The 72,089-nt window shown below is 31.5% G+C and overlaps 6 protein-coding genes across 20 annotated transcripts in view; 3 read left to right on the top strand and 3 right to left on the bottom strand.

The window, feature by feature from the left end:
• Positions 1-16,329, bottom strand: part of LOC123258694 (golgin-84) — an 18,201-nt gene extending 1,872 nt beyond the window's left edge. Inside the window, exons 1-6 of one of the 2 annotated variants that reach the window (XM_044718870.1) lie at positions 16,259-16,328; positions 16,001-16,187; positions 14,510-15,503; positions 14,192-14,425; positions 13,153-13,371; positions 12,966-13,076 (exon numbers count right to left, since the gene is read on the bottom strand). In XM_044718870.1, coding sequence (XP_044574805.1) covers positions 13,017-13,076; positions 13,153-13,371; positions 14,192-14,425; positions 14,510-15,503; positions 16,001-16,140 — 1,647 coding nt within the window. In that variant the 5' untranslated portion in view covers positions 16,141-16,187; positions 16,259-16,328 and the 3' untranslated portion in view covers positions 12,966-13,016. Of the gene's footprint in view, positions 1-12,965; positions 13,077-13,152; positions 13,372-14,135; positions 14,426-14,509; positions 15,504-16,000; positions 16,188-16,258 lie in introns of those variants that run through there. The other variant, XM_044718871.1, reaches the window with a different exon arrangement.
• On the top strand, positions 1,094-10,481 carry LOC123258696 (beta-1,3-galactosyltransferase 5-like). 5 transcript variants are annotated; one of them, XM_044718877.1, is made up of 3 exons: positions 1,094-1,394; positions 8,295-8,662; positions 8,736-10,481. In XM_044718877.1, exons 2-3 carry the CDS (start codon positions 8,536-8,538, stop codon positions 9,833-9,835), a joined length of 1,227 nt encoding a protein of 408 aa, XP_044574812.1. In that variant the 5' UTR covers positions 1,094-1,394; positions 8,295-8,535; the 3' UTR covers positions 9,836-10,481. The 5 variants fall into 5 exon arrangements, with proteins under 5 accessions (XP_044574812.1, XP_044574809.1, XP_044574811.1 ...); XM_044718874.1 differs by having other exon boundaries at positions 1,094-1,403; XM_044718876.1 differs by having other exon boundaries at positions 1,094-1,403; positions 8,239-8,662.
• A 12,101-nt stretch (positions 16,330-28,430) lies between the features above and the next one.
• Positions 28,431-29,360, bottom strand: LOC123258700 (pupal cuticle protein Edg-78E-like). The gene is made up of 2 exons (XM_044718881.1): positions 29,208-29,360; positions 28,431-29,019 (listed from the first exon to the last, which is right to left on the bottom strand). The coding sequence occupies exons 1-2, from the start codon at positions 29,220-29,222 to the stop codon at positions 28,555-28,557; spliced, it is 480 nt and encodes a 159-aa protein (XP_044574816.1). The 5' UTR covers positions 29,223-29,360; the 3' UTR covers positions 28,431-28,554.
• A 609-nt stretch (positions 29,361-29,969) lies between these two features.
• On the bottom strand, positions 29,970-30,842 carry LOC123258699 (protein lethal(2)essential for life-like). Its single transcript, XM_044718880.1, has one exon. The coding sequence runs from the start codon at positions 30,715-30,717 to the stop codon at positions 30,205-30,207; it is 513 nt and encodes a 170-aa protein (XP_044574815.1). The 5' UTR covers positions 30,718-30,842; the 3' UTR covers positions 29,970-30,204.
• Positions 30,843-41,261: 10,419 nt separating this feature from the next.
• Positions 41,262-43,805, top strand: LOC123258698. The gene is made up of 3 exons (XM_044718878.1): positions 41,262-42,375; positions 42,458-42,678; positions 42,977-43,805. The coding sequence occupies exons 1-2, from the start codon at positions 41,940-41,942 to the stop codon at positions 42,583-42,585; spliced, it is 564 nt and encodes a 187-aa protein (XP_044574813.1). The 5' UTR covers positions 41,262-41,939; the 3' UTR covers positions 42,586-42,678; positions 42,977-43,805.
• A 13,199-nt stretch (positions 43,806-57,004) lies between these two features.
• On the top strand, positions 57,005-70,092 carry LOC123258689 (transient receptor potential cation channel trpm). 10 transcript variants are annotated; one of them, XM_044718853.1, is made up of 20 exons: positions 57,005-57,135; positions 57,389-57,526; positions 57,961-58,135; positions 58,356-58,479; positions 58,616-58,698; positions 59,272-59,328; positions 59,773-59,959; positions 60,050-60,263; positions 60,361-60,520; positions 60,591-60,727; positions 60,824-60,980; positions 61,414-61,573; positions 61,672-62,524; positions 62,603-62,814; positions 62,896-63,063; positions 63,250-63,309; positions 63,994-64,206; positions 64,308-64,656; positions 64,738-64,883; positions 64,960-66,915. In XM_044718853.1, exons 4-20 carry the CDS (start codon positions 58,417-58,419, stop codon positions 66,691-66,693), a joined length of 4,953 nt encoding a protein of 1,650 aa, XP_044574788.1. In that variant the 5' UTR covers positions 57,005-57,135; positions 57,389-57,526; positions 57,961-58,135; positions 58,356-58,416; the 3' UTR covers positions 66,694-66,915. The 10 variants fall into 10 exon arrangements, 9 of the variants coding, with proteins under 9 accessions (XP_044574788.1, XP_044574790.1, XP_044574787.1 ...); XM_044718855.1 differs by having other exon boundaries at positions 57,006-57,127; XM_044718852.1 differs by having other exon boundaries at positions 57,009-57,310.
• Positions 70,093-72,089: the final 1,997 nt, after the last annotated feature.

Here is a 72,089-nt window from a genome sequence, read left to right as displayed (position 1 = left end):
TTTGCTGACAACTTGGTGACAACTTGGTGAACAAGTTGACACCAACCGAGTTACTTTCCAAGAGTTGCCGCCAAGTTGGTGACAAGTTGCGGCAGTAGATTGACAGAAAGTTGCGGCCAACTTGGCTATCAGGGAATGTGAGCTGTGATATCATATCACGGTTTAGCTGAATCGCGACTGGCGCCGCCTCGCGAGCACTGACGATACCCCTTTTGATAGCGCTAAATTTAACATTAGATCTATTTATATTTATAAGAAAATTTTGGGAAAACCCCACAACCTAAGTCTAGAGTTTTAGCCATTAGTAAAAAAGGTTATTGTTAAAATGTATTTTTACTCTCTGAAAATTTATCACAATAGACTAGGAATAATAAGATAGTAAAGAGGATTAAGCCATAAATATATAAATTTACTACCTAACTGCTCTCGACCTAAGTAATTATAGAAATTAGAAAATATATTTTAATTTCTTAAGAAATATAAAATGTTGTATAAAAAAATGCGAGAAAATAGTCTGAGCCGACTAGTGACCCTCATTTATGACGAGTCTAGCTCAACCACTCAGTCCGGTAAATTCCCAGAGATGATGAAACTTCGGACAACTCTGCTAGCGAGCCCAGGTAGTTCAACAACGGTCGGAAAGGACGAGTACCTGAGTAGGAGTACAGCTAGGACCCAGTAGGAAGGAGAGGGACCAATCAACGTTGCCAAAAGGCCAGTACAGCGGAATACTCGGATGGTAGGGAGAGTCGCCCCCGCCACTTCTAGTGCTAGGAGTCGGACTTAGACATATTTGAGAAATATCAGAATATTATTCGAGCTCAGACCTATCACCTCGTTTCTAATTTTGTGTAAAGTCTTTTGAATACATATTTCAATTTAGTTAACTTAATTCCGTTCAAAAATTTATTTAATTTATATTCACATATTATCATCTTCCTCATCCTATAAATTCCCGTTGATAAAGTTGAGTATTTCAATATTCCCGGGCGAATCAAAGACCACGTCGGTAACTTTTAATTTAAATCAAGATTTCCATCGTTGTCCACCAGGAGAAGGACATAACAGAGCTAAATCCTGACGGCAACACTGAGCTTATAGACAGTCAGAGTATAATGTTGAATGAGTCGTCCCGTGCCCTATCGGACGAATTCTCACACTTAGAAGGTTATATTTAACCTCTAAAAATTAAAAATTGTGACTAGATGTGGCTTATATGATAAATTCGCCTTTAAAACAAATTAAAATCGAATTAAATATGTTTTGTGTAGTTATTAATTTTATCACCTTACGAATCAGCAAAAATTGTGTGATTTTTAAAACTTAATTTTCGTGTATTGTTTTGTACTATTCCAAAGGCTGAGGATAATCGGACACTAGCGTGTATTTAGCGGGTACTTAGCGTGAGTTATAATCTAAGATAATTTGGAGTAGACATTTAGCGTGAATATATTATCTGAACTGTGAGCTTTTATCTGATGGACTTTAGCGTGAATGGAAGCTTTTATTTGGATTTCAGCTGGAAATTTTCTTTTAATAATCAATATGATTTGTTTTTTACAATTATTTGCATAAATTTTATTGAGGACGTAATTGTATATGTAATTGTATATAATAATTATAAAATCCACCGTAACATATATTTTTAATTTTCACTACAAATAACCTTATAATAACATTGCATGATTTTTTGTTATGTTACACCAGACAAAAAATATATAACGTCGTTTGCTCGGTGTAAATAATGAGAAGTGACACAACAGTATGTCACATCAAGCGATCACTCTCGAACGCAACCGCCATCTTTTTCTTTTACCCGGGAAAATTCAAATTCAAAATTAATATTAAAAGTAAGGAGGATTGAAATTAAGATAGATCAAATTTTTAAACAATACAGTGGAAAGCTAAATTTTTAATGTGTCATTAATATCAAATGACATTAATTATACCCAAGCGTAACAAAAAAAATGTTAACTTTCTAATAGATTTTACTCAACAAAAAATTATAAATAAATAATCCTCAACTTAAATTATCAAAACATGCAAAAAAAAAATTTGTGCCGCTTGGGCATGTGAAAAAAAAATCGAAAAAAAAAATTTGAGCAATTAATTATTGAAAACCGGACTTTGAATCTTTTTTTTTTTTTATCTTAAAATAATCTGTGAGAAATGATTTATACAGATGAAAGTTTTTCGTTTCCTTATATTTCGTGTGTTAGATGAGATTATAAAAAATAAATATATTCGGCTAATATTAACTATTTATTACACGTTGAGAGTCCTATTTTTTAAAAGTAATTTTTCAAAACCTTTGTCAAAAAAAAATTTTATGTTTGTTATTTCATACAGAATTAATTTCGATTAATAACACACTAAAAATTCAGCTCGTTGTGTCTAAATTGTTTCTATATTCTATATTTCTTAATGTGAAATCTCCTTATTTTTATTAACAGGAATATTTTTATTTGAATTTTTCAGGATAATAAGTTATTATTGGTTTATATTTTCAAGTGTTAAGAAATTTTGTTAAATGGTTTATTTTACGGTATGTATATTTAAAAATTTAGTTTTTAACTTGAAGCAAAGTTAATTAGTAAAAACTAAAAACTATATATGAATCTGAATAAAAGTTGTTTCATATTTTTTGAATGAAAAATTAAATATTGGCTCTAAAAACTATTTCAAGTTACTTATATTCTTTTAGTTTTTATTCTGTTAAATAATGGTCAATGATTTTTTATTTAAACGAATCATAATTTTTTTCTGATGACATGTGGATGATTATGTGCAAGATTTAAAGTGCTAATCCGAAGTACCTGCGCATTCAGAGGTTTATTAATTTGAATAAAAAATGGACAGTTACGCTTGAAATAGCTAAAAAAACCAACAGTTATTAATTTGGTCTTATAAATCATCGTGAAAAACAGATAACTGTTCATAAATATTGATTGAAAAGGATTAAAAATCATAAAATTTGAATTGTTTTCAAAAATTTCAATTCTTTTGTTTGTATCTATAGATATACAATATGCATAGAGCGACAGCTTTTCAATTCTTTTCAATCGATAATTTTAAAATATTAACTTAACTGAACATACTTAGTTTGACGAACTTCAGCTTCACTTCCGTGATAATTTTTACCGAATTTGCATTCATATCTTATTGTTTTATAAATTAACCTGTTTCTATTTTCTTCACTGTTTTCGTCGTCTTCACGTAATGGTATACGATTTCGATTGAAAAGTTTTTGTTTTTCATATTTTTCATAACGCATCACAAGTGTGTTCAACTCGTCATAACTATTAAATATTTGTTTTTTAAAAAAATACTCACTCATGGAACTTACCATTGTTGATAAATGGTATTCAATTTAATTATTTATTCGCTTGCTGCTGTAAATACTTTATTCACGCTGGAGTTGTGCGGCTCACGCTAGAGCTAAATAGATTCACGCGGTTCACGCCAGAGCCCCGCCGATTCACGCGGCTAACGCTAGAGCTACGCAGATTCACGCGGCTAACGCTAGAGCCACGCAGATTCACGCGGCTAACGCTAGAGCTACGGAGATTTACGCGGTTCACGCCAGAGCCCCGGATGTTCAACCAGACTTAGATAATAATAATGATGATAATAATAATAACAAATAAAATTGTTAAATGAAAATTATATTTATCACTTTGGACGTTAATAATTAAGATAAAAATATCATGAATATCCATCAGTCCTGCGCGTAGTAGGCAAATCATTAGTTATTATAGTTACTTTGAAGCTAATATCAATGATGCTGAAGTTAGTTAACAATTTTTGCAATTTTTATAACAAATAAATCACACTAAAAAAATGCTTCTAAAAATTTTCACTAATAATTTTTTGTTATTTTTTCCATGTCAACTTTTTTTTTAAATTTTTTTCATAATAATTTTATTGGTATAAATTTATTAAAAAATTTCTAATAATTGTTAATTTTAGTTTCATTAATATTAAGATTCGATTAATCTACAGGTGAATCGCAACTTGAATAAATTTAATTTAATGTTGAATAATATATCGACATTAAATTATCAATTTATCTATTGGTGCAGTGCTACATGAGTGAAACTATAAGAATGTTGTCTTTTATATCACTACCATAACATCAGTTATTACTTCCATAATAAATTTTTTCTAAAACAAATTTTTCTCACATAAATAGATAACTGTTAAAAATGTACACCACAGTAAAATTTTATCGCGTTAAAAATTTCATAAGGGAGTATAAAAATTATATATCCTTATGGCACCCGGGAACCATAAGGGCATACAGGGTGATTCAGAATTACCTTTACAGCGAAAATATTCCGATAGAGGAGACAATTTTGAGCAGAAAAATCCTGAGTCGTGATTGAAAATTTTGAGTGGTTTCGGAGTTATTAAAAATTTTAGTTAACCAATCAGATGCGAGATTTAGCATTTAAAAAAAAAGCAAAAGAATAAATAATAAATTTGGCTGCGTTGTGACTTCCAACTTCAAGCTTTACTTTTGTTTTTTTTACTTTTTTAAATAATTCTAATTTCAAAGAATTTAAACGAATGTAACCTTCAATTTGATGTTTACGATTGAGCGGACAAATTCCAGACTGCTCATTAGGATAATAATAAGGACTTTTATCGGAAAAATAAAAAGAATGAACTCTAGGCTGCTGTTCAAGATAATAATAAGGACTTTTATCAGGTGAAGCACCAGGACAAACTCCAGGCTGCTTATCAGGATAATAATGAGGATTTTTATTAAAAAATTAAAAAAGACAAACTTCAGGTTACTCATCAGGATAATCATAAGGGCTTTTATCAAGTGGAGCACCGGGACAAACTCAGTACTTTCATCTGATGGAATACGAGGACGACTTTCCGACTGATCTTTAGAATCATACGAAGGACTTACTGACAAGACAAACTATAAGACTTCATTTAGAGACATTCTTATTATTATCCTAGATAGCAGCCTAAAGTTCATCGTTTTTATTTTTTTTATAAAAGTCCTCATTATTATGCTGATAAGCAGCCTGGAGTTTGTCCTGGTGCTCCATTTGATAAAAGTCCCTATTATTATCCTGATGAGCAGCGTGGAGTACGTCCTTTTTATTTTTTTAATAAAAGTCCTTATTATTATCCTGATAAGTATCCTGGAATTTGCACTGGTGCTTCACCTGATAAAAGTCATTATCCTGACAAGCAGCCTGGAGTTTACCCTGGTGCTTTATCTGATAAAAGTCCTAATTATTATCCTGATAAGCAGCCTGGAATTGGTCCTGGTGCTCCACCTGATAGAAGTCATTATTATTATCCTGATAAGCAGCTTGGAGTTTGTCCTGGTGCTCCACCTGATAAAAGTCCTTATTATTATCCTGATGAGCAACCTGAATTTTATCCTTTTTAATTTTTTAATAAAAATCCTTATTATTATCCTGATAAGCAGCCTGGAGTTTGTCCTGGTGCTTCACCTGATAAAAGTTCCTATTGTTAACCTGATGAGCAGTCTGAAATTTGTCCGCTCAATAGTAAACATCAAATCAATTTATTTTCTCCATTGTCAATTTATTTAATTACTTTCTGGAATTTTAAAATTATCTTTGTAACTAAAAAATTAATTTTATTTTGAAGGTTACATTCGTTTAAATTTTTTAAAATTAGAATTATTTAAAAAAGTAAAAAAACAAAAGTAAAGCTTGAAGTTGGAAGTCACAACGCAGCCAAATTTATTATTTATTCTTTTGCTTTTTTTTTTAAATGCTAAATCTCGCATCTGATTGGTCAACTAAAATTTTTAATAACTCCGAAACCACTCAAAATTTTCAATCACGACTCAGGTGTTTTCTGCTCAAAATTGTCTCTTCTATCGGAATATTTTCGCTGTAAAGGTAATTCTGAATCACCCTGTATAATAAAAAAAAATCTGTTTTTTTCTCTAGCTCCAAAAAAAATTTGTTGTTCGGAGAAAAATTTTTTTTTGCAATTCTGCACGTTATATTAAAAAATATGTTGATTTCTGAAAAAAAAAAATTTTTTTTTATACGCCCTTATGGTTCCCAGGACCCACTTCGAATGCCATAAGGGCGTATGAAAAAATTTTTTTTTGGTAACCAACGTATTTTTTTATGCAATGTGCAAAAATACAAAAAAAATTTTTTTTCTAAACTAAAAATTTTTTTTGGACTTAAAGAAAAAAACAGAATTTTTATTATACGCCCATATGGCTTTTCACTGGTACCTTTTGCCGGTATATACCTTTATGGCATCTGAAACGCGTTATATTACTATTATAATATTATTATTATTATTGAAGTAGTTATTAATGTGACAATGTTTATATTAAAAAAAATTTATCAAATTATAAATAACTCATGTTATTGATGATATAGACAATTCAACATTAATATAGCTTCATATGTGGTGAATTTTTTATTATACACCTTTTAATATCAACATTTTTATTTTAAATAATTACTAATTATTGTATTTTGTAAGTTTTAGGTCCTATACAATGCTATAAAAAAAATAATCTGGATATATTTTCACTACATAAATCGATGGTCGAATTATAAATAAAAATTATCACTATATGACTTATGACACCCAACATCAGAGAGCATTTCATATTAAAAAACCTAGCTTACGGAATACGCACTGATAGAAGGATTTGTTTATAGTTAAAAATATTTGTTAATATTTAACAAATCATTTATTAGAGACCACTTTTTTACTCCTTAACAAATATTTGTTAGTATTTAAAAAGATTTATTAATGCTTAATAAATGAATATTATGGATTTATTAAACACAAAATAATCAGTTTAAATAGTAAGAAATATTTGTTTAATACTAAAAAGTGCTCTATAATAAATGATTTGTTAACCATTAACAAATATTTTTTAATACAAATAAATCCTTCTATCAGTGCGGGTGGCTAAGAAAATTCATAATAAAAGTAAACAAAAAGTTATTTTACAAAATTTAAGGTATTATTATTATTTTGAGAAAGCAAAAAAATTATTCTATGTTTTTGTTGATTTCGTAATTTTCGTAATTTGAATTTTTACTGTAAAAAAGTGGACAAACGGGGTCAGTCATTTACAATTAATAACGCATTAAAAATTCAGATTTGAATCTTCAAATCGGCAGTAATACAGCTGTCATCCAGATTACTCAACTCTGTGACATCCTGTACTCCACCAAAATAATTTAATAACTTAAAAAAAAAAAACTTTACAAACTTTTTTCACTACTCGATACTAACTTTATTCAACGTTAAGTTCACTTAGTATCAAGTGTACTCGATGATATCTCGACTCAATAATATATTAGAAGTGATAGCGGGCTTTTAAGAATCTCTATTCAATATTTTTTTAATTAATAATATGTTTATTTTGAACTCAGGTACTTAAATTAGAAAAAAAACTTTAAATCAATAATTTCATTTTTAAACAATAAAACTATATTGTTTTACAAACATTATTCGATGTCACTTTACTCAATTAAACATAATTTGTAAATGATAAATAATAAATAAAAATTTTTTTTTAATTTATTAAATTATTTTATTGGAGTACAGATGGCACACAGCCGAGAAATTTCAAGTACAGGTTTTGTTTTTGCCGAATAAAATATTAAATAAAAAAATATTGAATAGAGATTTTTAAAAGCGCACCATCACTTCTAATTAAATATATCATTGAGTCGAGATATCATCGAGTACACTTGGTACTGAGTGAACAACGTTGATTAAAGTGATTAAAGTTTTTTTTTAAGTTAAATTATTTTAGTAGAGTACAGGAAGTCGCAGAGTAATCTGGAGGACAGCTGTGTTACTACCTTCAAATCAATTTTATTTATGCTCTAATGTTTGACCCATCTTAATATGAATTCTAATATTTATTAAAATGAACTTTCTATTTGAATTTTCCCGGATGAAAAAAATGGCGGTACATTCTGGGGGAAAAAGTGATTTGAAATTTAAACACACTATAGGTGGATATTAAATGTCATGTAGGTCATGCAACAACAATCAACATAACCTAGGATGAATTGACTGTTTCTTTTTTTAATTAAAAAGTTTGATATTTATCTATGGTTAAAGACATATTCTATGCTTAAAATAATGTAAAAGCTTCTGTTCACGCTAAATGCTCAGATAATTTAATACTAACGCTAATTCTTCAGATAATTTATCTCAAGTGCCAGTCACGCTAAATTACCGCTGTAGTCACGATAGTGTCCGAATAGCCTTACCGTATTCCAAAACATGTTCACGATAAACAGGTTTTATTGGATGGGTTATTTTTTGCAATCTTTCAAGGACAAAAGAAACTTTGACAATATTTCTTGAAATTATGGAAGTAACATATCCGCTGTACTTAAAAAATAATTGTCAATCTGTTATTTATAAATATTTAATACTTTCAAGTGCCTATTTAAAAGTATTAAATATAGTATATGAACGAAAAATATAATTTCCTTTCAATTTTCATTTATAATTATGCCATAATTATAGATTAAAAAAATGTTTTTTTATCTCCGTAATCGTAGTGTGAGAATCATCATACTTGGTTTCGTAATTCTCAGTATTTACATGTACTATCGTACTACTGTGGATTCGTACAATAATTTCATCGAATTTGTAAATACAAGTAAGTATTACATACTTTTATTATGTTTTTTTGAATTCAAAACCTAAGTATAAAATATTTAAAAATATTTTAGGTAATTTCTCATCTAATCACGAATTACAATTTGATAATGTCACTGTGGAATTATCATTTATGTTATTACAAAAAAATACAAGTTTTGAACATCCAGTTACTAAGTCAAGTATATCACACAGTGCAAATAATTTATCAATTTCTACGTCAGCATCGCCACAATCAATACTATTGATAAATAATTCTATTAGCCTGCAAGTAAACAATAGTAACATTACTTCAGATTTACCCTTAAAATTATTAGTTACAAATTCAAGTTTTGCAACATTGATCCATGATGACACCGCACGTGCTATTTATCAAGGTGGTCATGACGTAACAGTGCCTGAAAAATGTCCAATGAATGGTAAAAATATGAATCTAGTCATAGTTGTTACTTCTGCACCATCTCATATTGAAGCCAGAACAGCTATTAGACAGACGTGGGGACATTTCGGTCAGAGAACCGATGTTAGTATAGTTTTTATTCTTGGAACGACTAATGATCATAAATTGGAGAAACTTCTTCAATACGAACAAAAACTTTATGCAGATATAATACGAGGCAGATTTATTGATTCTTATAATAACTTAACATTAAAAACAATATCATCTCTGGAGTGGAAAGATACATTTTGTTTAGATGCTAAATTTCTACTTAAAACAGATGATGATATGTTTATTAATGTACCAAGACTGTTATCATTTATAAAAGCACATGATACAGAAACAAATGTGATATATGGAAGATTAGCAAAAAATTGGAAACCAATTAGGAATAAAAAAAGTAAATATTACGTTTCATTAGAACAATTTAAGCAAAAAGTATTTCCGGATTTTACAACAGGGCCAGCATATCTATTATCAAAAGACGTTGTTCATAAACTTTATGAAGCTGCGTTAAATCAAACTTATTTAAAGCTTGAAGACGTATTTACAACTGGTATTGTTGCTCATAAAATTGGTATTAAGCGTATTCATGTTAGTGAATTTTTAAATAAAAAAATCTCATACAATCCGTGTAATGTCCAACGTGGGATAAGTATACATATGGTTAAATATGGTGAACAATTTGATCTTTGGAAAAAATTATTAGATGGTAAGAGTAAATGTAAATTATAAAACAAAACATCCAATTATTAACTTGAATTTTTTACTGAAAAAAGTATTCAATCTCGAATTAAACATTTTATAGGAAAGATACAATTAATTACCAATTCCTCAACGATTTTCGTATTTTGAGATTATTATTGTTAAATAACAACGAGATATTTTTTATGTTTCACTTAATTTGAAAAATAAAGATAATTAAAAATCTGTTCAACATGGCATTTAAGTAATTTTAGTTTTAAAGCTTGATCTTAGGGCTTCATTGTCACAAAATAAATCATAATTTTTGTTATAATTATATCTTACGAATAAGTTAATTACTGTTATAATCATAAATTGTGGAGAATCTCTTAACATTCATGTCAGTATATTATTTACACTCACAAAGTGTTTTTACAATCATACTTTCACATTAATTTCAGAATAAAATTACGTCATTTTTTATTTATCATTATTATCATTCCGTTGAATTATTTCAAGTACATCTCTGACGATATTCTTATTAGTTTGCCGACATCAATAAGCTATTTTCTTTTTAAGAAATTGTAAATACTCAATTTTGATCTTTAACTTAATTTAACAAGCGTAAATTTTATACTGTTCTGTAAAGTACTGCTTGACAGATTATGCATGATAACGTAATGTACTATTATTATTATTATTATTATTATTATTATTATTATTATTATTATTATTATTATTATTATTATTATTATTATTATTATTATTATTATTATTATTATTTATTACTAAGTTTTATTCTTAGCTAATTGATCAAGTATTGCAAAGTGAACAAAAAAAAAATATTTTTTAAAAATAAAACACATTTAAAGCATAACATACTATTAACAATTTTGTATTAAATAAATTAAGTATTATCAGTTTAAAATATTTTTTTCAAGATCTGTTAATACTGTGATAAATTATTTACTTAAAATAGCTTTAAAATCGCCGTTTTGTATTATTTTTAATTAAATTGTACTGACTTTAATTTTTTTTTATTCATCTGAAAATTTTTTAAACGTGCAATGAGATTTAACTTTTCCAAAAAAAAATACGTATTTTACTTGATTATGATATGTTCACATTTAAATAAATCGTGAAAAGAACATTACATTTTTACTATGGTTTCTGCACTATAATGCTTGATAGTGATTAGCCTGATGATATCAATTTTCCAATATGATATGTTAATAGCCATTAATAAGAAATTACTGATGAGGCATGACTAATACGTGTTTTTAAATAAATTGAAAAATGTTAAAGTAATTACAATACATGCCATAATTTCCATACATATTTTATCATTTGTTTAAAAATACATTCTAAAGTTTTATTTGTTATAATTTAAAAATAATTGTCATTTTCATCGAAAAATTTAAATCTCATTCTGAAATAACTGTATATATTATAATGATTAATATTTACACCTATATTATAAAAATATAAAATAATAGGTAACGAATACTATGCTATGGAGAAACTTGTTATTATGCTCTCATTTTATTTTTGAATTCAAGGAATGATTTTATTTATATACTCTTTTACTTAATTCTGGTAATTCTGTTTCGCGAGCATTTTCATTTTACGGTCATTGTAATTAAGAAAGAAAATTAAACGTTATGCAAATGATTACGTAACTAGAACTAATTTTTCCATTTGTTGACATTATGGATAAATGGATAGTATTCTCATATACCTGTATTTTTTTTTGTAAATAATAGATACAATTATAAAAATGATTAAAGTTTATTGATGTAATGTAAAATATAGTGTACAAATATTGCTTGCAATATACTTCAGTTAAATTGAAATAAATATAAAGTGAAAGTTTTCTTTATTAAAACAAATGGGCTTTTTACTTTATTAATATTAATATCATGTTATAATTATGTATATGAATTTTATTGAATGCTTAATATTAATTTAACTGAAAAAAAAATTATTTTGATCCTTCATTAAAATTATACATATTTTCATTAACTAAACATAACGATAATTCCAATATGATGGATGAACATTTCTTTTTATTCAAGATAATTGTGTGACAGTTTCTTCATGCTTACTAATAAGTATTATTATAATGTTCATTCAAGAGACTTTTTAATTTAATTCGGTTGAAAGTGGTTTACTGCTACTTAAAAAAATTACTTTGATAATTGGAATTCGTGTTATTTTAAAGAAGAAAAATCTTTTTGTTTCTTACATTTTAAAGTATAAATCTAACTCCGTCTTTGATACTCGTGTAATTATTTTATCACGTAGATACGTTAAAAAGTGTGAGTAATACGAAGTTCTATAGTAATAGTATATACACTATTTATCACTTCCTCCCTTGATAACATTTGACTAATACACATTATAATTTCTTATTTTAATTTTTTTTTTATTTAACTTATTTTCTCTTGTTTTTTTTTTTTTTTTTTGTAGATTATTTTGGAAAAAAAAATTTACTTAAAATGCTTAGAATGGTTTTTTTCATCTGAATTTGATCTCGTAGAGTTTTAGAATCATTTTACGATAATATATTTTAAATAATAATAATGAAATAGGTAAATTCCATAAATATCATAAATTAAAAACAACGTGTATAATTTAAATATCAGTTCATTTTTTTTAATCTTTCTCGGTCTCGCATAGTAAATAATTTTTAAAATATGTTTTCGTTATTTAAAATTTTTATAATTTTATTTTTCTTATAGATGATTTATTTACAACTATTCTATAAAACATAAAACTGTTCTCCATGATTGAAATTATATTCCATAAGTTCAGCTGTGAAAAAAATATGTATCTCATGCGTCTAAGATAAATAATTTTCTTTAAAAGTATAAAAAGAAAATTTATTTTTGTAATTTAAAATGAAAAAATATTAATTATTAAAATTAATTAATTCAAAATTGTAGAATCATGAAGAAAAAATAGTTAAGAACTATTTCATAGCAACGGTCTGTTATGTATTCACAACTTCTTTATTCTCAGAGCTCAAATTTTATAAAATTAAACTGTTACGATTAAAGTATATACTAGATAATTAATTAACAATGATTGACTATTAATCTTGTTATTTATCATTTACTATTAATATAACTCGAAATATAAATTAAAATAATTTGGATAATAATTTTTCATTAACAAAATATTACCTAATTAAACATGTCTTTTTTTATTTACAAGAAATTTTTGTACATTTTTATATTAATGAATGTGATTGAACGAATAGCACCACCAATACCCAAAATTGAAGAAAAGTCTGAAATAAAATGAAATATTTATTAAGAACAAGTTTTTTTTTTTATATTAAGTTTAAATTATAGTAATTGACTTACAATATAAATAATCACAAATATTCGGGCCAAAGGATATCGTCTCAAAAAAACTCCAATTCTGATACTTATTGTATCTAATGCAGAATAAGCTCTTTTAACTCTGCGGGTGACGCCAGTATCGAATGGTGTTTCTATTAAAAATGATGGAACTTGAGATTTTGTGTCGTCAGTATCATTGTAAGATTTTCTTGTAGTTCCGACCAGCTTCCGATATTCATGCTATCAATACAAAGACCAGTCAATAATTATCAATTAAATTTAAAATTGTTTTCATAATTTTCATGTTATAAATTTAAAATTTCTATAAAGAAAATAAGTTCAATACTTTTATCAAATATAAAATGGAAGAAACTAGACATTACTTCAATAAATAATGCGTAAAACTATCAAGATAAGGAGATGAATAATTTTGAAATTATATTGTTATAATAATCATTGATTACTTTTGCATTAGGTCTCGAATTAAAACTTTTGGAATTTTATCTCCGCGAGATTTTAATTTTTTTTTTAATCATTTCGCTGATTCATGAGAAGAATCACTATAACAAAAATTTTGCAAAATCTAATTTCTTGGAGAAATTACGTAAATTTACAAAATTTATAAATAGCCAAGACTGTTAGTTATTTTTTTCAGAAAAACTTATTTGTTTGTTTTATTTTAAAACTTTTTGTTGAGAAAGGATAAGAAAGACTGATCATTTTCATTTTTTAAAACATCGATATCTGTTAAGAGTCAATTTATTTTGGCAGAATTTGAAGTGTATGGAAATTTTTTGGGTAGCCAAAATTCTTTAAATTTCAACAATAATTTACAAAAAAATCCAAGAGTTAGTTCAAAAGAATTTTTTTTTTAATTTTTTGACGTCTTTTAACTAATATAATAACTCGAAATTTTTAAAAATTTATTACTTTCTCAACGAAAACTAAAAAATTTCTTGATTTTGACGTGTCGAGATTAGAGCACCTCATCCGCTTCGTGGTACGAAGCGTGCAATATTGATTAAAAAAAATTCTTAAAGTACAAGTATAAAATTATTACTTTCTCTAATTGCAATCGTAATGCATTTCTATCTGAAGTCAAAGCTTCAAGTTCATTCTGTTTTGAAACTAATGTTTGAGTCAGTGCTGACAATCGTGACTCAACAGCACTTGATGGCGTTGATATTGCTGATAATTGTGATTTTAAACGCGAAATTTCATTTTCTTGTTTTCGTGATTTAACAGAAAAGTTTTCATTCTGTAAAGTCAATTCTTCTTTGAGCACTCGAAGTTTCTAAAAAATAAAAAATATAATATTAAAAAAAAAAAAAATAGATAACTCATTTATTTTCAATGACAATACATGAAAATTACTAACTTCCAAGAGTACTCGGGCATCTTCTTCAGCTTCAACGCGTTTCTTTTTTTCACTTGAAATAATTCCATACGCCTCTTTGTTGGATAAAATGATTTTTTTGTTAATTTCTTCAATTTTTAAATCAGCATTTATCAATTCTTCTTGAGCAGTTCTCAACTGTTGAGACAATTCTTGATTTTCTTGTCGAAGTAAACTACACTCTTGTTTTAATTGATCAAGTTCCATATTCGTACTATCAGCAACAACAGGTAAATTACTATTTTTTAGTTCAGCGATTAATTTGTCTTTTTCTTGCAATGTCTTCAATGCCCTCGCTCTATGTCGCTCTAATTCTTCCCTTGTCGACTGTAAGTCTATTCGATTTCTTTCTAATACTATTTGTAAACCAGAAATTTCTCTTGTGTACTGTGTTATTTCAATTTCTTGTGATTGTAATTTTTCTTTCAATAATTCAATTTTATTTTGATTATCATTATACTTTGGTAATAACATTTCTTGTTCTCTACCATTATTTGGAATAACTTTATAAGTTTTACAATTATCATAATTTGAAACAGTCTTTAAATCATGTATTTGTTTTATAGTTTCCAATTTATTTTGTATCACAATATTCTCAGCTATTATTTCATTTTTAAACTCTTCCATTGTTATTTGACCCTGCTGACAGTTAGTATACGGCAAACTATTTTCTGGTTCAGGAAAATAGTCATCATCGGGTACGTTAACAATTAATGTATGTCGAAAATCTGGTGAGGATCTACTGCTGGCAGCGGAATATTCCGAAATAACGTCTTTATTATCAATTGAATGTTCAACTGATAAAGAGGATCGCGTTGATGATGAATTGAGTATTGAATTACTGATTAATTGTTTTGAAGGGGAGTTCATTGCTGAGTGAGAGCAAGAATTTAATTCATCCTCTCTATTAATGAAAGTTTGTAAATTGTTTATACTTAAAGAACGTCCATTGCTTTGAGTTAAATGATTAGGTGAACTGAAAAATAACAAATTATTATTATTAAAAAAAAAATAGATCAATTTTTTTTTATTTTAACCCCGCTTTTCAGACTTCTGTCTCGATGGGGGTCCGGCCGAGACCGGAAGGGGACTCCAGGCTGATCGGTACATTAAGTTTGGCAGAATAAGTTTGGCGGTATTACATACTTTTTCAGCCTGGAGAGTAATGCGGCGATGGGCCGACTTTGGGGAAACTGCACGCATTTGCCTGTGCCCCACCGGTAGCACAGGGCTTGGGGAAACCATCGAAAAACCCAAACCTGTACAGCCCGGCGTGAGTTACGAGCACCGATGTTCACTAAAAATTAAATTTCAGCTCACACCGGGATTCGAACCCACGCCTCACCAGTCCCAAGCAAGCATGACAAGCATTATACCGCTTAGCCATGGGACTGGCTTTTTTTTTTTTTTTTTTTTTTTTTTTTTTTTTTTTTTAATATTATACATATATTAGAAATTAACTTAGTTACTCACCTATGTTCCCATGTCACATCTGTGAGGTGATCATGTAAAACTATATCATTTTTATCTTTACTCAATACAGCAGCAGTGTTTTGGTCAATTTTATTTAATAAATTTTCAGCCTTACCAGCCAGATCTGATAACCACGCCATAGCGCATTGTAAAATAGACAAAATGTTATTTTTTTAGCTTTATAAAACTGAAAAAAATCATAAGCATTACGTTATGAATCATACAGTAGTTTATTATTTGTTAAATTTTAGAATTTACCAAAAAATAATTCAAAGCTAATCAATTGAATTGGAATATTTATTTTTATTTGTTTTAATATCATCCCTTAAATATATTATAATTTATAATAATCTTATCACTTTCTATTATTACAGCACATTCTTAATAATACGTACATATGTTTAGTGATAACACTGCATGACGTATATAAAATTTGTATATTTATGTTGTGATGCCTCTAGATGCATCCAGCAGGTGACACTACCTGCCAGAAAAGCGCGAATTTAAATGTAATTTGGATTATTTGAAATATTTTATTAATTTCTAATTTAAATAGTGAAGTCAGTCCAAATTAGAAAGTTTAAATTTTGTGTTGAAAAATGTTTTTTTTTTTTGTTATTTATTTATTTAACGTTGCTTTAACCATTTGGTCCTAGGCTACGGATCACAATATACAATTACAGAATACAGTTTCAAACAAATGGATAGATTATCAGGACTGCAAGTCCATAAATACTTTATATACAAACTATATTTTTAATTTCGTTTTGTTAATCATGTCAACAAATCGTTTCATTTTACTTCTGCCGTTGAGGATTTGGTTCATCTCGTTGAAAAGCTGCTGTGCATTTCTCTGTTGGTTCAAGCTATGGAGGGTAGAAGTACTTCCATAGTTCAAGCTTGAGCAGGTGATGAGGTGTTTTACTGAAATGACTTCATTGTATCCTGGGCAATTGGCAGGGTTGGAACCGTTAATTAGGTGTCCGTGAGAAAATTGTGTGACCTATTCTAAGACGTGTACATGTACATTGTTCTGATTTTGAGTTAAATTTTTTTTCGAAAGATATGCAAATTCAAAATTTCGCGATTTTTCCAGTTTTTCAATTTTGTTTTTGCAATATCTCGAATGCTATTATAGATACAGAAATGGTCTTTCGTTTGTTTAAAAGGGGACACTTAAGGCTATTGAAAAAAAAAATATTTAGGAGAAAATTTTGAAAAATGCCAAATTTGTCAAATTTTGAATTTTTGAAAATCGACAAAAACGAAGACCGCCATTAAAATTTTGGCTCAATTTTTTTTGTATGATACCTTATACTGATCTTAAAAGATCCTGAAATTTTTGAAAAAGGGATTTTTTTTTCAAAGATATAAATTTTTGAATTTAAAAAAAAATTTTTGAATTTCAAAAAAAAGTTTTTTCCAACTTCCATAAAAGGTAATGTTATGCAGATACATAATATTGTAATTTTGAGTATTTAAAAATCAAATGCACGACGTGAAAATATTAAATAATAAATTAATTTCAACTTTTTTTTATTTTTTAGACATAATCTTAGTCAGGCTTAACGCATGATATAATTTTGTATTTTTTTAACGCGTGGTCTTTTTGTCCGTTTCTTCACTTCAATTACAGTTTTTAACCTCAAATAACTCAAACAGATAGTAATTTTCTATAAAAATTAGAAATAATTTCATGAGAATATCGATTTTTTTTCGTTCTTTCGAATACTTATTTACTTACGAATTTCTGCACATTGATAGTTCTCACTCTCAAATTACAAATTATTTCCATGTTAATAAGACGACAAGTGGCGTCAACAACTTCAAATGAAGTAAAAAAAGACAATTAACAAATTCTATCATGCGTTAAGGATGCAAGATTATGTCCAAAAAATAAAAAAAAAGTTGAAATAAATTTATTATTTAATATTTCCACGTCGTGAATTTGATTTTTAAATGCTCAAAATTACAATATTATGTATCTGCATAACTTTACCTTTTATAGAAGTTGCAAAAAACAAAAAAAATTTTTTTTTTGAAATTCAAAAAATTTTTTTTTAAATTCAAAAATTCATATTTTTGAAAAAAAAAAACCCTATCCGAAAATTTAAGGATCTTTTAAGATCAGTACAAGGTATCATACAAAAAAAAATTGAGCCAAAATTTTAATGGCGTCATTTTTGACGATTTTCAAAAATTCAATGTTACGTCCAGAATTTGGACTAATTAATTAATTTATTTTTGGTCCAAGCTTTTCAGCCTATAGACCGGGATTGTGTTGAGTATTAGGTTTTTTTTAAATTGAAAGAATGCAGATATGTGTAGTTTTAATTATTAAGTATATTTAAATTACAAGTTCTAGATACAACAATAATTTCATTAGATAAGAAACCAAATTAAACGTATAATATTTGAATTACGGTACCTGGTTGATAAGATTCGATTTCACTGTCTCTAACTTTCAAAACTAAATTTAAACTTTTCTTCTGAGATATTAATTTTAAGTGTGAGGACACTATAATAAAGGTTAGTCGGGACTAACGTCGGTAGGTAACTGAAGTGTGAGAACACTTGTGACTTCTGGAGACGAACTAGAATTTTTTGAGAGAACAAGGCCCTTTTATGTCCATGATTGTTCCGAAAGAGACATAAATTTTGGGGGAAAACTGCATCCAATCAGGAAGCAGTTTTCCGGGGTCCGTTCCCTTTCTTACTCCATTTTCTTAGGAAAAGCGGCTAGTCCCGCCCAAAATGTTAGTTTATGTGCGTGCGCACCCACGTGACTACATATTATATGTAACTAAAAATAAGATTGTTAAATAAAATATTTAAGTTAAACTTGCTTTTATATAATATTGCAATAAAATATATTAAAATTGAATTATTAATTCATATCTTGTTCCAACTTATAAATAATTATCCCTGATTAAAAAAATCAATTGAAAAGAATTGAAACTATTTTAATTCTTTTTAATTATGTTTAATTCCTATGGTCGCATTAAAAAGAATAGAAAAGAATTCAAATACCGGTAATTTGAATTCTTTTTAATTTTTCGTGCAGCATTAAAATGAATTAAAAAAAATTCAAACTTTTCTCATTTTAATTCATTCCAATTCTCATTATCATATTAAAAATAATTCAAAATAATTCAAACCTCAGTCATTTTAATTCTTTTTTATTCTTCATGTTGTATTGAATTGAATTCAAATTTTTCTCATTTTAATTCATTCCAATTCTGAAAGTATGATAAAAAAATTTTAATTTCATTTAATTGAATTATTTCCAATACTTATGATATTATGATAATAGTTTGAATAAAATAAATTTTAATTCAAATTTGTTTATAAATTATGTATTATATATTATATTATATGTACATGATTTATTATATATATATATATATATATATATATATATATATATATATATATATATATATATATATTTATTTATTTATTTATTTATTTATTTATTTTTATTTTTATTTTTTGAGCTTGTGGTGTTTTTTGAACAAGCTTTACGATCTGAGTCAGGAAATAGTAAAATTTTTCAGCAGTTCCATCCTGAGGACAAATGCAATAGTTAATTTACAAATAACAGAACAAAATTTAATTTAATTTAATTTATTTTTTTATTTTATATAACAAACGTGATGCATTTTTTAAAAATTAAGTAATAATATAAATATTTAAGTAAGGCGACTATTCAGTGGCACTTTCATCATCAATTTCACGTTCTACGTCGCTGTCGTTCCCCGCTGAATTATCCACTTCATCAATTATCAAAGCACCTTCCTCGATCCCATCCTCATCATCCTCGTCATCAGTCGCGCCATCCCTGACTGCAGCCCTCCGATTCTCGATATCAGCCTCCTTATTTTCGAACTCAGCCTTCTCATTTTCAAACTCAGCCTCCTCATTTTCGAACTCAGCCTTTTTATACAGTTTATTAGGGTCGTCAGTCTCAGGCTCACTTTCCTCTTCACTATTTTTCGCATCCTTTGAATTATCATTTCTGAGCAGCACTTCACTTCCGCTTTCTTTTTTTTATCATTTTTATTAATATTTTGGCTTTTTTTTGCATTTCCTTTTATCTTCGCAATAGATTTGCTTAAATATTTTCTTAAGTTCCCCAAGTGCTTATCTTTTTCAACTTGAGAATAACAACGCATGTGAATAGATATTTTTAAATAGTGTTCAAATACATCTGCAATATAAAAAAAAAATAAATATAAGTGTGTTTGAGTAGAAGTAAGGGTCTAGGAAATTTTTTATGAATAGGTGAATAATAATCCCTCTTTAACAATATTCATTGAAAATAATTTTAAAAAATTCGTTCTACGCAAATTTTGCAGTTATCGATATATACTGAGAAATTGAAATCAATAGTAGTTATTGAAAAAATATGGAAAACGGTTGATTTTAAAGGTCATCGCTGTAACTTCCCGCTTAATACTATTTATGTCTTATTTTGAGTTCTCCAAGCTCAGCGAGATAGCTTTTCTATATTTTTCGAGCTCAAAAGTCTGCTGGATGTTTCGTAGAATACTTTTTTTTTGAATTTTCAAACCACAATAACCTTTGAATGAATCAACTGATTTGTACGTAGTTGGCGGCATTCGACGCAGTTTTTTCAGCCTCATAAAAAATCTTTGTTTGAATTGATCAAATCAGAAATTTCGTAGTAATTCCGAAAATACATGTTTTTCGGATTTTTTTTTTCGACAACGATAACTCAGGAACGAATGAACCGATTTTATTCAGACTGGCAGCGATCGGCGTGATTTTTTGATGTCAAGAGCTGATTAGTTTTTGGAATCGATCGGTAAAGCCGTTTAAAAGTTATTCCAAATTGTATTCAAAGTCTAAGTTTGGACAATCCCTTTCGACTGGCGCCAACCGTGATAAAATCGGTCAAGCCGTTCAAAAGTTATAAGAGGGTCACATGCACACACACACACACACACACACACACACACACACACACACACACACACACACACACACACACACACACACACACACACACACGCCTGACAGAAGCAAGTGCTGCTTTAAATGCGGGGGAGGAAACCACAAAGCTGCAGACTGCGTTGAACAGCCAAAGTGCTTCCTCTGTACACAGGAACAAGAAGCTCCAGATAGCTTATGTCATATTCCAGGCTCCGGGGCTTGTAAGGTATTCCGCACCGCACTTGCCGAAGCTACGAAAGGGCAGAAATGACACGCATACTTCAAGGAAACCTGAATAGATGTGCGTTGGCGCAAAATTTACTTCGCCAGCGAGTCTTTGAAGAGAGGATCGACGTTTGCTTCATCTGTGAGCAATATCTAAACCTCCAAGATAGTTCGCAGACAAAACTGGTACGGCGGCAATCTGGATTGCAAATACAAAGAACGTTACCACCATCAACAGCGGAAGTGGAGCAGGTTTTGTCTGGATTCAAACCCCCATAACCTACTTCATGAGCGTCTATCTCTCACCTAACGAAGGGATAAGTGTGTTCCGACAGAAACTGGCAAATATAGAGGATGTGATCACCAAGTTCGACGGCGAAGTTATCGTAGCTGGTGACTTCAATGCTAAATCGGCTGAATGGGGCGCTGATTTCTCCGACACCAGAGGCAACGAGGTCGCTGACGTCGTGGCTAGACTCGACCTCATAGTGCTAAATACTGGGAGCACCACGACTTTCAGAAGACCGGGGTACCAAGAGTCCATCCTCGACATTTCGTTGGCGACTCCAAAAATTGCCAACATGATTGAAAACTGGACAGTATCCGAAAAATATAGTGGCAGTGATCACCAGTTCGTGACATTTAACGTTGGATTGGCATCTGCTCCGGTACCACAACACGACCTTTCTAAGCGAAAGTGGAATGTCAGGAAGCTTGATCCAGAGGCACTGCGAGCTTCACTTGCACGGAGCTGGTCTACCCTTCAGAACAACCCGACTCCGGATACTTGCAGCGAGACAGAAAGGACAGTACTAAATACGATGAAGGATATTTCCGCCGCATGTGACGCCTCTATGCCGCGGTTGAAAAACCGGAGTTTTCGCAGGCCGGCGTACTGGTGGTCAACAGACATAGCGGAACTTCGCAAAATGTGCCATCAACTACGTCGCCGCGCAACGAGAGCCGCCAAACGCTCCCCAAGCCAGGACTTGTATTCAAAAGAGTACAAGCAGGCCAAAAAGACGCTAAATCGAGCCATCAAAGCAAGTAAAGCAAAGTTTCGGAAAGAGATCTGCAACGATCTCGACAATGACATCTGGGGTAAAGCCTACCAAATTGTCGCCAAACGACTTGGAAAGGCTTCAGCAGAGGCGCCGAAGTCTCCAGCCTTAATGGATAGCATCGTAGCGGAGCTTTTCCCCAAACACCCGCCGCGGGAGAAGAAACACTACACTAAAAACAACGAAGTAACGCCCTTCACAACTAAGGAACTACAAGACGCGGCCAAGTCACTCAAAACAGGAAAGGCACCTGGACCTGATGGCATCCCGGCATCGGTGATCAAGATTATATCCCTGGAATACCCAGACTTACTCCTGAACACCTACAACGCATGCTTGGCAACTGGCACCTTTTCCGCGGTCTGGAAACGGCAGAGATTGGTTCTCTTAGACAAAGGTAAGGGAACCCCCATAACACCTTCGTCGTTTAGACCACTCTGTATGCTAGACATTGCTGGAAAACTGCTCGAGAAAGTCATAACGATCAAGAAAGTCATAAAGACAGCAACACAAGCATGGTCTGGTAGCCTCAAAGCTCGTAAAGTATGTCTTCTCCTCACGCTAGATGTCAAAAACGCATTTAACAGCGCAAATTGGGGAGACATTTTAGACGCTCTGGAGCACAAGTTTGACGCGGAGCCAGAAAATCTGGCACTAGTCGACAACTACCTTGACGATAGAAAGCTAATAGTGGAAACTACTGAAGGCCCACAAGAATACGCCATAACGGCTGGCGTGCCGCAAGGCTCAATAATGGGGCCTGATCTATGGAACGCAGACTACGACGAGCTTCTTGAAATCCCGTTGCCAGAGCAAGTAGAGCTAACAGGCTTTGCAGACGACGTTGCAGCCACTATAGTGGCGGACAGCGTGGAAGAGGCCGAACTGCTAGTTCGGGAAACCATCGACACCGTCGAGACTTGGCTCGATAAGCATCACCTGAAACTCGCCAAACAGAAAACCGAGATGGTCGTTTTGACCCGTCAAAAATGGTTTCCAAAACCATTCGCTATGGACATGGGAGGAACAACGCTGACGTCAACAAGGGCCCTGCGGTATCTAGGGGTAATGATAGACGAGAAACTATCTTTCCGTGAACACCTCGACAGTGCATGCAAGAAAGCCAGCAAGACTGTGTCTAGCCTAGCACGAATTATGACCAACACCATGGGACCAAGAACAAAAAAGAGAAGAGTTCTTCTAGAAGCAGTCCACTCGGTACTGCTTTATGGAGCGGAGATATGGGCAGACATATTAAAGCAGAAGACCTACCGGCGAAAGATCGCAGCAGTACAGCGGCGAGGCGCTCTCAGGGTTGCCTGCGCCTACCGCACAGTTTCCGAAGCGGCTGTATTGGTCATTGCAGGAGCCGCGCCCATCGACCTATTAGCGTTCGAAAGAGCAAAACTCTATGACGCTAAAGACAGTGATGATAACATGAAGGACGCAAGAACGAGGATAAAAGCGGAAACGCAGCAAGAGTGGCAGGACCGATGGACATCGGGAGAGACGGGCAGATGGACGGTGCGCCTGATCCCAAACATCAACGTCTGGCTCTCTCGGAAGCACGGGGATACGGACTTCTTCCTGACCCAGCTATTGACGGGACATGGGCAGTTCAATGCCTATCTTTTCAAGATGGGTTTGCACAGCACACCAACGTGCAAATACTGCCCGGATAAAATCGATGACGCCGAACACACATTCTTCGAGTGTGCTCGATGGAAGGACTACAGAAGAAGCACCGAAGAGATCGTAGGCACCAGGCTCTCCCCCTCAAGCCTGGTGACCTATATGATCAAACAAGAGGAAAACTGGTCAGCTGTTGCAGTTTATACACAGCACCTCCTGAAAGACAAAATCGCAGAAAGGGACCAGTAGCCAGGAGTAGGCGTCGTGAGACGCAGCACGACTGGATTGAAGTAATGCTAACGCGGTTCCAATCCAGTCCTCCCCGTACCATCTAGGGGAGAGGGGAAGAGGAATGTTTTTTTAGTGGGTAAAAATCTCCACACTACCGACTATCGATATCTGCCGGAAGATGGGCGGCAGAGTTAACGATACCGGTGTCTTTTGAAGATCTTTTTTTCGTACCTCTTTACAAAAACACGCACACACACACATATGCTAGACATTGTCGGAAAACTGCTCGAGAAGCTCATACAAGGGAGACTTCGCAACGACATAGACCGTGCTGGAGGTTTTACCACCAACCAGCATGGCTTCCGGAAAGGTCGTTCGACAGTCGGAGCGATTGAGAAAGTCATAAAGACAGCAACACAAGCATGGTCTGGTAGTCTCAAAGCTCGTAAAGTATGCCTTCTCCTCACGCTAGATGTCAAAAAAGCATTTAACAGCGCAAACTGGGGAAACATTTTAGACGCTCTGGAGCACAAGTTTGACGCGGAGCCAGAGAATCTGGCATAAATCAACAACTACCTTGACGATAGAAAGCTAATAGTGGAAACTATCGAAGGCCCACAAGAATACGCCATAACGGCTAGCGTGCCGCAAGGCTCAATAATGGGGCCCGATCTATGGAACGCAGACTACGACGAGCTTCTTGGAATCCCGTTGCCAGAGCAAGTAGAGCTAACAGGCTTTGCAGACGACGTTGCGGTCACTATAATGGTGGATAGCGTAGAAGAGGCCGAACTGCTAGTTCGGGAAACTATTGACGCTGTCGAGACTTGGCTTGATAAGCATCACCTGAAATTCGCCAAACAGAAAACCGAGATGGTCGTTTTGATACGTCAAAAATGGTTCCCAAAACCATTCGCTGTGGGCATGGGAGGAACAACACTGACGTCAACAAGGGCCCTGCGCTATCTAGGGGTAATGATAGACGAGAAACTATCTTTCCGTGAATACCTCGACAGTGCATGCAAGAAAGCCAGCAAGACGGTGTCTAGCCTAGCACGAAATATGACCAACACTATGGGACCAAGAACAAGCAAGAAAAACTAACAACTCATTTATTAGAATGAATAATGGCGAAATGGGACAAATCATTCGATTTTTATTGATAAATAATGAAGCAGTGATGGAAATTCGGAAACTGGATGTGCATTCTGTTGACGACTTTGAGCATCTTTGGGCGGTTGATAATTGTGCGAATCAAACAGTGCGATTACCAATAACAGACATTAAATCGAAACTGGTTTATATTTCGATTAAATCTCTGCTATATCATGAACCTAATAGAAATTATTTATGTATTCAACCCAATGAATTTGAGGTTCAATAATAAAAAACTGTAATTAACAAACTGATTGACATTATTCTATTTTAATCTTATCTTAGGTTAGTATATTACATACCCATAAGTATCGTTAATTATTTACCGATGAAAATAAATAGAAGAGAATTCAAATTTTTGAATTTATTTCAATTTTTTTTAATCATTCAGACAAAAAACAATTGTCGAGTATTTATCAATTGATGACAAATTTAGCTATAAATTATGGCTCTTTACCGTAAGATGGACGGTGGTGTTTATTACTCGGTAGGTCTTATTAGGTCTTATTAGGTGACGGAATGGTAGTTACGGACAATGTCTCGGATAGCTTAACTGGTAGAGCCTTTGGCGCGTAACCAAATGATCCGGGTTCGAGTCCCGGTCTGGGCTGTCTGAATTATTTTTTCGGTTACCGAAAAATTCCTACTGAGTAAGGTCCCTCCTCCCCCCTTTATCCTTTATTTCCCCAGTTCTCAAATTTGTCTTTAATGACAAATTTAGCTATAAATTATGGCCATATTAAAGCAAATTTTAAGGGAGTTGGGAAAGAACGGATAGGGCAAAGGGGGGGACCTACTCAGTGGGAATTTTTCCGTAATTGAAAAAATAATCAGACAGCCCAGACTGGGAATCGAACCCAGATCTCTCGGTTACGCGCCAAGGGCTCTACCAGTTAAGCTATCCGAGACAAGTACTGACTACTTTATTCAGTCACGTATATAAGACCCACCGAGCAAACAACGCCACCGTCCATCTTACGGTAAAGAGCCATATTAATATGGTCAATCAAGGAAATAAATTGATAAGAATTAAAAAATATGAATTCCGTTTAATTTTTCACTATTACAGGTATACGGAAAGAAATACGGATCATTTACCGATTGGAATAAATTAAAAAAAATCAAAAATTTTGAATTCACTTTTATTTATTTTAATCAATAAAAAAAATAGAAATTATGGAGTGTTTACTGATAGAAATGAATTAGAAATAATTCAAAATTATTAATTCACTTTTATTGCTTTCAATTAATAAAAAAGATAGGAATTATGAAGTATTTACCGATAGAAATAAATTGATAAGAATTAAAAAATGTGAATTCCTTTTAATTTTCCTGTATTTCAGTTGCGGAAAGAAATAGGGATTATTTACCGATTGAAATGAATTAAAAAAAATTGAAAGTTTTTAATTCATTTTAATTTTTTTCAATCGTTCGAACAGAACAAAATTGAGGATTATTTACCGATAGAAATGAATTGAAAAGAATTTGAATTTGTTAATTCATTTCAATTCTCAGCAATGCCGAAAATTCAAAAGTATTTACCGATTGAAATGAATTCAGCAGAATTAAAAGCCGTGAATTCATTTCTATTCTTTTTAATAATTTGGGAAGCCAGAAATTTAAAAATTATTTATTAATTGAATAGAATTAATTTGAATTCATTTTCTAGATACGATGAAAAAATCGAGGAATTAAAAGTATAGAAATGAATTCATTTTTCGTCAATTTCAATTCTTTTTAATTGATTTTTTTAATCAGGGTATTAATTAATGTTAAAAAAATAATATTTTATAAAATAATATTACTAAATGATACCGATCTTTTATATAAATAATTAAACTATTTCATAGCTTTAGGAGAAAACTTGATTATAGATTGACAGAAGTAGTAATAAGTTTAATCTAAGCATTTTCGTTGAAATTTTCGCATTTGGCCGGAAGTACCCAAACAAAGCTCCTGTTAAAAATTCTGTGAAAATCAAATAAATCGTCTCAACTCAAAATATCTCAGGGAATGCCCAAACACAGCTCCTGTTAAAATCGGAACTCAAAATTCCAATTTTAAAAGGTTCTTCACGGAAATTGAATTTCGGTACACTCTAATATATATATATATATATATATATATATATATATATATATATATATATATATATATATATATATATATATATATATATATAATCGAGATAAATAATTATAAAAATATTAAAATGTTTAACAAACTATTTAATATACAAATAATATTAATATAGTAACCCTAACACATTTAATAAAGTGCAAAGAAACAAAAAAAGAGGTGAACGAGGAGGAATGAAAATATTTGGAAAAGTGGGACATTTTGGTAGAGGAAGAAGAGATCGAAAGAGAAATATGTACGATACTAAAAGGCGAAATAGACGAGACTTTCTGCTAAATTTTTCGTAAAGTCGAAAAATTAATAAAAAGTAAGGCATAAGCGGAAAAAATTGGAGAAGAAAGTCCAGAGGTGAAGCAGAGAATAGAGTGAGGAATGCTGAGGAGTAAAAAGAAGAAAAGAATGGCAATAAAAGGAGAAAAGGCAATAAAACCAAAGGATGAAATTAAGTGTTACAAACAAATAATATATCTAAATATATACGGATTAAAATATCTTTTAATATTTTAAATATTCCAATAAAACAATATCTTTAATATCTATCTAATATTTATATAGTAAAAAAAAAAACCTTTGTATAAAACTTTGTGAAGTTATGCAAATAAAACACCATATATATATATATATATATATATATATATATATATATATATATATATATATATATATATATATATATATATATATATATATATAATATTAATATATTTATTAATTCAGAATAAAAATTAAGTAATTGAAATTATTTAATGATCAATTGTAGCTCATTAGTTAAATAAAAATATATCAAATAACACGCAATGGTGTCTAAAAAAAAGTAGATTACACCGTGTTAAAATTACACAGATAGAAAAGTTACACCGAAATTTTTTATTGTGTGTGAAAAAAAAATAAAGTAAGTTTTTCTTAATTTACAAATTTTTTTAATTTTGATGCTCACTAGATTATAATTACACCAATTAACGATTACAATAGATGAATTTCAATTAATTTTACCTAAAATTATAATAAAATTAATTATAAAATACAAACAATTTCATTAATTTTATCTTTTATTCAGATCCATAGAAAGTACAATTATCAAAATTATAAGATATTATTGTTATTATTATGTTATAATCGCTTATATTCAGGTAATCCGCAAAATTATCAATAAATTTAATTATCTTCTACAGTTGCAGAATCGGAATGGAATGAAGAATCCTTAGGAGGAGGATGGGCCGCGATGTATTCGAGTGCTCTTGCAATCGCTTGAGGAATTGGCGGAGGTGTCGGTAAATGTTCTCCTTCAGGATGGAATCCGGTTTCATCAGCGACATAAGTCAACGTAAAAAGATTACCATCATAATCGGTGTATGCAATTTTTCCATTTACGGTATGAGCGATTGTATTTTTAGCGAGGACTTTGACAGTAGCTTCTTCTTGAACTTTAATGCCATTTTCTGATTCCCAAACATTGTGGAAAGATCCATCAGGAAAAACTTCTGAATCTTGATGTACAATTCCTACTGGTTTACTATTAACTGTGTGGTCAAGATGATGAACAGGCACGTGATTATCATGCACGGGATTTTGAATTGGCAATTTAGCACTGTGTGCTATTGTCATACTTAATGCGAGCAACTGAAACATAAACAAAGTAAATAATAACAATTATGTAACTTAATGTTTGCGACAATGCGTAGGCGAATATCAATGTCATTAGTTGCATAAAAACATCCAAACGTTGATTGACAGTCCTTGATCGATCGTTTCCGCTGAGTTAGATTAGCTTAATTGCTTATTATAGTTACTCGAAGTTATATACTTACCATGATTTTGGACATCTTGTAATTTTTTCTTTTAAATCTTCTGTTATTTATTATTTTTTACAATAGCAACTGATACTTCTCATGATTTTTAGCGTCTTTTTATATCAAAATATTGCCAAATTTCGAAAATCTGATAAAGTGGCTTAGCCAGTTTTTTTTTCGTGTGTGATAAATATTGCTTTTTTTATCGCACTTCATGCAAATAAATTTACGATAAATAATAAATTAAAATGACATCTGAATTGCTGCATCTATATATAATTAATAAAATAGTATTTTTAGATAAATATAAAAAGTCTTTTTATATGTATCTTTGTAAAATTAAAGTTATTATTATTTGATTCACAACATATATATATATATATAGATATATGTTGTGAATCAAATACGCGGTGCTTATATACGAACTTATCATCGTAGGATTTTGAATTACAACATTTATACGTAAATGTACAAGAAGTTGGCAGTGAATGAAAATTTTAATAAAAATAAAATGTTGTAAAACAACATTTTCTTAATTTATAATGACCTTGTTAATTTATGCAAAATGATACTCTTCTGATGTCTCGTAATTTGCTCAATTCTGATGCAATACACCTAGAATTCATAATCATTTATATTTAAACAATATTAATATTATTGTCAATATTAATATCACTTATACAATATTAATATCACTTATACAATATTAATATCACTTATACAAAGTGAATTTGGTAAAAAAAAAAAAAAAAAAAAAAAAAAAAAGTATAAACAAATAAATACTTGCAATTAATTTTTTTATTTTTCATAGTATTAATAATTATCGTATAATAATTCGAAATACATCAATTAATATAACTATACATTATTTCATTTTATTATTTTTCGTTAGGTAACTATCGGAATAATGAAAAGTTCATTATTTATCTACTCTATTCGTCAGAGTCGTTTCAGTTGGAAGAAGAAAACATTTATAGCCCTCTCATTAGCGATTTTTCACATTAAAAACTGATGCTTACAGCTTAAGTGAAGGAAAATATGTGCGATTAATAGGGATGATCCTTTCACCTCGAATAGGTGCACAAAATTTAGGAGCAGTGATAGTCAATACACCATCGGTTGAAAGACTAGACATGACTCTAGAAATATCGTGACCTTTTGGTAAATCGTATCGTCTCATAAATTTTCTCGAGACAAATTCTCGTGAACTATTTTTTTCTTCATGTTCTGCTTTAACAATTATTGAATTCCCAACGGTTTTAACAATTATTTCATGAGGTGAAAATTGCTGAACATCAACGGTAATACGAAATTTGTCGCTGTCACTTTCGATTTTACCCAAATCTGTATTCACTTCATCCAATAAATTTCTCCAAGGTCGGAAGTAATCCCGAAAATATGGTGTGGTGAGTGGTTTGATTAAGCTATCTCTGCGAATTGTAAGGTCAAAGTGACCATCCAGCCAACGATGTGGCCTCTCGACGTCGTCCCACCAGTCCCGCCAGTAATTTGATGGTACAAGTGCCATTTTAGATTTCACAAAATATTTTTATTGAATAATAACTTCAAATAACAAATTCGATTCACTTAGAGAGATTTATTAGCTTCGTAAGTTCTTTTCAAACTGATGTCCGATCAAAGCTCCACTGGTCTATATATTTATCGCCTACTACACTCAAAACGATTCGGCAAGTCGGTAGGGCGTGTAAATACGCCACACATTGACAATACATCTATTCTATCATAGAGTATTATTTTGGTCTCATACATACAACTGCATTTATTTAATTCCCACCTTTTTTTTCCATTATGCATAATCTAACGATGGCCTTCAATTTATAATTTGTTATGTCAAATTAGTTAATAACAGTAAGTAGTTTTTTATCATATTTACTCTTAATTATCGAATATTATTGTGATATATACTAATAAAAGACTAATATGGTAAAAATATTGTTTAAGATTTTTTTTTATTTTTGTTAAAACATTTCTATCGCCTTTTAGACAAATTTAAACAAGTAAAATTACTTTTAGATAATATATATTAAGTTGACCTTGCTATTTACTGCAGGGTGAGCTGTTTTTGGCACTTATTCGTGAACGTTGATGCCATTTACAAATTTTTATTGAGATGAATCATTCGATAACTAATTTATGATTGTTACTTCCTAAGAGATATTGCACTTTCTCAGTTCTTATATCATGTATTTATTATATTTTTGTGATTAATAACTTAATCAATCATCAACAGAGATTTGACCTTGAATAACAAAACTTGGACATAATACACAGGAACTTGCCCATATCCCAGTCTACCTACTGATTAAACACAATTGAATGTACAATTGGCTCACAAAACAAGTTGTTACTCATTAATCATATTAACGAATATGGCAACTGCTAGATAATCTCAATCTAAAATTAATCTATCAATTTGTAATTTAAAGTATTGGATAAACATTTATTCAGCATTTAAAATATCAAAATGAAATTTGCGTACTCATATTTAAATAATTTTTTTAAACATATAAAACAGATAATTTATTTTTAATCATTTTAATTAGAGATTGTTTAATTTTATGCTTATGTTGATTTAATCTTAAAAATCCGGTGAAACTGATACCTTGATGTAGATCGCTGTAATGGCTATCAATGTGATTTCCGGTACAAACTCATTACTTTGTTTTACTCTTGCTGGTATATTTTATTGTGTTGTTGTTACTGTTATTGTAAATCATTTTATCTGGTCACTCTGTTTTCTTTTTTCTCTCAGCACGATTAAAAACTGACAGTGTATCAAAAATATAATTATAAAAATTTACTTAAAAATGATTAAACAGTTTTTAATTAACCCCCCAGGTAACATGTGCTTGAGCAAGATTTAAGTGCCAGTGTCTTGAACAAAACCCCTAGTTGCTAGTGTCTTTTTCTACTAATAGGTCTTGCTCAAGATCATGTAGAAAGAACTGATTCAAGATTTATATATTAGATCAAGAGATCTTGTGCAAGAATATGAGACTAGTCTAATGCAAGGTGCATTGAAAAACTTTCTGACGGATTTTTTGAATCAGAAACTCACAACAGACACTTACCCATGACTTGCTCAAGATTCGTAATTCTCAGTAATTTGTTCATTCCTAAAGCATTTGTGAACCAAAAACTAACAGTAAATGTTGAAGCGTGACTTGCTCAAGATTTGCCCAAGATGTATGATACATTATATATTTTATAGCACTTTTTCCCCTCGACTACTTGAAGGTCTATTGATTCAGTGGTGCTCATTTTAAAATAATTTTGTCTTGATCGATAAAACAATAGGTCTATACTCTAAAAGGTTAAGGTGAATGTGATTCACTGATCCTATAGTAAATATAGGAGGGGTAGAATGATGCAAACGGTCAATCGAAAACATTTGATCTTGAGCAGATCTTGAGCAAGTTTTGCACAAGTATATTCAGCATGCTTCTGGTGTCTATATTTTTCAAGAATTGATATAGTTAGTTTATCGATAAGCATCTTCAGATTTTCTAAATTTTCTTACACAATTCTTGAGCTATAATCTGGCCCTAAGTTCTTGTACAAGGCTTGTTCAAGACTTGTCAACTGAATTTGCTACAAGTATCTGGAGCAAGACCCATACACGGAAAGAAAATTGTACGAAAAATTACAATGAAAACATCGTAATTTTTAGTATCGGATATTGCAGTGCCGGACCAGAACTCAAACATCGTAATTTATACGATGCAACATCGTAAATTTCTATCACTCAAATTAAAAAGAAGTTTAGGTCACCGAAAAAATAATTTTGTATCATCTAGGAATCGAATCCGGTGTCCTCTCCGCCTCAAGTCCAAGGTTTATACGAGGTTGCGCGTCATTGTCGGCATGCGTTTGTTTTGGCTCATACCATAATTGCTTATCATTACTGTTATTGCGCGAAGTCGCAGTTCGCCTGTTTGCTCGCAGCTTCGACAAGTATTTAAACGCGCATCAGCCTGTTGTTGTTGTTATAATTAAATATAAAATTAAAGCATTAACGAGCAACGGCTTTAAAGCGACATGCAAACAGAATAAAGAACAAGTTTTGTTTTTAAAGCCAGTTACTTTATGGGTAAATGCAGGTTTGCGATGAAGCATTAAAATTGAAGATATTTCCATGAACAAAATGACGCAAAATGAGATTTAAATGTGGCTCGACAGCGACCAATAGTTTTTAACATTAAAGAATCATAAAGATATTGCATGCCAGCCCAGGAGGTACAGACATGTCCTGCAGTCACTGATGCCCAGTGTTGCATGATTGTATCTAATAGCACAGCATTTATCTGGCAAAATAGACACCTGAGTTCAACAGTTCCTCTCGCTGCCTTAGGAAGCCGTGCTATTTTGCGATCGATTGTCCTGTATTTTAAAACCGACAGAGATTTTACTCTGTCTAAAAGAGGTTGTCTAAAAGACAATCGATCAAAAATAACCTACAACTTCCTGGAACAGCGGTCACAGGAGCTGTTGGCAGTTTCGGGTCTACATAAATATTTTTTACCAAGATTAAAAGCAAAATCTTGGTGTATTTTTTAGATTACAGGACAATCGAACGCAAATAACTTTACAACTTCTTGGAGCAGCGGTCACAGGAGCTGTTGGTAGTTCCGAGTCCTCGAAAATATTTTTTACTAAGATTAAAAGCAAAATCTTGGTGTGTTTTAAAAATAACAGGACAATTGATCGCAAATAACTTTATAACTTCCTGGAGCAGCGGTCACAGGAAAATTAATTAATTTTTAGCTATCTTTTGTATTTTAAATTTCTTAGTACTTATTTTGTATGATTACTATGTTTTTAATCGTCTTTGTTAAAAATTGTAAATATTTAGAGATGTCCAAAATTAAAGATATCTAAATTTACTGGTCTATATTTAGAGATGGATATTTTTTAAGTTTACAAATAATTAAAACTGTCAATTTTTTTATATTTCTAAATTTTCAGTTGTCTTTTTATTAACTTGTCTAAATTTATTCTTCTCCATTTTTTTAAATATCTGTCATTTCACTTGTTTGTTTTATGATTTGTCTAATTTCATAGATATCTTATTTTTAAATTTTATAATTTTATGCTTATCTTTTTTAAAATAATTCCAATTTTTCTGGTGACTAAATTTTTACATTACTACCTTTATTGATATCGAAATTTTGAATTATCCTTATTTAGACAAATAATTTTTTTATTATTTCTAATATAATATTTATATAAATTTTTTACTTAGTGATCTCTTTATTTAGAGTTGGCCAAATTTTGATGTTTCCATTTTCCGTAAAATTCTTGACCGGTACGAATCATTGAAAGGCATTGTAATAACAATAATTTGTATTAAAAAAACAAAATAAAAAAAATTTTTGTTTGAAAAAAAAAAAAAAAAACATTGCCGAGTTCTCGAACCCGGTACTTTAGGCACCCGAGCCAAAAGATTTACCGCGCGCCTATCAAGGCAGCTTACTGAGTATGAGTAAACTTATATTTAAATTGCGTTTAGGAATTTAAGTTATCATTATCTATTAACCATAATATTAACAATAATAATAATGATAATGATAACAATAATAATAATAATAGTAAGAATAACAATAAAACAATAATTACAATTTTAATAATAAATTTTATACGTTTGCTTGTGTAAATATTTAATTATAAGCAAAAAAAAAAAAACAAGTAATAACAATAATTTGTATTAAAAAAACAAAATAAAAAATATTTTTGTTTAAAAAAAAATAAAAAAAAAAAATTGCCGAGTTCTCGAACCCGGTACTTTAGGCACCCGAGCCAAAAAATTTGCCGCGCGCCTATCAAGGCATCTTACAGGGACATAGTGGTAATTTATATTTAACTTGCATTTAGGAATTCCAAGTAAGAATTAACCGTAATAACAATTATTAATGATAAATAATAATAATAATAATTATTATTATTATTATTATTATTATAATTTATAATTTATAAAAGAAGAACCTGAAAACATAAAAAATTTGACGCATGACGTCACACGCGAGGATCCTCGCGCTGACTTCATTTTTTTCCAAGCCTCACTTTTGGCTTGCCGACTCACGAACGTGCTCAGCTTCCATGTATTGGAGTAAATGCTGGCGGTTTGGTGGTGGAACTTTGGCGCGCGAGGGGCAACGGACTTCGGTCGCTCTCGGCTCCTTCCGAGCAACATCGACGCTGCTCGCTCACGGATACAGTAGTGTATCATTGTGTGGCGTGTGGGTAGAGGTCTAGGGAAAGGGTAACTTCTACCCACGATCTGGCTGCACTGGACTAACTAAAGTTTCTGTTCAGTCACATAATAAGACCCTCGATACAGTAGTTGGTTATCTTTCGGTGGTGGCGTCGCAAACTACTAGACTCTGTCTCTCTTTTATTAAAACATATAGTATGCGTCCTTATTCACTTGCTCTTACGGAAAAAAAAATTTACTAAATAACATCGTAATTTTCAATAATTCAAATTGTATTCTGTAGACGGCAGCATCGTAAAAATCGAGATACTGAAAGTCTAGTCCTGGATTACGATGTTACTATAGTAATTTTTCATAGGATTTTTTTTCCGTGTAGGTAGAAAAAGACACTAACAACTATCGAAATTGAGACCAGAATTTTTCAAGCCTTGAAAAAGATTGCTATATGGGCCTTTGTTACTCACGCTATACGGCGATTCCGCGCACAACACTATTCAACCCAATAGAGTTGGCGTGAATACGAGTGAGACATTAGAGAAATCACGAGTAACGGAAGGTTAATCGTTAATGATTACTAACTATAATAAATTTTATCATTATTATTAATTTAATATCTTTATTAAATACAATATAGCTATATAAGTCGACATTTATTTTAAAGAGAATTCATATTCATATCCGTATCCATGTAAAGAATCCCGAGTTGTTATAATTTATGAGAACCCATCTCTTTTCGGAGTAGACAAGGTTATTTATTATTATTAACATATTGCTATTTTGTACGACACGTGGCATGTTATGAATATCTTATTATTTCAATACATTTTTATCTACATTAATCAATTATAGTAAATAATTAAGTAATCACAATACCTACACGGAGAGAAAAGAATAGAACTTCCCGAGTCGAAAATTCAGACCCGTTTAAGCTGTACTTTTTTCCAACAATTCTTAGAAAATTGAGTGATCAGGAAGGACTGCTCAGTTAAATACTATATAAACTCGACGCCTGGTTTGACTGTAAATAGTGGAGTTTTGTCCCATTTTGACAGGATTACAGTCTAACCAGGTTTGAATAATAATAACAATTTAAATAATAATAATTACTTTTGTTGTACCGTGCCTGGGGACGCAGGTTCGTACCTAACTAGAGACCGATTTTTTTTTTGTTTTTTTAATAATAATAATAATAATAATAATAATTTTTTTATTAGTAAAATGATAAAAAAAGAAATTTATCGAGTTTTTTTTTTTTTTTTTTATTTATATTATTTTTAATGTAGAGCTAACACATGTTTAGACCGCTTGACTCTTTATTTAGACCTAACTTTCGCTACTTACAGAAATAAAGTGAAAATCACATTCGTTCTAACCGAGACTCGAACCCGAGACGCGCGCTTGCCAGACCGATAACTAACCCCTACACCGTACGACCGATGAGTTAACATACCTCTCATCATTCTTATAAGGTAAATTTATGCAATGACGAAGTGTGACGGTTCATTATTTATATAATTTATGTTATTTAATATGGTGTTTTGATAAATATTAACTATTTTTTAAAAATGTTTATTAATTAAAAAAATACATAAGTCAAGTTCTTATAATACTTTAGAATTTGTACATCGTTCTGTACATTTTTAATGTTTAAATTTCTGAATATTAAAAATTCAATTGTAAATTATTATATTGTAATTTTTTTAAGACCATATCAATTTTGAAGGTATGCAATTTTTCGGTTAAAAAATAAATTTTCATTTTTAGCATTCGCTAACAAATCGCGTTACAGATGCCATAAGGGCGTAGAATAAAAATTTAATTTTTTTTTCTAAGTCCAAAAAAAAATTTTACTTTGGTGAAATATTTTTTTTGCATTTCTGCACTTTTCACGAAAAAATACGTCGGTTCCCAAAAATAGTATTTTTCTTACCTAGGGCAGGAAAATAAGAAATGTCTCAGATTACATGTAATTGTTGACCGAGGCGAAGCCGAGGTCTACAAACATGTGATCTGAGGCTTTCTTATTTCCTGCCCGTGGTGAGAATACTATTTTTCTCCTCGACGGAGGCGGAAAGCGGCATTTTCATTTAGCGCAGCGGGCGGAAAATTGACGCTTTCCGCCCGGAGGGGAGAAAAAAATTTTTTTCATACGCTCTTATGGCATCCGAGGTAGGTCCCGGGAGCCATAAAGGCGTATAAAAATAATTTTTTCTTTCGGGAATCAGGTATCTTCACCTGAAACGTCAAAAAATACAAAAAAAAATCTTTCTCAAAATAAGAATTTTTTTTTGAAAATTAAATTTCTCAACGTTTCAGGTAAAAATAAGTTGATTCCCGAAGAAAAAATTTTTATTATACGCCCTTATGGCATCCGAGGTGGGTCCCGGGAGCCATAAGGGCATATAAATTTTTTTTCTATACATTTCTGCACATTTCAGACGAAAATTCGTTGATTCCCGAGAAAAAATATTTTATACGCACCGATAGCTTTTCACCGGGGCCTTTTGCCGGAATACGCCTTTATGGTATCTGGAACGCGACATATATAAAATTTTGAATAAAAGATATTTTCTGACTCAGTTTGTCAAGCTGATTCAGAAAATGGGTGAATTTTTTAAAAGTTGCGCTGTAAGGACGACTGCAATAGTTAGATTATTATGAAATCTACTAATAATGATATTAGTATTATTATTATTATTATTATTATTATTATTTATTATGCTTTGGATAAAATTTACATTGAAAACGGAACTCAGTGGAGCTGTTTTCACTATGTCCTTAGTAGGGTGTTTCAAAAAAAAAAAAAATTATTTTTTTTTTAATGGTGTTGAAAAGTTGAAAGTACAATTAAAAACAAAAATTTTGGCGCCTATTAGAGCCCTTAATATTAATATTAAGGTTTGCCTCAATTCATTTGTTATTTTTCTATTTAAATAACACGAGAAAATTTTTTTTTTACTTTTCAATTTTAATTTCTTCGGAATGGCTTGTTTACGCAATATCCCAGAGAGAGGTCTTATAGGAAATTTCACGCTCTACAAAAAACGTTTGAGAGTCAAAGTTCCTCAGATCAACCGTTTCAAAGATATTTGCAATCAAAAATAACACCAATCAAAAATTTCAAATATTTTCCAATAAAATTGCAAAATAAAATCATACTTTATATTGATATTGTTTTTTTTTTGTAAAATCAATTGAATTCTGTTAATCTGAGATTTTAATTTTTTTTTTTTGCTTATTTACTCCATACGTAACTCACAAAAAGTACAAATACGTAAATCTAAAGGTTACAAATATCAAATAAATGATTTTTGGGTCTCTTTTATAACAAATTAATTTTATATTTCATAAAGTTTATAAATTTTTGTAAGATGAAAATGTAAAGTTCCTGATTACACTAACTAAACAAACACTCATCGTTGTATTTTAATAAAAATGTTAAAAAAATTATAAATATATTAAATCTATTCAATCAGCTATAAAATTTGATTAATTTTTTTCATTTAAAAAATTAGAAAAACGGTTGACCCTGAAGGCCATCCCTGCAACTTCCCGCTAATTCCATACTTAGGCGCTTATAATTGCACCAATGACGTTTTTGAGCTCTTCAAGCTTAAAAATACAATTTATGGGTTATTTTGAGCTCTCCGAGCTCAAAGAGATTGCTTTCCTATGTTTTTGAGCTCGAAGAGCTTGTCTGATAGGGATTTGATAAGACACTATTTTTTGAATTTTTAAACCGCAATAACTTTTGAATGAATAAACCGATTTTCACGCGGTTGGTAGCATTCGACGCAGTTTTTTAAGCCTCACAAAGAATTTCAAATTTTGAATTGATCGCACTAGGAATTTCGGAGTTATTCCGAAAAAACACTTTTTTCGGTTTTCTTTCGTTCACGATATCTCTCGAACGAATCAACCGATTTTGACCGGACTGGTGGCGATCGACGTGGTTTTTTGAGGTTAAGAGCTGATTAGTTTTTGGGATTGAACCTTTAAGCCGTTTAAAAGTTATTCCAAAAAAACCACATTTGAAAAAAATTTTTTTTTCAGTTTTTTTACGATTTCTCAAAATCTATTGATCTGAATCGGTCTAAATAGTTTTTAAAATCTAAGTTTGGTCAAGCCCTTTTGAATGGCACCAACCACGATGAAATCGGTCAAGCCGTTCAATAGTTATAAGCGGTTCACATACTTTCACACACACACACACACACACACACACACACATGGATGGACACAGTAAATTTACAACTGGCTAAACAGAAGACCGAGGCTGTACTTATCACTAGCAGAAAAGTGGTGGAAACGATCAATCTAAACGTCGGAGACCAAGAAATCACATCGCAACCATTCATTCGATATCTGGGAGTGATGCTCGATGCCCGACTTAACTTTAAACAACAAGTTGAACACGTGACCACCAAAGCATCAGCAGTAGTAGCCAACCTAGTACGATTGATGCCCAACATCGGTGGCCCGAAGCAGACAAGGAGGTCATTGCTATCATCAGTAGTTACATCGGTCCTCACATATGGTATATCCATTTGGGCCGACGCACTTGAGATCCAAGAATCATGGAGGAAAGCATGTCCAGTTTACCGACTGAGCGCGCTAAGAGTAGCCAGCGCCTTTCGAACAATATCAGAGGAAGCAGTGTGTGTCATTTCCGGAATTTTGCCGCTCAGAGTCCTAGCTGAGGAAAGACGTAACCTTTACCAACGAAAGAGGACAACCGCACAAAGTGCCGAGGAACTCAGAGCTAAAGAACGGCAGAACAGCATCGCGCGATGGCAATCGCAGTGGGACGCCGCGACAACAGGAAGATGGACACACCGTCTCATACCAAGGATTGACGTTTGGCTTAACCGGAATCACGGCGAGGCCAACTACTATCTGACCCAGATGTTGTCAGGACACGGCTGTTTCCGGGAGTACCTTTATCGCTTTAAGCACGATAATTCCCCAGAGTGTCCGTCTTGCCCAAGAGTTGCTGAAAATGCGGAGCACGTTTTCTTTGAGTGCCCTCGTTTTAACCCACAGCGTGATGAGTTAGAGAAGATCCTGAACAAGAAAATCACACCAGAGTCAATAGTAGAAGAAATGCTGTCATCCGAAGCTGCCTGGAACGCCACAAGCACGTTTACCACCGAAGTGCTTACAGAGCTGCGTTCCATTGAAAGAAAAAGGGCAAATGACAGAAACTAGAAGGAAGGAAAAATAACACCTTAGCCACCAGAAGGAATAGCAGTAACTAGATCCTCCCCTCACGAAGTAATGCCTGACGGCGGTTTCCATGAGGGATTAGAGGAAAGAAGAAAAGGGGTTTAGGGTTTAGTGGGTAGGGGCGTTAGCGTCGAGTTTTAGTATGACGCTGCGTCGAGTCGCCACATATCCAGGCCGAACAGCTATGCCTGGAATCCGTAAGAAGGATTCCCCCCCCCCTAAGATAAAAAAAAAAAAAAAAACACACACACACACACATACATACATACAGACACCGTGACAACCTCGCGGGGATAGTCAGGGAAGCTTCCTGTGACCTTCAAACGTCGAGATCTGATGAAAACTCGATTTTTGCAAAACGGGGTGAAAACAATAACTTCTCGATTTTTGAAAATCTTCGATTTTCTTAGCGGGAAGTTAAAAATATTGAATGAGCTTTATTCAGCTCCGTCGATAAAAATAGTATATTCGTTTGATTTGAGTAATGTAGTTAGTAAGCTCTGTGTTGGTAAGCTTGGTCGTTCAGTACCAATTTCTCTTTGTTGCTCTGCTTTCAATGCTTTGTTCTATCTTCTCGTCATTGTCTTTTTTTATTGATACTGATTGTTATTTAAATTCGTTATATTATTCATTTAATTTGCTTATAATTAAAATATATAAGTTATAAATTTTATGATCACAATGGTGAAAACAGTGTACTTGTGGCACAAATCCCGACAAGAGAGAAAAGATCTGCTTTTTTAAAACTAACCTCAAATTACAATCGATGGAGGAATTTACAAAAAAACTGTAAGAGGAAAAAGTCAAAATCTCAAAAAACAATGAATCCCTTTTTCGGGACGAATTAAATAAACTATTTGATATAGCTCATGCTGATGTGCTAAATTTACTGGATAAAGAAAAAAGATTATTTTATTTGGGACAAAAATCTTCCAGTCGACGTGGTTTTATTTCATATACATAATTCTCAACCAATTCTAGAAGATGTTGAAGATATGGATGTTGATGTAAGCGATGAAAATAATAACTACAGTAATAGTGATAACAATAATGAAGAGAACATTGATATCAATTATAATAACAATAATGATAGTGGTACATTTGATGTCGGAGAGTTCGGTAATGACAATGTTGACTATTCTTGTACAGTTGAGACTGATAATGTTGTTAATCATGAAATATAAAGTCAAACATCTAAGTTATCCCAGAAATCTTTGGAAAGTAATACTTCTCGTATAATCTCTGATTATGAAGATGAAATTCCAAAGCAACAAGTTCCTAAAATTGATCTAATGACACCAGAACTTGCTGCGGCTTTGGATAGAACTAATGTGAGTAGTAGGTCGGCGACTTACATTTTTGCTGTTTTATTATCTAGCCTAAATATTGATTGTGCAAGCGTAAACTTCAGTCATTTGACTATTCACCGAGCACGGGAAAAATTTCGCAAAGAAGCGACGTTAAATCTGAAAACTAATTTGGAAACTGATAATTATGTGCTACATTTTGATGGAAAACTGTTGTCAGATATTACAGGTATAGAACAAGTTGACCGGCTTCCTATTATTTTATCATTATCAGGTAAATTTCAACTGTTAGGAGTCCCTAAACTAGAATCTGGAACTGGACAAAATCAAGCTTCAGCTATTATTACAACAGTAAAACAATGGAATATTAATACTGATAACATCGAAGCATTGTGTTCTGATACTACAGCGTCAAATACGGGTAAATTACTTATTAATTATTAATATATAAAGCGTTTAGTTATAGTAATGTTAAATGCTAAATTCTTATTTTATTTTTACAGGAATCAGAAATGGTGCGTGTGTATTAGTAGAAAAGGCTCTGAATCGACAACTGTTATACTTGCCATGTCGACACCATATTTTTGAAATTGTTCTTCGAAGTGCATTTGAAATATACTGGTATTTATGACCAATATATGCTGGTATTTATGACCAAGAAATTTTGGAAGTTATAACACCAATCAAAGATGAAATTTTGAAATTCGTTAATAATCAAATAGAAGTAAAATTTTTTAATCCAGCGCTAAAGAATTATCAACTGATGTTAAAGTGAAACATGAAAATTTATGAAGTTCCGTATAATCATCCATTTTACACTTAATAATTAACCCCGTTGTAAATAAAAATATTGGAAATCAATTTCACATGATTATTACACTTTTAATCATCATTAACGATTACAATTGCATTTGTAAAATATTTTGTAACTTTTACTTCACATCAGTTGATAATAATTAATGTTCTTTACTTTGAGGTTGCAATGTAATTAATTTTATTTTGACTTTGAACTTTTTTTGTAGATGGATCATTGTCGTGACGATTACCGTGAACTCCTGCAATTATCATCGATATTTTTGAGTGCTACTACCACAAATATTACATTTAAGCGTCCTGGAGCCGTCCATCATGCAAGGTGAATGGCTAAAGCAATATATAGTTTAAAAATTTTTTTATTTAGAAATGAATTTCATCTTACTAAATCAGAAATAGCTGGATTACGAGAACTTAGTTTATTTATCATAATATTCTATTTAAAAGCTTGGTATACTGCGCCGTGCGCTATAGCAGCACCTAATAATGATTTAACTTCAATTAAAGAATTAATTTCATATAAAAAATTTAATAATACTATTTCACGGGCATGCTCAGAAAAATTAGCCGATCACTTGTGGTATTTAAATAACGAGTTGTCTGTTTTATCTCTCTTTGACGAAACTGTTTCAGTTGAAACAAAAAGAAGAATAGTTCATGCTTTAAAAAACTGTGAAACCAATGAAACTACAACGAGTCGTTTTATAATCGATAAGAAAAATTTAGAGTCATTATTAAATAAAGATCTTAGTCAATTTGTATCTATGAGATCGATAAATCTGTTTAAATCGTTTGATTTGTCGTATGATTTCATTGATGAGGATGTAACTTTGTGGCCTCAGAATCTAAATTACAAAAGAAACTTGGAGTATTTTGAGAAACTTCAAGTTGTAAATGATGTAGCAGAACGCGGCGTGGCATTGATAGAGCAGTATAATCGATGCTTAACGAAAAATGAAGAACAGCTTCAGTATTTATTGCAAGTAGTGACAGAACACAGAAAACGATATCCTAATTGCAATAAAAATAATTTTATAAAACTGTAATATTTTCAAATTAGAAAAAATTTTATGAATTGTTGTTAAATATTGTTTTTTGTTATAAAGAATTGACTGTTTAATAAAATTTATTAGTATTTGGTAGAAAATAAAATAAATTTGTTATAAAAGAGACCTAAAAATCATTTGTTTGATAATTTTAACCTTTATATTTATGTATTTGTACTTTTTGTGAGTTACGTATGGAGTAAATAAGCAAAAAAAAATTAAAATCTCAAATTAACAGAATTCAATTGATTTTACAAAAAAAAAACAATATCAATATAAAGTATGATTTTTTTTTGCAATTTTATTGGAAAATATTTGAAATTTTTGATTGGTGTTATTTTTGATTGCAAATATCTTTGAAACGGTTGATCTGAGGAACTTTGACCTTCCGTCAACGTTTTTTGTAGAGCGTGAAATTTCCTATAAGACCTCTCTCTGGGATATTGCATAAACAGGCCATTCCGAAGTAATTAAAATTCAAAAATAAAAAAAAAGTTTTCTCGTGTTATTTAAATAGAAAAATTACAAATGAATTGAGGCAAACCTTAATATTAATATTAAGGGCTCTAATAGACGCCAAAATTTTTGTTTTTAAATGTACTTTCAACTTTTCAACACCATTAAAAAAAAAAAAAATTTTTTTTTTTTTTTTTTTTTTGAAACACCCTAGTCCTTAGTTCACCCCGACTTTTACAGCCAAAACAGGCGTCTTCTAAGGCGGCGAATTGAACTACAAAGGATTTGGAAACTTTTACAGCTTAAACGGGTCTGATATTTCGACTCGGGATATTATTCCTATGTAGAATGGTAACCATTACAATGCTACATAGTAACGGAAACTTTTGTGAAAACCCTGTGTAAATTTGCTAATAAAAACCTTAGAAATTGTGATAAACATATAAACAATCACTCATTCGATGCGAAATTAAATTCTGAAAATAATGTTATTTTTTTTATTTTTTTGATGAAAATTTCAATCCGAACAAAAACAGTTTCACTGTAAAAAATCGCGCCAAGTCCACGTTCATAAGACTTTTAAGAAAAAAAAATTTTTTTTTTTTTACAAAAAGATATAAAATCAAAATATTAAAAAATCCAAGTAACCGATATGATTGTTTATAATTTTCGGAAATTAAAAAACATTTTGTTGTAAATTTAAAAATTAAAGAAATAATTTTGGAACGTATTTAGTGTGCGTGGTTGCAAAATATTTTACTTTTTATGAAATTCGTAAAATCTATCTACTAAGACTGAAAAAAAATTTGACATACACAATGACACACACCAAGTACGTTCCAAAATTATTTCTTTAATTTTTAAATTTACAACAAAATGTTTTTTAATTTAATGAATTTCTGAAAAAGAGTCTCGACTCCCGGAACTCTAGCTTGAAAAACAATAATTTTTCTTAATGTTGAAAATAGGGTTCCGCGCAACTGCCGTCGTATTTTAAGTATTTTAGCATCGGCGCGGCCGTGTGACAAAAGTCGCGCGGAACCCTATTTTCAACATTAAATAAAAATTATTTTTCAAATTAAAGTTCCGGGAGTCGAGACTTTTTTTCAGAAATTTCCTTCTCTTTAAGGATCTTTTTTCCGATTTTTGATATCACCAATAGTTATTGAGTGATTTACGAAAAACTGAGATTTTTTATTTTGCTTATTTTTTTTGTTAATAACAAATTGAAATTTTCATCAAAAAAATAAAAAAACATTATTTTCAGAAGTTAATTCCGCATCGAATAAGTGATTGTTCATATTTTTATTACAATTTCTAAGATTTTTATTAGCAAATTTACACAGTTCTCACAAAAATTTCCGTTACTATGTAGCATGGTAATGGTTACCATTCTAACATAGACATAAATTATATTCTTTTCTCTCCGTGTACTTTTTTAATACAACTAGAATTTAATTTGCGCGCGCAAGCGCGCGCCTCATATTTATTTTCATGATATATTTATGTGTCGTTTATGTATATTACATTCACTTTCAACCAATCAGAATGAGAGTATTTATTTTCGACCAATCACAACACGAATAAATTGGTTTCACATACATTTCATCTCAATTTTATTATGGGATTGTTCCACATGCTTAAGCGGAACCCATTCCATAGCAGATCTATAACATCACTTATAATTTCTAAATAATTTACTATAAAAATAATTTTATTCAACCGCGTTTGTTTTCAAGAGTTTTTATAAAACTGTTAGGATTAAAGACATTCTGCAGCCTTTGGAATACTTGGACTTGTTTTTAAAAAAATTCTTCAATATTAAGGTTTTATCATAACTACAGCACCAATGAAATCGCAGCTCTGTTAATATCTCTAAGATAACAAACAATCAAGTCAAATTAATAAATTAATAATCAGGTTCATAGTTAAGGAAGTTCGAGCGAATCTAATGTAAAAAATAATTTCCAACTTTGACCTTTGAAATTAAATATACGTATAAATAAATACGTCATTTATCTCATCCCAAAATTTGAAAAAGATTCACCGTTTAGTTACTTAGATATTAAATTTTAAAAATCACATATTTTATCTCCTTATACACGGGCTCTTATGGCGGACAAACTTTTATCGAGACTTTAATTATTTATTTCAATATTAACCTCCCAACTTTAACGGATAAAAAACTATACACAAGAAACTTGGATTATTGCAAAATATAAAAACAATTTAATAATAATACATTACCGATATAATTTTTGAAATATTTAAAGTTAAATTTTATATTTGTAACTCGTTTATCGTCAGCCATTTATTCGAATAAAGATTTGACAACATCGCGTCAACAGCTGAGAAAAAAGAAAAGGATAGAAATATAGTTACAGAGAGAGAAATGTTTAACTCACACACTCATCCACGTCTCTGTTATGGGTATAATCAAGCGCGCTATTGCCAAATCTGTTTATTTATTCCGGCAAGTAATAAATACCAAAGTCATTTTATTACTTTACTTTATTAAATAAGTAAAAATCATCAATTATTATATTGCTTAAATTATTTTAAATTAAAATAAAGAATTTTGACGAATATTGGGAAGACTAAAATTAAAAAAAAATGTTAACACTATTTTGACTCATTAGTTACGCTCCAACTTCCTTAAACATATTAATGTAAATCTCACTTGTATCTTATCCCTCACATCTTTAGTTAAACTTCTTTAGTTAAACATTTTCAGTCATGCATCTTCAGTCAATTTTTATTATAATTATAATTAATTTAACATGATATTATATTTTTTGTAATATTTGTAAATACTCTAGTATTTTCTTAATATCTTATTATTTTTGTTTTATTACTTCTCTTTTATTTAAGCTACCAGTACAGCGCACTTAGTTTTAAGTTATATATGTAATATGTATCAACTTATTTAGAAACCCTGTTATTGACCTTGGCTGTTGGGTTGCATCAAAGGAGCGCCAGACTACCGACTGTGTTTACTGTTCCTCCACAGATTCGGTAGAATATAATTATAATTAATTTAACATGCTTACACAGCTTACATTTACGACCGCCAGGGTACACTGGAATTATATCTACATAAACTGTAGCTTCAAGAGGATAGTTTGCAGTAAAAAATGCTGCCAACGCGAGATTTAAGTTGGTACCAATTGTAAATTTTCATTATAATTACAAAAAATACTAAAATCCGAACAAAAACAGTTTCACTGTCAAAAAATCGCGCCAAGTCCACGTTCATAAGATTATTAGGAAAAAAAAATTTTTAACTTCCCGCTAAGAAAATCGAAGATTTTCAAAAATCGGGAAGTTATTGTTTTCACCCCGTTTTGCAAAAATCGAGTTTTCATCAGATCTCGACGTTTGAAGGTCATAGGAAGCTTCCCTGACTATCCCCGCGAGGTTGTCACGGTGTCTGTATGTGTGTGTGTGTGTGTTTTTTTTTTTTGTAGGGGGGGGAATCCTTTTTACGGATTCTAGGCATAGCTGTTTGGCCTGGATATGTGGCGACTCGACGCAGCGTCATACTAACTCGACACTAACGCCCCTACCCACTAAACCCTAAACCCCTTTTCCTTCTTTCCTCTAATCCCTCATGGAAACCGCCGTCAGGCATTACTTCGTGAAGGGAGGATCTAGCTACTGCTCTTCCTTCTGGTGGCTAAGGTGTTAACTATCTTCCTTCTATCTTCTGCTATTTGCTCTTTTTCTTTCGGTGGAACGCAAGTCTTTAAGGACTTCTGTTGCAAACGTGTTGGTAGCGTTCCAGGCAGCTTCTGATGACAACATTGCTTCTACTAGTGAATCTGGTTGCATTCTCTGGTTCAGGATCCTCTCCAGTTCTTCACGCTGTGGATCGAAACGAGGACATACAAAGAAGACGTGCTCCGCGTCTTCAGCAGCTCCTGGGCAGGACGGGCACTCCGAAGAGTCATCGTGCTTAAAGCGGTGTAGATACTCTCGAAAACACCCATGTCCCGACAACATCTGCGTAAGATAGTAATTGACCTCACCGTGATTCCGGTTAAGCCAAATGTCGACCCGAGGTATGAGACGGTGCGTCCACCTACCCTTCTCTGCAGCATCCCATTGTAGTTGCCATCGGCCTATGCTCTTCTGCCGTTCTTCAATTCTAAGTTCTTCCGGGCTCAGTGCAGTTGACCTTTCTCGTTGGTAAAGGGCCCGTCTTTCCTCTGCTAGAACTCTAAGAGGTAGGGTTCCAGCAATGACGCACACTGCTTCTTCTGATATAGTGCGGAAGGCACTAGCTACTCGTAGGGCACTCAGTCGGTATATTGGTCCAGCTTTTCTCCATGATTCTTGGGTTTCCAGTGCATCAGCCCAAATGGATATTCCGTAAGTGAGCACTGATGTGACTACTGATGACAATAGTAGCCTCCTGCTCTGCATTGGGCCTCCGATGTTAGGCATCAGCCGTGCGAGACTAGCCCTCACTACTGACGCTTTGGCACTGACATGTTCCACCTGCTGTTTGAAGTTGAGTCGTGCATCCAGCATCACTCCCAGATAACGGATAAATGGTTGTGATGTGATTTCTTGTTCTCCGACTCTCAACTTGATGGTTTCTACCGTTTTTCTGCTGGTGATGAGCACTGCCTCGGTTTTATGCTTGGCTAGTTGCAAGTTCATCATGTCCATCCACAAATTGACTCGTCTGAATGTAATATCAAATGCCATTTCTATCTCTTCGAGGTGCTTTGCGACAATCACGACAGCTACGTCATCCGCATATGCTACAAGTTTGACTCCCGTAGGCAATGCTATTCTCAGGAGGCCATCATACATGATGTTCCATAGCAGAGGACCTAAGACTGATCCCTGTGGCACTCCTCCGGAGATTTCGTACACTTCCGTACCATTCGTCGTGTCATATTTCAGGAGCCTGTTCGTGAAGTAGCTCGCTACTATTCTGCGAAGGTATCCTGGTATGTTTTTTCTTCTAGAGCCCGCATAACGCAGTCCCAGTTAGCGGAGTTGAAGGCATTCTTGATGTCCAAAGCAGCCACCAAGCAGTATTTCTTCTTTCCACCTTTCCATCTCGTTCCGGCGATTGCATCCTTGGCTATATCAACAACCAATTTGATAGCATCCAGAGTTGACCGTCCTTTTCGGAAACCAAACTGGTTCTCTGCTAGGGGTGGATCGACTAAAGCCTCTATTCTCTGATGAATTATGCGCTCGAATATCTTGCCGGCCGTGTCTAACATGCAGAGTGGTCGGTAGGATGACGGTTCTTCCGGCGGCTTTTTTCCCTTCGGAAGTAACACTAGCCGTTGCTGTTTCCACTTCTGGGGAAAAGTCCCTTCCTTCAGGCATGTATCGTAAACGTCCAGGAATAATGTTGGTGCTGCCCTAAGGATTGATTTCAGAGCAATATTAGGAATTCCGTCCAATCCCGGCGCCTTATTATTCCCTACTCGATTTCCTGCCTCTATCAACTCGTCCAACGTGATAGTTGGGATGTCTTCAGAATTGAGCTGCTCCAACTTGCAGGTGAATACCAGCTGTTGGGGAAACAACGTAGTAACAATCTTCTCTAGGAGTTGTGGACACGTAGGTGATGGCATTGGTTGGCATTTCAAGTGGGTCATAACCACCTTATACGGTCTGCCCCATGGATCTTTCTCAACTTCTGCGACCAGTTCCTTCCAGCAACGTCTTTTGCTTTCTTTGATGGCTCTGTTCAGTTCTCGACGGGCCTTTTTATACTCTGCCAACAGCTCTGCGGAGTTAGATCGTCTGTAGCCACGCTGAGACTTTCTTCTTTTTTTAAGACACTTTGAGCGTAGAATGCTAATGTGATCGTTCCACCAGTGCATTGAAGGTCTTGAATTTATGCGACGTTTCCGAGACATACTAGCGTCGCAAGCCTGGGTGACTCTTCTCATTAGGTCCTTGGTCTTCTTCAGCAGTTTCTACGATGATCGGATTGCAGTCTAAGGCTACTACTAAAGCAGTGGGGTCGAGAGACTTAACTTTCCACCCAACCGCGCTAGCGCTCCTGTTGTCTCTTGTTAGTTTCTGGCCAGTTGATATTTCCCATAGTATCGCACTATGGTCGCTGGCTGTATAGATGTTCAATACTTTCCAAGAAAAACCTCTTCGAGCTAAGCAACTGCTGACAAATGTAAGGTCGACAGTTGAGTTTGCCTCTCCTTTAGTATACGTTGGCGTGTCACCGGTATTAAGAAGGATCACGTCCAGAGTGGCCATTGCCTCGAGAAGTGCTTTTCCACGTGTATTAGTGAACTTGCTGCCCCAGTCTGTTGCCCAGGAATTGAAGTCACCAGCTATTGCCACGGGAAAGTGTTTTCTTGCGTCCTCAGTTAGCCGATCAAGGAAGTCTTCAAAATGGTCATTAGAGAGACTAGGTGGTGCATAGCAACTGTAGAAGCGGATGCCATCTACCCATGCTGCTACGAAGCCAGCTTCTTTATTGTTGACTGTTCTCTGAAAAGGACATTTACCGCAGGACCAGATGACGGCTTTGTTGGTGCTGTCAGATTCCCAGGGTTGGTTACTCAGATGTCTATAAGGCTCACTTATAAGTGCTACATCTGCCTCTAATTCGCGCACAGTTTGCATGAGCAGGTCATGCGCAGCCTCACAATGATTGAGGTTGAGCTGCACTATCTTCATGTTCTTGGCTTCGTTATCTTCTGAGCGCTTCTTGGAAGATGGGGCATCTGTTCGTGCCTGCATGGTGAGCCGCCTTTTCTACGCCGTGCCGTTCAAAGCACAGTGCACATTTAGCTGGATTTTTACAATCAGCAATTTTGTGTCCTTCTTTTCCGCACCTTATGCAGAGTTTAGACCGGTCGACTTCGCTTTTGCACTGCGATCCGAAGTGCCCAAAGTGCCAGCATTTGAAGCATTGTATGGGTCTCTTCGTTGCTCTCATTCGGCAATTAGACCAGCCTATCCTTATTTTGCAGTTTCCCTCCAGTAACTTTTGTGCTGCAGCTGCTGGTAGTGACACTGTGGCTGTCTGTGTACCCCTAAAGGCTTTACGGATCTTGATTGCCTCTAGTGGGATTTCACAACTTTCTCCAGCTTCCCTCTTTAGAGCGGTCTGAATATGCTCTTTCGTCGTGTCGTCATCGACATCTCGGATCTCGATGGTCTCCTGTGGCCCCTTGCAAATCACCTTGGCCTCCTCCTTAAGGATGTCCACGATCGTCTTTTGCAGACCTTGGCCTTTGTCAGTGCTCTTCCTCGAAATCGTGATCAACAAGTCCCCACTTCTGGTCTTGTTGATCTTATCCACAGTTGAACGAACCTGCTCATCTGGGACGTCCTGCTTTATACGACGCAGAATCTCGGCATACTTTGTTTTCTCGGCCGGGCGGATGATCAGTGCGTCGGGTCTGATCCATTTGCGTAGTTTTTTCTGCTTAGGCTCTGGCCTGGGCTCCTTCGGTGGCTGTTTTGAGAGTTGCTCTCTAGCTAGCCTTCTCTTCTCTTTCTTAGACTGTACTTTTTCCCAGTCAGTCGTCTTCTTGGGTTCGTCGCCCTGCCCTGCCAGTCGTTGGAGAGGGCTTTTTTTCAAGTCCTTCTTCTTTGTGACTTTGTCGGTTGACTCTGGCGAATCTCGGTCCTTTCTCTTTCCAGACCTTGTGTCAGTTTCACCCTTGTCCTCAGCAGCAGATTCACCGTCACCGTCGGCTCCAGTGTCCATTGCTTCTTCCGTCTCATTTTCAGTTTCCATGCGGCGTCGTGATGACTGCCATTCCTCGTCCAGTTTCTTGAATCTTCCAAGAGCATTGACCACACCGGTTGTCTTGGTCTTTATCTCCTTGTGGATATTGACCTTAGTTTGGACAAACTCTTGCAGCTCAATGGTTAGCTTCTCAAGGCGCTCCAACGCTTGCGTTCTCTTCATGTCAGCGCTTGCTTCAATCGCTGCTTGTTGAGCATGAAGCCCGTTTCTATTCATGTTTGTTTCCTGTAACTTACTCATTCTTTTTTGATTTACCAGTGCATCGTACGGAGTGGAGCGGGTTGCCATAACTAGGAACGGGTGTACCCTCGGAGATAGTACTCCTACCCCAGTTCCCTGAGGCCTAGCCGACACTTAGCCAGTCCCGGAATACACGGACGTACTAGACTCACTCGGAGCGGTGAAGATTCCGATCTCTAACACTCACTGCGTACTTCCTGATCAAGGCCCGAAGTGGCTGGCTCCTGATCCACTGCTGCAACTTACACCTCGGTAGAGCAAGCTCACATCAGCCGTGGCCTGCATCGTCGGAAACTACGATACAGGTTCCGGTCACTCCCAGTGGGTCACAGCAGAGAACGATCGTCTTGTTAGGTCAGTTAGTGTGACCAACCCATTAAAGGGGAGTTTTGTCCACGGGAGCGTATTTTGTTTGGTTATTTTGCTTGGCTCCTACCCGCTGTACCTCATCAACTAAGAGATTAAGTGTCATCCAAGGACAGCGAGCGTTCTCCCATCCGCTCGGGGAGACGCGCCCGGTAGCAGTATCTCTTCTGCCCCGAGTGTGTGTGTGTGTGTGTGTGTGTGTGTGTGTGTGTGTGTGTGTGTGAAAGTATGTGAACCGCTTATAACTTTTGAACGGCTTGACCAATTTCATCGCGGTTGGTGCCATTCGAAAGAACTTGACCAAACTTAGATTTTGAAAACTATTTGGACCGATTCAGGTCAATAGATTTTGAGAAATCTTCAAAAAACTGAAAAAAAATTTTTTTCAAATGTGGTTTTTTTGGAATAACTTTTAAACGGCTTAAAGGTTCAATTCCAAAAACTAATCAGCTCTTAACCTCAAAAAACCACGTCGATCGCCACCAGTCCGGTCAAAATCGGTTTATTCATTCAAAAGTTATTGTGGTTTAAAAATTCAAAAAATAGTGTCTTATCAAATCTCTATCAGACTTTTGAGCTCGAAGAACTTTAAAGGATAGGAAAGCAATCTCTTTGAGCTCGGAACGCTCAAAATAACCCATAAATTGTATTTCTGAGCTCGAAGAGCTCAAAAACGTCATTGGTGCAATTTTAAGCGCCTAAGTATGGAATTAGCGGGAAGTTGCAGGGATGGCCTTCAGGGTCAACCGTTTTCCTAATTTTTTTTTTCTTTACAAAAAGATACAAAATAAAAAAATAAAAAAATCCAAGTAACCGATATGATTGTTTATGATTTTCGGAAATTAAAAAAAATCTTATTGTAAATTTAAAAATAAAAAAAAAAAATTTTAGAACGTACTTGGTGTGCGTCATTGTGTATTTCAATTTTTTTAAAGTCCTAGTAAATAGATTTTACGAATTTCATTAAAAGTAAAATATTTTGCAACCACGCACACTAAATACGTTCTAAAATTTTTTTTTTAATTTTTAAATTTACAATAAGATTTTTTATAATTTCCGAAAATCATAAACAATCATATCGGTTACTTGGATTTTTTAATTTTTTTATTTTGTATCTTTTTGTAAAGAAAAAAAAAATTTTTTTTTTCTTAATAGTCTTATGAATGTGGACTTGGCGCGATTTTTTTACAGTGAAACTGTTTTTGTTCGGATTAGACTTTATCTGAAAATTAACGGACTATTTTTTGACTCTTTAAAATATTTTGAGATCTACATTATTCTGAAAATATAAAAGACCCTGTGAACCATCCTTATAGGGAAGTTTTATGAAATTCCTAGTTGCTCGAGCTCAAAGCGCGCAAAAATATACGTGAGTAGAAAAAGATTATTGAGCTTATCGACTTGTCAAATTTTAGAACTGCGATATCTTATGAACACGTCGTTCAATTTCAATTTAGTTTATTGCTTTCAATGTAGTCTTTTGAACATAAATAATTTACATGGAGTCAGGAATTAATTTAGTTGAAAATTTTTGAAATTTATCTTAAAACAAAATTAAGAAAACTTTTTATGTTTTTATGTAAGTATGGGTTATTTTAATTTCAAAAATTAATTTTTACCTGTAACAGCCTCATTTCAACAGCCTGAATGGATCAAAATAAACCTAGAAAAAAAAAAGATAATACTGAAATCTTCGATTATGTTATATTTTTTAGCATTTTTCAATAGATAAATAATTGTAAAAAAAAAATAAAAAAAAAACTATGAATGGATTACTTTAAAAATATTTTTGAAACAATAATTTTTCAAATAAAGTAAAAAATTAATGAGTGTGAATCAGCCGACATCCGACAATTGAAAACTTTAACAATCGATATCTTCATGAAAATATCGATTAGCACAATTTTTCAAAGTGATGATGGCGTGTATTTGAATTGTCTGCAAGAGCATTTTTTCGAAAATTTATTAAATTCGTTACTTGAGCTGCAATTTCGAAATTAAATTTTTGTTTGGAAATATTAGAAATATATATTTATCAAAATCGATGAAATTCAACTATTTTAAAGTTTTTTTCTTTATTTTCAAGAGCATTTTTTCATATTACTCCCGAAATGACTAGAATCGATTTTAAGCTTTCACGACTAAAGAAATGGTTAAAACAAAAAAAATAAAAAATTCTCTTGTAGATTTGATCAAAACCTACAAGAGCATTTTTTTATTTTTTTATTTTTATAACCTCTCGTGGAAATAATAATTTTTTTCTTATCCGAAAAATTTAAATTTTCACATATAAGCGTGCAAACACTCTCTAAAAATATAAAAATATGTAGATTTTGTTTATTTTTTGGAAACTCAAAAGAGCATTTTTGGAAAAAAAAATTTTTTTTTTATTTTAACAAAAATATATCAAAAAATGATTTTTTTTCGGTCAAATACTTGTGTATGGAGACTATAGACACAAATTGAAAAATTTTTTTCTGAATGTTTGCACGTTTCAGGCAAAACTATGTCGATTCCCAAAAAAAAATTTTTTTTTACTCTCTCAAGGCTCTTAGTACCCACTTCAGGAGCCATAATAGTATGCAATAATTTTTTCTTTTTTTGGGAATTGACCTACTTTTGCCTGGAATGTGAAAGAACGCAAAAAAAAATTCTTTTCGAAGTTAAAATTTTTTTGACGTTAGAAATTTTTTGGACTGAATTTTTTCACACTCTCACGGTATCTGCAATGTAATATAACACAGACAAATATTTCATGGAATTAAAAAAATCGACAAACTCATAATTGTCCGGGAAGTAAACGTTTGGCTACCCCTAAAATGAAAATTGACCACAATCAGAAAAAAAATCTCAAAATTTCTACAAAATCATCGTTTGAAGCTTGCAATTTTTTGTGACACGCAAACATCTACCCTATCTAATGAAAAAAATCGACAAACCACTAATTGCCCCAGAAGTAACCGTTCAGCTAACCCTAAGACTGAAAATTGGCATCAAAGTCCTAAGAACATCTTCAAAATTTTTCGTTGATACCAGAGATCTTTTATATTACGCAGACAACTACTCCACACATTTTAAAAAACGAACAGACCCCTAACGACCTGTTTTAACTCTAAAAATTTTCAGATTTTTTTTTCTGATTGTGGTCAATTTTCATTCTTAGGGGTAGCCGAACGGTTACTTCCCGTACAATTATGGGTTTGTCGATTTTTTTAATTCCATGGAAAATTTGTCTTTGTTATATCTCTTATGGCTCCTGAAGTGGGTACTAAGAGCCTTGAGAGTAAAAAAAAATTTTTTTTTGGGAATCGACATAGTTTTGCCTGAAACGTGCAAACATTCAGAAAAAAAATTTTCAATTTGTGTCTAGTCTCCATACACAAGTATTTGACCGAAAAAAATCATTTTTTGATATATTTTTGTTAAAATAAAAAAAAAAATTTTTTTTCCAAAAATGCTCTTTTGAGTTTCCAAAAAATAAACAAAATCTACATATTTTTATATTTTTAGAGAGTGTTTGCACGCTTATATGTGAAAATTTAAATTTGTCGGATAAGAAAAAAATTATTATTTCCACGAGAGGTTATAAAAATAAAAAAATAAAAAAATGCTCTTGTAGGTTTTGATCAAATCTACAAGAGAATTTTTTATTTTTTTTGTTTTAACCATTTCTTTAGTCGTGAAAGCTTAAAATCGATTCTAGTCATTTCGGGAGTAATATGAAAAAATGCTCTTGAAAATAAAGAAAAAAACTTTAAAATAGTTGAATTTCATCGATTTTGATAAATATATATTTCTAATATTTCCAAACAAAAATTTAATTTCAAAATTGCAGCTCAAATAACGAATTTAATAAATTTTCGAAAAAATGCTCTTGCAGACAATTCAAATACACGCCATCATCACTTTGAAAAATTGTGCTAATCGATATTTTCATGAAGATATCGATTGTTAAAGTTTTCAATTGTCGGATGTCGGCTGACTCACACTCATAAAAATTATCTAACTTGAAAAAAATGTCCCATGAGACTGAGATCTTATATTTTATTATAAATGGACAATTCAAAAGGTGTTAAGATATAGAAAGAGTGAAAAATTATTAAATTAACACTCATTTTCAACTTAGAAAAAAATATGTTTTACAAAAAAAATATACAAAAAAAATCATTTAATTTTTAAGCTCTGTCGCTTTTGTAAAGGATTAAAATTTTTTTTAATATATTTATTTCTTATTAAAAACAAAATTGACATATATGTATGTGTTATATGTACTATATCTATACTCATGCATGTATTCCATAATGTATGCGTTATAAATCTTGTTTTTCTCTCACTTTCTCGTCACAAAATAGTTCATGGTCAGTGGCGCGAGAGTTGGACAGAACTAGAGCTGGCTCGAACTTTGCTTGTGAGATAGATGTGTATATTTTCCATGGTGTGGATGTAATAAAACACTCAAAATTATTCAACGAACAATTAAATCAATAAATTAACATGTAACAATGTATATAATATATTATTTACATCAATAATCATAGTAACTGACATAACCTATAACCTATTATGAAACAGTAACTCGGGTTATAATTTTTGTATAGTGATAATTAATTGACAGAATCACATGTTTAGTTTTCGGAATGAATATGTCACACAAAATATAGAACAAAATCACAAGCTTAGTAATGTTAATTATCATTAGAGGATAAAATAAGCTCATGAGTTTTTTTCTTAAGATAACTTGGTCTTTGGTTCCCCAGGCAACTGTCATTGTAGCAGAAAAATTAAGGTATCATGTGAGCCAGAGTGAAATTATTACAAAACATAATTTTATCAAGAGTATGATTTATTACATTGTAATTGGAACCTTTACTGGACCTGATTCTTTTTTTATCAAGGTAATGGGCAAATTTATAAAATTTCATTTTCAATATTATTATGTCTGTTTATGATTAATTTATTTTATTTCTGTTTTGGAACACCGTATACTTTTTATCTTTGAAGGGTTAAGTTAAATGCCATTGTCATTCTCTATTATTACTGTGACAATACAGATTAGATAAATTTACTCTAATAAGTAAGATAATAAGTATTCATTTGCTTTTGTTGGAATAAAAATAAAAAATAAAAAAGTGTTATTTGCAATAATTTATTTAAATCATCAAAATAATTAAATATTTTTATAACGTGTTATTATTAAAATATTCGTTTAATTTAAAAATTACATAATAATTTTTATAAGGTGTGATGAAAAAAGTAAATAACGATAATTTTATTGTTTTATTAATATTTGGATTATGAAATATTGATAAATTTTTATTGTATTTTTTAGCAAGCAATTGGTCTACTCCGTGAATTCGCCGGAGGAACGTTTACGATTCGTGATTCATGATTCATGTTTTAAACAAAAAAATTATTGTAAACTTATCACAGCAATAATTTTAGGAAATTTTAAAAAGTCTTTCACATGAGTAGGCATGATTGAAAAGACTAAAATTATAAGAGCGGTACGTATGTCATTCTATTTTTATTTATTAACACTCACCATTTAAATTATTTTATTTGATATTTCAAATTATTCATCAGTTTTTTTTTCAGTATTCTGCAATTCATTAAAAGTTTATCATTAATTAAAATGCTTGTTACAAAAAGTTAATTTTTAGTTTGTTTTCTTGTAAATTAATATTATTTGGGTTAAATATTTTTTGTATTTTTTTTTTCTTTTAGTTGATTTATTATTTATTAATAAAGTGAAAAATAAAAAGAATATTAATATAAATAACTCAGCATGGCAATAGGAAGTGTTATTTGTGGAGTAAATACTCCAAAAACAAAAAGAAAGAAAAACAAGGTATATTTGTAAAGACACTTTTATTTTATTATTTAGTTTAATCATTCATTAAAATATTCTTTAACGCATTTAAAATTAAATACATTCATTAAGTGAATTTATAATGTCTGTAAATACTCATCTAAATGTATTTTAGACTCAAGAACGCAGTTGGATAGAAGCGACATTTCAAAAAAGAGAATGTACGAAATTTATACCAAGCGCAAAAGATGAGCACAGGTAAAGTAGTAAATTTATAATTTATTAAAATTTTATTATTATAATTTTTAATTAATACTATGATGAAATTATGAGGCGCAATGACACAAAAAATGTTTCATCATTGCTCACATTCACAAGCGAATAATATTTATACTTTATATAAATATTGAGTTTGATTGTAGTTTAATAAATTAAACATAATCTTTTTCTACAATATTTTTCAATAAATACATGTTCTTGCATTTAATTATATTTTATCTGATATAAGTTCATTTTTTTTTAAATCTTTATTATCTGAATCACTAACTCATATAACATATTAATATAGAAATTTATCACTCATGAACATCATTTTCTGATTAATTAATAATTTCATTAAGAGCTTCTTTATGGTTTCTTTCTTCATTTCATTGATAAGTAATACAAATGTCAATTTAACAATCCTGTTCTAATAATTTCAATTGTTTTATATCATACAGAATTATTACTTTTTATTGTTTATAGTGTAAACTTGAAAAATTATCTTTTTTTGAATTTATTTTTAGTTTTTTTTTTTATTTATTTTATTTTTTTTCTCCATTCCATTCGTAGGCTCGAAGAAGTTCGGGGAGATAAATCTGCCGAGTACGATGTAGTCACGTCTTCCAGGTGAGAGTTGATAGGGTCATATATCATATGTCATCGGTTGAAATTTCACTATAGCTATGTTTCTGCAATATTACATTAATGCTTAAAACTAATAAAATAACAGTATTTTTAGATATTGTATCTTTATTGTTTATAAAGCACTTACATTATAATCATCTATCTCGGTATTGATTTGAACACTATGCTTTAAAAGCTTATCATTAAATATATGCAAAATTATGAACATATTATATGTACTTTGTATTATGTATAAAAAAATAGACTTTGTTTTCTTATTTAAACTAAAATATCGAATTCTAAATGAAAATTTGTTATGTAATGAGTATAATTTATTATTTTAACTGTAATGGTGAGAAATTGAAATTGTTAACTAAAGTTGGAAACTGTAAATGGATTTTTTTATATCACCGTAACTAATTAAATATTTTTTCATACATATTTCAGATGTTGTTGTGGTCATTCCTATACTCATCATTGTGGGACAGGGGCAGACGTACAAAATTATGCAACTGGAAATGCAGCTGAAGTAGAAAGGGATCAGTGGTCACCAGGAAAAAATACACGTTCTTTAGCTACTGATGCATATGGTACTATCGAGTTTCAAGGTGGCCCTCATCCTACTAAAGCTCAAGTAAATATCATACATTGATATTATTAATAAATATAATTAATATTTGTTTTGTATGTTTTTATAGAAATAATTTTATTAAACTATTTGTAGTATGTTCGACTATCCCACGACACTCGACCAGAGCCAATAGTTCAACTTTTATGTCGCGAATGGAATTTAGGTTTACCAAGATTATTGATAACCGTTCATGGGGGTAGATCTAATTTTGAACTTCAGCCATCTTTGAAAAAGGTATTACGTAAAGGGCTTTTAAAGGCCGCTAAGACTACTGGAGCATGGATATTTACAGGAGGGACAAATACTGGTATTAAAATAGTTATAATATTAATTAATTTTTTTGATTCTATTATTTTATGAATTTATTGTGAATCGAGTAAATTATTATTCTTATTTATTTTCAGGCGTTACACGTCAAGTAGGCGATGCTTTGTTATTAGAACGTGCACAACGTCAAGGTCGTGTTGTCAGTATAGGAATTGCACCTTGGGGAATACTTGAAAAAAACCACGAATTAGTAGGACGAGGAAATGAAGTCCCTTATGACTCAATATCATCTCCGTGGTAATTATTGAGTATAATATAGCAGGTAATATATCAGAATGAAACGATACTAATTCCGACCATGTCATAGGTCAAAATATGCGGTCTTAAATAATCGTCATGCTTACTTTTTGCTTGTCGATAATGGTACTGGTGGGCGATATGGCGCTGAAATAGTATTACGACGGAAACTCGAAAAATATATATCAAATTTAAAATTACAACCATGTAAGTTTTTATTACAGTTACTAATAGAAATCCAATAACCCGATAAATTTCCATTCAATAACTATTGGTAAATTATAATTTTATTTTATTTTATAGATACCCATAGTAGCATTCCAGTCGTTGCATTAGTTATTGAGGGTGGAACTAATACTGTTAGATCGGTTCTCGAATACGTTACTGATGATCCTCCTGTTCCCGTAGTTGTTTGCGATGGAACGGGACGGGCTGCAGATATTATTGCTTTCATGCATAAGTATGAATATTCAGCACATATATATCTAACATATATAATATACATTAATGACATTTCACGCCAAATCGTATACCACTTAGTTCTTGAATTTTTAAAAACTTTTTATTCGTTGTAAAAAACATATTTAGTGGGTTCTTTTTGACATCTTTTTTTTTTACAAAGATAATTTTATCATAAAAATTTTAACAATGTTTTTTTTTTCAAAATTATCTAACAGAAATGCAAAAGCTAAGTTAAATATGATTTGGCCTAAGAATAAATATTATATTTATAGGGTAAGAGCATTAATAGTCAGCCCCGAATCAGTAGTTGGTCAATTTATTTAAATTTACGGGATCAATTAACTACGCGTCAAGGGTTGGGTATTGATCTCTTTATTCTATATTAAGTGAGAATATTTTATGAAAATCTTTATTTTTATTGGATTTTCAAGGTATGCAGTTGAGGGCGATAGTGATAGTACAGGTGATGTCCGTTTGGAAAGTATGAAAGAACATTTATTCGAAAAAATTAAAGATACTTTTAAAGTTTCGCAAGATCAAGCAGCACAATTATATTCTGAATTACTTCAATGTACTCGTAAAAAACATTTAGTAAGTTATTTTTAATGAAATGATAAAAAATAGTTTCAGAATCTAAGGAGTTATTTTGAATTACTATTATAATCTTAGTTGTTATTTTTATTTTATAGATCACTGTGTTCAGGATAACTCAAGATGGACCACATGAACTTGATCAAACAATTTTGACTGCATTATTCAAATCACAACAATTATCTCCAACTGAACAATTATCATTAGCGCTCATATGGAATAGAGTTGATATTGCTCGTAGTGAAATTTTTGTTTATGGTCAAAAATGGCCGCCTGGTTCCTTAGAACAGGCAATGATGCAAGCTTTACAACACGATAGAATTGATTTTGTAAAACTTCTTCTTGAAAATGGCGTATCAATGAGAAAATTTTTATCTATACCACGTTTGGAAGAATTATACAATACCAAAGAAGGACCATCAAATACATTAGGTTATATTCTCCGAGATGTACGACCACACATTCCTCGTGGTTATATGTATACCCTTCATGATATTGGTCTTGTTATCAATAAACTCATGGGTGGAGCATATCGAGCTCAATATACTCGTAGAAAATTCCGAATGGTTTACGCCAAAGTTATGAAGCGTTCAGGAATTCATAATATGTCAGCCCATCGAAACAGTACGGCTGTAGCAATGGCACGTTATTATACGGGATTCGGAGAAAAGTCTCATGGTTTAACTATGAGTCTATTAGCTGAAACACTGCCAGCAAATCGAGATACACCTTTATTTGATTATCCGTTTAATGAATTACTCATATGGGCTGTGTTAACAAAACGACAGCAAATGGCACTTTTAATGTGGCAACATGGCGAAGAAGCTTTAGCGAAGGCTCTTGTTGCTTTAAAATTATATAAAGCTATGGCCCATGAAGCAGCTGAAGATGATCTAGAAACTGAAGTTTATGATGAGCTCCGTGGTTACGGAAAAGAATTTGAAAATATTGGTAATTTGTAATTTATTGAGTGACAATAATAGTAATAAGATTTTCATAATTAATTATTTAATAAATTTTTTCATCTAGCTTTGGAATTGTTAGATTATTGCTATCGACAAGATGATGACCAAACTCAACAGCTATTAACTTCTGAACTTCAAAATTGGTCTGGACAAACTTGCTTATCCCTTGCAGTAACAGCTAACCATCGACCGTTACTAGCTCATCCATGCAGTCAGATTATTTTAGCAGATTTATGGATGGGTGGTCTGCGAACACGAAAAAATACGAATTTAAAGGTGTTTTATAGTTTGATTTGAACATTTTTTATAAATGTATCTTTTTATTATACATTATTTATTGACTTTTATTTATTTTAGGTGGGTCTTGGATTGCTATTTCCGCCATATATAGCACAACTAGAATTTAAGACTCGAGAAGAGCTGCAGTTGATGCCTCAGACGCAAGAAGAACATTTAATTGCTTTAGAAGATGAAAATGAGGACAGTGAATCAGAGCACGGTGCTTCACCAGGACCAGACGTTGAGGTAATTATATGAAATTATCAAAGTCAATATTATTATTACTATTACTATTTATTTGAACGAAAAAATCATATTTTTAAAAGATATATTTTGAATATTTGACCACATTTAGTTATGTTGTATAAAAAGTGAAACTTCATCAGTAGCTCTCATAACTAGTTTAGCTACGCAAATCGCTTGTTTTTTTAGAAACGGCCACGCAGAAGTCTCAGTATTTGCAACAAACCTGACAATCAACCAGGCATAAAGGTATATTCACATTAGAAGTGGGATAATATCAAATGCAATAGTTATGTCTCATATCTTTTACGCACATTTTATCGTTTATCTATTTTTATTCATTATTTCTCTTTTGTGTTATTTCTTATGAAACAGCGTTGTCAATTTTAGTGCCAAAATTATTTTTATACGTTTTGCAAAAGCTATTTACTCGTTATAAAAAAAAATTGAAAACGCTGTATTTCGTTACATTACATTAAATTACGCTTTTATTATAGATCAGTTTGTCGTCCATTCTCCAAATTTGTAATAAAGTTAATTTATCATCATTTTTTTTTTTTGTTTTCAGTCAATATTCTGTGGTGTCCTATTATTATTGGATAATTTTTGTTATGGATTTTCATGATCTGCTAATTAATACTTAAAGTTTAACAAATAATTACTCATGCTATTGATAATCTATTTTATGATACTTGTATATATTACTTTAACTTTATTTTTATCGATAAAAAATATCATTTATTCATAGCTATTTAAATTGATCATAATCAATCATTATTTACAACTTAATTCTATTTTAAGTACTTTGGTACACTAAAATAATAACATTCTGCTATTGTCACTGTAAAATTGTTTTATATGTCTTATTTTCGATTAACTGATATTAATCGGGTTACTAAAATTATAATATCTTTTTATTATACTTGTGTTCAGGCTCTGATAACCAATGAGCATAATCCTGCCATCATCAAAGAAACAATAGTTCAAGAAAATGGCAAAGTTCTCACTGAAATAGATGACAATCTTCATCGGCCTTATGGTATTTTATCAGAGTATTATGATAATAAAACTAACAGGCCATTACGTCTAAAAAAAAAGTTATGGGAATTTTATACAGCACCAATAACTAAATTTTGGGCAAATGCCGTAAGTTTTATTTTTTTATTATTCATTTAATTTTAATATAAAAAATTCTTATTACTCACAAAAATAATAATTAATTGCAATTAAAATTTCGTCAATTGCAGATAGCATACATACTATTTCTGATTTTTTTCTCGTATTCTATCCTCGTTCGAATGGAAGAATATCCAGGATGGACAGAAATTTATTCAATAGCTTATATATGCACATTGGGATGTGAAAAAATTCGAGAAATCGCAACATCGGAACCCGCTACTTTATCACATAAATTTAGCGTTTGGTCATGGAATATGTGGAATCCATGTGATGCTGGCGCTATAATTATATTCATTATTGGTTTAGGACTCAGATTTCGTCAATCAACATTTGATTATGGTCGTGTCATCTACTGCGCGGATAGTATATATTGGTATCTTAGAATTCTCAATATTCTTGGTGTCAATAAATATCTTGGTAATTAGTTACTTAAATAACTGTAGTAAAAATTTTTCAATATTCCAAGTGTTAGTATTACAAATATTAATATTAATGTAGGTCCGTTGGTTACTATGATGGGTAAAATGGTGAAAAATATGATATACTTTGTTGTTCTTTTACTTGTGGTGTTGATGAGTTTTGGGGTAGCAAGGCAGGCAATTTTAAATCCCAATGCAGAACCGAAATGGCAAATCCTTCGAGATGTAAGATATGTTATAATCTGTTATTATTATGTGCATAGATTGTTTTAAATAAAATATCTTTTATCATTATTAACAGATATTTATGGAGCCGTATTTTATGCTTTATGGAGAAGTGTATGCAAACAATATCGATCCTGAGTGTGGCGAAGAACCTAGTATGAAACCGTGTTCACCAGGTCGATGGATAACGCCAGCCGCTATGTCGATTTATTTATTAGTAGCTAATATTCTCTTGATAAATCTTTTGATAGCTGTTTTTAACAATATTTTTATTGAAGTAAATGCGGTAGCTCATCAAGTATGGATGTTTCAAAGATTTACTGTAGTAATGGAATATGAGCAAAAACCTGTTTTACCTCCTCCATTTATTGCAGTAAGTCATCTATACTTATTAGGCAAATATTTATTACGGTATATAACACAAGGTGAAATGCGCTCTGGAGAAACGTATGATAATGGTTTAAAGCTTTTCTTAGAGGCTGACGATATGGAGCGTTTATATGATTTTGAGGAAGATTGTGTCGAAGGTTACTTTAGAGAGCAAGAATTAAAGCTTCAAATGTCAACGGAGGAACGTGTTAAAGTTACAACTGAGAGAGTAGAAAATATGCATCAAAAAATTGAAGATATTGATAAAAAAGAACACAATCAGAATGCTTCACTACAAGCTGTTGAATTTCGTATTCGAAAACTTGAAGATCTAAACGAACAAACTCTAGCTTGTCTTGGTGTTATTCATCGTTTTATGGCAACTCATATGTCTGATGAAAATTTAGCTAATCTAGATGGTGAAACGCGTCCAAGAAGATTTTCTGAGAGATCTGAATTGGTATCTGATACTGAGTCTCATACTCATATTCCCACTGTATTACGACAGAAACGTTTAATACGATCATTAACTGATGCAACAGTGCTTCACAGCCCATTTGTTGACGACGAAACTTTAAAACACTCAGAGACTTTAACATCTCGTGAAAATCTTAGCAGAAATGGATCTTCTTCTAGTGGTGATATTCCTACAACAGGACCAGATGATAAGAAAACATTAACAACTAGTCAAGAAGAAAGTGCTGAAAGTAAAGATATTAATGAACCTGAATTGAAACCACTGAGGCGAGAAGTTGAACGAGATACAAGTAGCGATATAGCAATATCAGATATGCGGCAAGATTCTTCAGAACGCCCGACTAGACAAAGCAGTCGAACTCGATCAGAATCTGATGATGCTGTATTGCTTGCACCACCTTGTTTACAACGAGGAATTAAATGGGGTGAACCTCGTGTTGCGATGATCCCTCCAGGATCTTCTGGTGGATCTAATCAAAGGTCACTTTTACGAGCTATGCGTGCTGAGTACACCAGTATTACTGATGAATTAGAGAGTTACTGTGGGCTTTTAAGTCCTCCGCGAACTCCTCCAGTATCTCCTCCACCTTGTAGATCAAAAAATGCTGTCGCAATGAATCCAGAAATGGCATGGCAAATGGAAAATGAACACTTACGTGATGCTGAAGAATGTGATTATCAACAAATGGAGGATCTTATTCATAGAAGATACATGAGAAGTAGTGATGAAGATTCAGATAATGAAGAAACCTCTAAATTTAAATTTAGTGTTACCAATGAACATAGAATGTTGCGCAGATCATCAGCTATTGATGAAGAATCACGAAGACCACCACCAACTATTAGCGTTACACGGGAAATCGAACAGACATTGTCGAGACCACCAGCTATACGTGAAGCTGATGATAAAGATCCAACTGATGAAGGAACTGTGCCTGCACCAGCTTCCGAAACTATGTGTTAATTTTACAGCATTAACACATTAACGTAATACTTTGGAATGGCCCATTTTCTAAAATATCAAGTTAGTTAGTCCTTGTATTTTATAATTTATAAATCTTAGCATTAATTATTACGTTTCAATACATTTCAATTACTGTCTCGTATAATTTTTGCGTTTAAAATAGGAATAATATTGATAAAATCTTATTGTCTGGTTGCGATATATTAATAATAATCACAATGATGATAATAATATTATTAATTATGATAGTAATTATTAATATTATTATTATTTTTTATTAACCAAAATTTCTTAACTTTAGCTTTACATGAATGATGAGGACTGATAATTCTTTAAATACATATTGATATGTATTTTCTTTTAATTATGCTGCATTTCATTTGATAAGTACCGTTTATAATACGGCAATATAATTCTAAAAAGGTTCGTTATTCTTGACTGATTCGAGAATACTGTCCATTAATTAATGAAATGTTTTATCAGTATATTTATATTAAATTTTATATATGTTTTTTTTTAGGATTTAGTTAGTCATGAAAGTGGTTTTTAATTATTACTTGAATATTTTTATAGCTACATTTTTAATGTGCATGTATGAAATAGATAAAAATATAAATCTTCGTAACTCAAATATCAAAAATCAACGAAAAAACAAAAGCTTTCGTCTAGAAAATATTAAGTATCATATTTTCAGTTAATTATAAACATCATTATAAATTCTAGTCTTTATATTGTTATATAATTGAAATATTCTACAATTGCTCAATAGTCACGTGTAATCTACTTTGAATTGAATTTAAACTAATTGTACATAGAAAATCAACTTTTAATTTATTATTTGCTTTATTATATATCAGTTTTTAACTTGAATGTAATTTTATAATCATTTTTTTCAAAAGCTTTTTACCTACTGACTATGCTCAAATCTATTGTATTTTAAGACACCTTGTAAATAATCTAGTAAAAATTTTCAGCCGCACTTTTTTTAAATTTAATTACCATAAAGCATGAAAATAAACATTTTTCAACACTTTTAAATGCTTGTTAAGCTTTATCGTGCTTCATCTATAGATCATTGTTTCTACTTTATCTATACGAAAAATTTACACAAAAAAATATTTTTTTAATCTTATAGTCTCTATAATAATTTTAAGCCTGCAAAAATTCCAAATTTTATTTCGTGAAATGATAGTTCTAGGATTGTCTTTTAAAACAATATTTTAAAAAAGCTTTAGTACTTAATTAATTATCGATTATTATGTAAAATCTTAATTTGTAAAATTAAACACTTAAAATAAAGAGTTATAAAACTCCAGTACTTTGAATGATGACAAAGTTTTTCAAGCTTAAAATTAATTATTTTAATTATAAGATGATAATAACATTCTTGGATACACCAAATTATCTGTCGATAAGTTTATATTAATTGCTTAGAGAAGAAATGGAATTTTTTTATTGAACATCACAGAAAAACCTTAACTCCATATAAAAAAATTCTGAAATAATGGGCTGAATTCCAGAGTACATATGTCGTATTTTAAGCTTCGTAATTAATTTAAAAAAGAAATTAATAAAAAAAAATCTCGAATTCTTTTAGTTATTAAAGAACGATTCCGGCCCATATGAGTTGTAAAGATCATTAAATGTTACGTTTATAATTTGATTTTGAAATAAGTACTATTAATGTATAAAATTATGATTCTTGTACTTTCATGATATGGTTTTACACGATTTTATTACATCATATGGAAATTGTATATATTTTATTTGACTTTTGTTTCTGTGTAATCATCTGTTTTAAAATAATGTATGCATAGGTATATATTTTGTGTGACATGAATAATGTTTATTATTATTATTATTTTTTATTATTTTCATTATTATTGTCACTACTTAGATCAGTCTAAACTATTTTTATGATATATAACAAAAATGGTATGTTCGATTAACTGATTTTAAATTCTTATAACAAAGTAATAAAATGAAAAAACCACTGAAAAAAAAGTACAAAAAAAAAAATCGGATTAGAAGATTCAAATTTTACCTATTACCATAGAGTAGGTCATAGACTATTATGTAATCGTAATATCATTAATTTCAAACTAGTTATATTTTGGTGTATAAATCTTAAAATAGCATATATTTATAGAAAAAATCAGATATAATTTATTATAATTAAAATTTGCTCCAATATGTTTAAAAAAGTATTAAAAATTCTCATTATCTTTGATTAATTAATAAAAAATTTTTGAAATCCTAATGAAAACAAACATATTCTAATTGAAGAACAAACATTCATCATATTTTACGAACTGTTGTTCTTCATTGTTTTTTTAAATTATTGATAAAATGAAACTGCCAATTTTTTCACGATATAATCAATTTTGTATAATTATATATTGTATTTCAACGTAATTAACAAACATATTTATATCTTTAACTATACTACAATACTATATTTAATAAAATGTATCTGAATATAATTATTAAGTAATCCGACTTACTATGATTAGTGTTTTATCTCAAATCAAAAACCGACTTGGCCTTGGTATTAAATATTTTACTTTTAAATCTAACCATATTTTTTTAACCATTAAGTATATTTAAAGTACAAGTTGAAAAAAATTCCGTTTTAGTAAAACTACTCCAATAAATTTCCAAGGACTTCCTTTTTTAGTATATTTTGAATAGTTTATTCATAAGATAAATAAATTAGTTGATATAATTTTTATAACTTCATGTATAGAATCAAATTTAATTTAAGTCGTTTATTTTATCAATTTTTGGCTAAAATTATTTAAATTGCTTTATTTATCAAATAAGATTTTTTCTGTTTTTCACCTTATTCAATGACATGTATTGAACGTGTAATTATTTGAATATCTTGATAATTAAATAAATAATAAATGTAGAATTTTACTTAAATTATTAGTATTATTTGTTCAGTGCCATTAGACACAAAATAAAATGAAGACAATCAAAAATAATGAGAATTATAATACACCAAAAACATAGGCAGAATATACATGCCTTCTATCACGAACAACAAAAACTAAAGAGCTCAAATACTTGGTATTCTTGCTGAGACGATATTTTATGAAAAAAAAATTGTAATAAACTTGAAATTAAATATTGAATTGAAATAAAATATTGCAATTTTGAAAATGTGTTGATGTTCCGCAATAATTATATTTATAAAACAATAGTCTTTCAGAGATTATATTTGACATATCGATTAGTTAAATAAACTGTCGTTAAGTGTATATATATCTATATGTGCAAATATACATAAGTATTACACGAAAATCAACGAGATAACTGACGCAATAGTAACCATAAATTACTAGAATCACTTTTTGTTTAAAACATTTTAAATGAATAAAAACTATGTAACAATTATTGAATCGCTTTTTGTCATTGAATTACCTGATAATTATATTTTTTATCTTACTGAAATTATCAGAACAATAGATGCATAAAATAATTAAGTGCAAAAAGTTAATTTCCCACGAGAAAAGTTGGTTGAGGTAAAATCATTGAAAAGATAACAATCGATTTTTAAGTGAGCGCATATTATGTAACTTTATTAATAACTTCTACATTTGATGACATTTTTAAATCAGAAGATTATTTTAATCTGATTGAACATTTATAATACATTTTTATTTCTTTTCCTTTTTTAGTTCTTTTTTTTTTTTAGTTTGATTTATTTGTAACCTCACGGTGGAATTTTCATCCAATTTTGTCATCACATACTTTCAACTTTACAAAAGTTTAAAAATGAACAAAATTAGAAACGGTGGCTATTTAAATTTTTCAAATTTGTCAAAATCTCTATTGCTAAAAATTTTTTCCCAAATAATGTGTAAATTTCACTTTATCATGATTTTTATTGATTTTACGAAACTTTAAAGTTATTCTACGAATCATTATGTTTTATTAATTGACAACTATGAAATTTATTTCATCAAAATTTAACAGTTAATATATTTATCATTTATTTTTTAATTACACCAATGATTTTTTGTTATGAGTCATCACAACATTTTCTAATTTATAATAAAAATTTTTCAGTTTTACTTATTATTGATCTTGGAACTATTTATTGTTTAATATTTTATTGAAACATGTCAATAAAAATTATCACCACAGTGCTAACAGAACAGATGTATCTCTATCCCTCCATTCATATCGAATTTAGCTTGTTTTTTATGAAATACGTCAAAACTGCACGGAAAGATTAGAACCCGACTGGTTCGTGTTTTGCACCAGACTCAGTCGGATGCGGCGCCACTGGTTATTACGCATGGATTTTGGTGCAGCACCCGACTGAGTCTGGTGCAGAACACGAGTGAGTCGTGTGCGCACACAACTCAGTCTTGTGTAAACTAATTTTTCTTCCATTTTCTTTTGCACACGACTGAGCCTGGTGCAGAACACAAACCAGTCGGGTTCTAATATTTCCGTGTGATGGAATAATATTTACGATCGTCTACTTAATTGTTCTAGAAATGTGGCTATTTGTACGTGAAAAAGTCCTTTTTGAATGCTGAAGCTTTATTAGACACAGTAATAAAAGTATATATATATATATATTTGTAACAAATATATATATATATTTGTAACAAATATATATATATATTTGTAACAAATATAAATAATGCTGTGAAGCGGGAAAGAATAGGAGTTACGGTAATTATTACGTGAAGCGTTCCACATTCACGTAACAGGATATTGGTAAGAAAGGATTGAGAAAGGAATGTGGGGAGGATCATCTTAATGTGAGTTTATAGAATATGCGAGAAAAATTATTAGATAGCTCGGACTGGGATTCGAAACCAGAACCTTCCGAAGACATGTCGGCTACTCTACCATTTGAGCTATCCGATCTATACTAAATTTCCTTTCGCTTATTCTACATACATTAAGCATCCTTTCTGACTGAAAAAGGACTTTTCCTCGTACGTGGAAACAGCAACGGTTAGTACTTTTACCTAAAGGAAAGAAACCGCCAGAAGAACCGTCATCTTACCGACCACTCTGCATGCTAGATACGGCGGGTAAGATATTTGAGCGTATCATCCATCAGCGAATAGATGCAGTAGTCGACCCACTCTTGGCAGACAACCAGTATGGATTCCGGAAAGGACGATCAACCCTGGACGCGGTCAACCTGGTTGTTAATACGGCCAAAGAGGCAATCGCAGGAACTAGATGGAAGGGTGGAACGAAGAAGTACTGCCTGGTGGCTCCCTTGGACATCAAAAATGCTTTCAATTCCGCTAATTGGGACTGCATCATGCAAGCTCTCGACGAGAAGAACGTGCCAACATATCTTCGCAGACTAGTGATTAGCTATTTTACAGATAGAGTGCTGAAATACGATACAAAGAATG

The sequence above is a fragment of the Cotesia glomerata genome, linkage group LG2 (assembly GCF_020080835.1).
Source record: "Cotesia glomerata isolate CgM1 linkage group LG2, MPM_Cglom_v2.3, whole genome shotgun sequence".
Taxonomy (NCBI): domain Eukaryota; kingdom Metazoa; phylum Arthropoda; class Insecta; order Hymenoptera; family Braconidae; genus Cotesia; species Cotesia glomerata.
This window is presented reverse-complemented; position numbering and strand designations above follow the sequence as displayed.

Excerpts from the sequence above, each read along its gene's own strand:
- LOC123258696 (XM_044718877.1), top strand. The coding sequence starts at position 8,536 with ATGTTTTTTTATCTCCGTAATCGTAGTGTGAGAATCATCATACTTGGT. Across the intron at positions 8,663-8,735 it reads CATCGAATTTGTAAATACAA|GTAATTTCTCATCTAATCAC; the intron begins GTAAGTATTACA and ends AAAATATTTTAG.
- LOC123258699 (XM_044718880.1), bottom strand. The coding sequence starts at position 30,717 with ATGGCACTTGTACCATCAAATTACTGGCGGGACTGGTGGGACGACGTC.
- LOC123258698 (XM_044718878.1), top strand. The coding sequence starts at position 41,940 with ATGACACCAGAACTTGCTGCGGCTTTGGATAGAACTAATGTGAGTAGT. Across the intron at positions 42,376-42,457 it reads TACTACAGCGTCAAATACGG|GAATCAGAAATGGTGCGTGT; the intron begins GTAAATTACTTA and ends TTATTTTTACAG.
- LOC123258689 (XM_044718853.1), top strand. The coding sequence starts at position 58,417 with ATGGCAATAGGAAGTGTTATTTGTGGAGTAAATACTCCAAAAACAAAA. Across the intron at positions 59,960-60,049 it reads CTCATCCTACTAAAGCTCAA|TATGTTCGACTATCCCACGA; the intron begins GTAAATATCATA and ends AACTATTTGTAG. Across the intron at positions 60,521-60,590 it reads GACTCAATATCATCTCCGTG|GTCAAAATATGCGGTCTTAA; the intron begins GTAATTATTGAG and ends ACCATGTCATAG.